We start from the raw sequence: 72089 nt of genomic DNA on the forward strand, positions 1-72089 counted from the left end.
ATAGCTACCTTGGGACATTATTGTCCAAGTATCAGTTGCCTTCATCTGTAGTTTCCCTAACTGTCCCAACACATATACATATGTATAAAACTCTCACCCATGTACAGCCTATAGCCTTGATATAATGGGCCTGTCCTCAATTTAGATTTTCAAGTTAGAATCTCAAATATATACTGAAAAAAATAAGTATTTTTGATTTCATTTTCATGTTTATATTCAACAAATATTGGTTGAATAGCTCCTTGTTTAATACAGTGGGAGGGTAAAGCTATAGATAGTATAAGGACCAGACATTTCTAATTTTTCAAAAGATTTAAAAAATTGTTTATCATTTGTTTTCATAAACACTTTATAAAGAATTGTACCATTTTGTCACTCAAATTGTATGCATTCCAATTGGGTTCAAAAAATAGGATGGCGGTTTTAAAGGTGAGTTACTGTTTACCAAGAGATGGCTATGAGTTTGGACACAAGGAAAACCCAAGTGTCATGGGACAACAGAACAGGCAGTGGTCACATGAGACAAACTGGGTGATATCTCAAAAAAAATACATAAATAGTTTTCCTTTCTACAAATATACATACTTATAGAACACTGAGTAAAATTGAAGTCAATAAAAGAAAGGTAGAAAGAAGATGTCATGGTTAGGAGGCATGTTGGAATCCTTACAAGGAGCAATGAGGTGCCCAACACACAGCCTTTTAGGCAAATGCCACAAACACAAAAAATAAACAACTGGAACATAATTTGGATATAAGAAATAGCTCTGATTGCTTCATAAGTGTCACTGACTTAATCAGTAGCAAATCAGTTACTGAGTTAATCTCTAGCAAATATCTCTCAGAGGTGGAAATTTCTCATTTCCTTCTCCTAGAATCAATCCATCATTATGGTGAGTTAGTGTTGTTTCATTTTTTTTTTAACTTTGACTACTCTTTATGCCACTAACAGCACTTTTGTCTTCCATTCTTGACCCTGGAGACTTTTTTATTCATGGTCTTTGGCTTATCTATCACTTTTTCTGTGCTTCTGCATACTTTACTGTTTGTTGTTTTTTTTTTTTTTTTGAGAGATAATTGATATATAACACTATATTCATTTTAGGTGTACAATCTAATGATTTGATATATGTATATACTGTGAAATTATAACCACAATAAATTTAGTTAATGTCTATCACCACACATAGTTACACCCTTTTTTTATTGTGATGAGAACTTTTAAGCTTTACTCTCTTGGCAATTTTTAAAATTTTTTTTTCAACGTTTATTTATTTTTGGGACAGAGAGAGACAGAGCATGAACAGGGGAGGGGCAGAGAGAGAGGGAGACACAGAATCGGAAACAGGCTCCAGGCTCTGAGCCATCAGCCCAGAGCCCGACGCGGGGCTCGAACTCACGGACTGGGAGATCGTGACCTGGCTGAAGTCGGAGGCTTAACCGACTGCGCCACCCAGGCGCCCCTCTTGGCAATTTTTAAATATGCAATACAGTATTATTACATATAGTCACCATGATGTACATTACATCCTTAAGACTTTTTTGTCTTCCAACTGGACTGGAAGTTTGTACGTTTTGACCACCTGTCCTTATTTTTCCTACCCTCTCATTCCTTGCATCTGGTAACCATTAATCTGTGCTCTGTATTTATAAGTTCAGCTTTTTTTTTTAGATTCCACATATAAATGATATCATACAGTATTTGTCTTTCTTTGCCTGACTTATTTTATTTTATTTATTTTTTATTTTTTTCAATGTATATTTATTATTGAGAGACAGAGACAGAGTACGAGTTGGGGAGGGGCAGAGAAAGAGGGAGACACAGAATCTGAAGTAGGTTCCAGGCTCTGAGCTGTCAGCACAGAGCCTGACATGGTGCTCAAACTCACGAACTGTGAGATCATAACCTGAGCCGAAGTTGGACACTTAACTGAGCCACCCAGTGGCCCGTATTTTATTTATTTTAATAGCATAGTGTCTCAAAGGTCCATCCATGTTGTTGTAAATAGTAGGATTTTCTTCTTTTTTTATATAGCTGAATAATATTCTATTGTGTACACACACACACACTTATACCCCATATTTTATTTATCCATTCATTAATCCATGGACCCTTTGATTGCTTCTCCATCTTGGCTTTAGTAAATAATGCTGCAGTGAACATGGAGGTGCAGATATCTTTTCAAGATAATGTTTTCATTTCCTTCAGTTAAATACCTAGAGGCAGAATTGCTGGATCGTATGGTAGTATTATTTTTAATTTTTTGAGGAAACTCCAAACTGTTTTCCATGGTAGCTGCACCAATTTACGTTCCCACCAACAATGCATAAATGTTCCCTTTTCTCCATATCTACCCAACATTTGTTATTTCTTGTCTTTTTGATAATAACTATTCTAACAGGTGTGAGGGGAAACCTCATTGTGATTTTGATTTGCATTTCCCTAATGATCAGTGATGTTGAGCACTTTTCCATGTACCTGTTGGCTATTTCTTTTGGAGAAATGTTTTTTTCAGTTCCACTGTCCATTTTCAGTTGGACTGTTTTTTTTTTTTATTTTTTCTTCCTTTCTTCTTCTTCTTCTTCTTCTTCTTCTTCTGCTTCTGCTTCTGCTTCTGCTTCTGCTTCTCCTTCTATTGAATTGTATGCATTTTTTAAAATATATTTTTAATGTTAACTCCTTATGAGATATATGATTTTCCCATTTCATAGGTTACCTTCTCATTTTGTTGATAATTTCCTTTACTGTACAGAAGCTTTTTTAGTTTGGTGTAGTCCCACTCACTTATTTTTGTTTTTGTTGCTAAATCCAAAAAGTTATTGCCAAGACCAATGTCAAGGAGCTTACCCCTATGTTTTCCTCTAGGAGTTTTATGGTTCAGGTCTTACATTCAAGCCTTTAATCCATTCTGAGTTGATGTTTGTGTATGGTATAAGATAGGTGCCCAATTTCATTCTTTGGCAAGTGGACATCTAGTTTTCCTAGCAGCATATGCTAAAGAGACTACCCATTCCCTGCTTTTTTGTTTATCTGTTTTTTAAAAGTAACAAATGTTTATTTAGAGATGGATAAGTAATACAAAGTCTCCTTCCTTATTGCTTCTTCCTCTCCTTTTGAGCAAAAGAGACACAGATGGGGAATGTAGGAGAGTGGTAGGTGGAGAGGGACATAAGGATTGGCTCCCCACATTCTCTTCCCTATTTCCCATGATGACATCCTGTTGGGCAGAGGAGAAAAAACAGGCTCCAGCCCCAGGTGTATCTTATGGCTATCCAGAGGACAATGTCCACACGGCCAGGCAGCTGCAGCTGGGCTCAATGAAACTCTGTAACGACGAAAGAAGCTGGCAAGGGAATAGGATGGAGCAGGGGAGGCTACATATTTACCATCCCTCCTTGAAACAGAGTCCAAGCAGTGATCCAGCTGTCCCCAGTACCTGAGTGACCAAGCACCACCTGTGGGTGCTGTCTCTGGCTAAGAGGGGGAAAGTGTAGGAGGACTGTCTTTCAGCTAAAGAGACCTAAATTTGTACCCATTCAAAGGGAAGGAAGGGGGGGAAAAAGCATTTTTAAAAAAAGAACTGAGGGGCGCCTGGGTGGCGCAGTCGGTTAAGCGTCCGACTTCAGCCAGGTCACGATCTCGCGGTCTGTGAGTTCGAGCCCCGCGTCAGGCTCTGGGCTGATGGCTCAGAGCCTGGAGCCTGTTTCCGATTCTGTGTCTCCCTCTCTCTCTGCCCCTCCCCTGTTCATGCTCTGTCTCTCTCTGTCCCAAAAATAAATAAACGTTGAAAAAAAAAAAAAAAAGAACTGAAAAGTAGAACACCATCAGGTACAGTCCTTGAATTTCCCAGACCTGGGCAACCTCAGAGCTGGAGAACTGAGCTGGGCTCAAACCCTGGGTCTTTTCTGCTTCACAGATTTAATTCTGTGGAACCATGGGTTTCTAGGTTTTTCTTTTTCTCTGGGCTAGTCCAAGTGTGTCATGAGAGGGTCTTAGTACCTTAAGTCCCTTTTACTTTTAGTCTTGTGCCTTTCACAGCACTTGCTACTGGTTTTGTAGAACTCCCGAGTTCCAGCTCCCCAACTCGCTCCAGCTCTGTCAGCCTGGATTCCTATTATAGCCCCCCAAAACAAGCAAAATACTGAGAATGAATGACACTGAAGCAGAGACACTGGTATTCAGGGGCTGTCCCTGGGTTCTATGGGCCCTATGTCCAAGTACACACGTTGGAGCATTTGAGCTTCAGCATAGGAGTTTTGGGGAACACAATTCAGTCCATAGCACGACACTACACTAGAATGAGCAGATTGAGGATGGGGTTACCAGAACCCAGATAGGACAGTATTGACTGCTAGGAATTGGGGCCGTGGATACGGGGACAGAGCTGACCTCTGGTAACCCTACATGAAGGGAGTCATGAAAATCAACAGTTCATTTCTTACTTTCCTCCTATTTTCAGATCTCATGCTTGTGCCTTCCATTGTTTGAAATCAACCAAAACCAAGGAAGGGAACCAACTGGGCAGTCCATATGGATCAGCTTTCTAAGGTACAAAGTAGGGTGGAGAGTGTGAAAAATGGGTTAGGACAGCCAGAGATATACAGCACATCCCTGTACCAAGATGCTATGAAGAAAAGAGAAGGAAAAAAGGGAAAAAAGCAAAAACCCTAAAGACAAAACATTACTTAAAAGAAACTTATCTTCTCAGTAAAATAAAGAAAACAGTAATGCCTCTGGGGTTAGATGAATTGAGGTAAAATATAGCCAGCATTCAGAACTGACCAGCACAGAGTCAGTACTCAATAATGTGAGCTACCAATATTATTGAGAAGTAAGCAGAACAGTTTTGGAAGCCCAGATTTCTTTAAACATCCAAGGAGTAGATAATTATTTTTTTTAAAGCTGTGCAAAACTTTGTGTTTTTTTTAATACTTATATTTTGAAAATCTGTTTCCTATTGTGAGAATTAAATCAATATAATTTCTGTTAAAGGAGGCAAGGCTGCCTTCTGTGGGATGCATAAAAACTAAAAGAAACTTGATGTTGACATATGGATGCAGAAAAAAGTGTTCAGGTACCTGGTTTCAAATCAGAAGATTAATACATTTCAAAATGTAAAATGCCCTCAATATTTAAATAGTATTCTTATTTTTATCGAGTTTTTTCTATTTAAAAATATAATTTTGCTCTTATTAAAAATGTTTATTGAATCTGATTCACAAGCTGGTTGTGAAGTTTAAATGACATAATACATGTGAAAGGTGAGTTCTAAGTAAATGCTAGTCAAGCGTTATTTTAAGACTCTATAATATGCTGGATTGTGCCGGCGAGAACTTAGTGCTACACCAAGAACTCTGCTGCATACATTCAATAGTTCAGCAGCATTTACTGTGGTATAGTTAAGGTGATCCTTTTTCGTTCTTTGGCAGTTCCAGAAGAGCCTTCAAGCAATTCTTTACCAGAAAAGACCTAGTCTTACTAGGAACCAGATATGAATTCAGTCAAATTCTAGAAGGGGGTGCAGAACACATATTTAAATATATTTAATGATTCCCATCAAGCTATCTTTGAATTTTTATACTACTACTTTGGATGGGTTCAGGACATTCCCTCTCTAAAGCTTTGCTTCTGATTCTCTTTTCTAGCTTTCTGCTCTCCTCCTGAGGATTTTCAAGTCCTTTGGCCTTTCCTTTTTCTGGTCAGGCCAGAGAGACCCATTTTCCCTTGAAAGGCCTTTTTTTTTTTTTTTTTTTAACTTTGTTTTTCCCCAGCTTTGTTGAAGTATAATTGACAAAACTTGTATATACTTAAGGTGTACAATGGGATATACATATATATTATAAATGGTTATCCTAATCAAGTTAATATATACACATCCATCACCTCACACAGTAATGCTGTGTTTGTTTGTTTGGGTGTGGTAAGAAAACTTAAGATCAAGTCTCTTAGCAAATTTCAAGTGTACAATAAAGTACCGTTTTTTAAAATATTTGTTGATTTTGAAAGAGAGTGAGTAAGAGAGTGCATGCTTATGAGTGGGGGGAGAGTGCATGCTTATGAGAGGGAGAGAGAGAATCCCAAGCAGGCACAGAGCCTGACTCGGGGCTCAAACTCACAAACCATGAGATCATGGCCTAAGCTGAAATCAAGAGAGTTGCTTAACCGACTGAGCCATCCAGGTGCCCCTACAATAAAGTGCTATTAACTATAATCACCATCCTGTATATTAGGTTCCCTGAACTTATTCATCTTGTTACTGAATGTTTTTAGCTCTCCTGCTAATATTGTGTTCTGTTATGCTAAACTTCTTGATTGTGTTATTTTATAAAAAGACAAACTTACAAGGCTTAAGTGAAGATTACTTTCAATTACTATTTAGCTCTGATAGGATAATTATGGATTAGGGAAAATGGCATTTTGATATAACCTCAATTTTTTTGGCTGTTTCTCTTGCTCTTTCTTTAAAATTATTACAGAAAATCTCAAATATATTTTTTAAAAAGTAGAGAGGAGAGTATGTCTGTCCATCACCCATCTTCAGCCCATGAGCAGACTTGTTTTATATATGACCCCCATCTATAACCCCTGCTCTTATATAGTGTATTTTGTAGCAAATTCTAGATACCATATCATTTCATCTGCAAATATTTTAGTATGTGTCATGAAATTGAAAGAAGTATTTTTTCAACTTAACTTATTATAGCTAAAAAAATTAACAGCAAGTTTTTAAAATTATAATTCAAAGTTTTCAAAGCTTGTTGATAGGTACATGTGAGCATGAGTATATGTATGTGTGTGTACTCATGTATTCAAATTAGTCCCTAAATAAGGTCCAAGGTATTAGTTTCATAGAGCTGCTGTAATGAAGTATGAGAAACTGGGTGGCTTAAGACAATAGAAATTTATTCTCACAGATCTGGAGGCTAGAAGTCTGAATCCAGGAGTGGACAGGGTTATTTATGCTCCTTCTGAAGCCTGTAGGGGAGAATCATTCTTTGGCTCATAGCTTCTGGTTTTTGCCTGTTACCCTTGAAGTTCCTTGCTGCATCACCCAATCTCTGTCTCTGTTGTCACATGTTTCCTTGTGTGTCTCTATTACAGTGTCTCTTTTCCTTATATATGAACACCAGTCATATTGGGTTAAGGGCACATTCCACTTTACTATTACCTTATTTTAATGAATTACATATGAAACAACCCTATATCAAAATAAGTTTGCATTCTGAGGTACTTCAGGTTAGATCTTCAAAATATTATTTTGGGGGACACAATTCAACCTATAACATTCATGAATTATAATTGTTTTATATTTTTAACATTTCTTATAATACTCCTGTAGAGTTTCTTTTTTTTTTTTTTAACGTTTATTTATTTTTTAGACAGAGAATGAACAGGGGAGGGTCAGAGAGAGGGAGACACAGAATCCGAAACAGGCTCCAGGCTCTGAGCTGTCAGCACAGAGCCCGCCTGATGCGGGGCTTGAACTCACGGACCGCGAGATCATGACCTGAGCCGAAGTCGGTCGCTCAGCCGACTGAGCCACCCAGGCGCCCCACTCTTGTAGAGTTTCTTATTGCTAATGGTATTTGCATGGGATGGCTTAAAATATTCACCTGTGCTTTGCCTATTCTCTGGAGCATGATTTTTCAGCATGAGCACTATTGGCATTTGGGTAAGATAGTTCTTTGTTAGTGGGTAGGGGTGTGTGTGGGAGTTTTATAGGTTTGTGTGCCTTATAGGATGTTTAACAGCATCCTCGGCCTCTACCCATTACACGCTAATAGCGTGTCACACCTCTGTTGTGACAACCATAATTTTTTTTCAAAAATTGCCAAATATCCCATGGGGGCAGAATCATCCCTGGTTGAAAAATGCTGACAGACATTCTCTGTTTCGTTTTTTGGCAAGATTATTTCATAGATAATGTGTTTCCATCAAGAGGCACATAAGATCTGATTCTTTGTTATGTAAATTAGTAGCCTTTAATAATCATTGCCTTGATCTGTACTTCATTAATGGTTGTAAAATTCTAATGTCCTAGTTCTGTGATTTTTCACTCTGGCCATGTATTAGCTGTTAATTCTTCCACAGAGAAACTTTCCTTCATCAATTATTTGATTGGTAACCCCAAGATACAGTTCTAATTGGAAACAAGATCTATGAAGATTTCTCTTTGTTTACCAGTTTTCAAAATAATGAACTTGTTCCCTAGCATTATCTGAAGAGGACTGAGGGGTTTTTTGGAACTATTAGGGAATTTATGGATTGAAACATATTTCAATGCAGTTTTATCTTCACCTGTGCTCAAAATGGCTCATACTTGGCCATTGGCCTATTGGCCAGGGGGAGCCACTTTAGTTAGCAACTCTTCTGAGTCATTTTGACAGGATCCTAGAATTCTTTGATTACTGCTTTCCGGTATAGCACGATGTCGCAGGTTCATATTGTACATTTGCCGTCTCTAGATCCGTATTCTTTAAGACTTGGGACTGAGTCTCCCTTACTCCTCACTCTATATAACCTTCCCAGAGCAAAAGAATCAAACTGCCTCCATCCCCCTCCACCCCGCCCCTGAGTCCACACACTTGATACATAGACACTTCAATCAGTAATATTGGACAGGGGTAAGGCAACTGAGAGTGGTGGTGGAGGTCATGTCTAATTGAAAAGTGTCTGATTGAAAGCATTACACTTCAACAAAACCATACAAACACTGTGTTGGTTCAAGGAAAGTCTTAGATCAGCAAGCACCAATTTGTAACCTGCGTTATAGGACCTAGACTTGGCCTGATTTAATGTTGAATATTGTGAAAAATATGTCTCAGAGACCCTAGATTTTATTGTCTTCCTCTGAAAGTGTTGATCACTTTGAAATTATGTATGCTTGGTTTTACATTTTGCAGGTGTGAATTTTTAGACAGCCCGAGGTGTTTTCATTCTACCCTCTCGTGGGCTCAACCTCGAAATTCTCTCTTCTCAAATCTTGTACTGCTTTTGTTTTACGCTAGGTCCCAATTAGGCTTTTACTCCTAAGATGTGGGCTGTCCCTCAAACAATATCTCAGTCACTTGTCTTCTCATTATCCATTATCTGGACTCCAGCTCATTGGTGTTTTCTTTGGATCCTTGACCATAACATGGCTTCTTTCTCCCTCAGAGCCTTTGTATGTGCTGTTCTCTGCCTGGAAGACCTCTTATCTCCACCTCTTACTAGGTATCAGTTTCAACTTCAACTCCTCACCAAGGCCTTTCTAGTTTTTCTCATAGAAAGCTCTCCTCCCCAAGCTGGCCTCACCATAATAGCCTCTTACTTGTTTCTTGCATAGAATTCATCACGTTCTTTAATTTGTTTACTTATGCTTTGTCTCCCTAACTACAATGTAGAGTCCAACTTCTTGAAGAGAGAAACAAGATTTTATACCAAATATATTTCTTTTTTTTTTTTTTAAAGTTTTTTTTTTTAACGTTTATTTATTTTTGGGACAGAGAGAGACAGAGCATGAACGGGGGAGGGGCAGAGAGAGAGGGAGACACAGAATCGGAAACAGGCTCCAGGCTCTGAGCCATCAGCCCAGAGCCTGACGCGGGGCTCGAACTCACGGACCGCAAGATCGTGACCTGGCTGAAGTCGGACGTTTAACCGACTGCGCCACCCAGGCGCCCCCCAAATATATTTCTTAATACCAGAGTCTGTAACAATATTTGGGACTGAGTAGCATTTTAATGAATACTAGTTGACTGAATTAATAATTGAGTAGGACATTATATAACTTATTTATTTATGTATTTATTTATTTATTTATAAAGAGAGCACATGAGAATGGGGGAGGGACAGAGAGAGAGAGAGAGAGAGAGAGAGAGAGAGAGATTGGAGAAGAGAGAATCCCAAGCAGGCTCCGCACTGTCAGTGCAGAGCCTGATGCAGGGCTTGAATTCACAAACCACAAGATCATGACCTGAGCTGAAATCAAGAGTCGGATGCTTAACTGACGGAATCACACAGGCACCCCTATAACACTTTTCTTGATTCAGCCTTTTCTTACCTATTTAATATCAACCTGAACCAAACCATTGGTAACTCTGTTACGTAGGACCTTTTTTCCAGAAAAACATCCTTTTATCACCTTTGCCCTTTCTCTCCTCACCTAGACTATTAATAGTCTTTTAGTTTTCAAGTAGGCTTAATTCCTTCTCCAGGAAGCTTTCCTTGACTCTATTCTGCACCCCCACCAGTCTGAGTAACATGCCCCTGAAGGTTACAGTAACATTCTGAGTTCACTTGAGGGAGTATTATCAATTGGAGGGCTGGAGGTAAATCTCCTGAACTTGAGCCATATTAATTACTGCTACTGGTGACCTTGGACACTTCAATTTCTTACTTCACTTTCCCTGTATGTAAAATAAGGTAATATAATCTAATTGGGGTTTTGGAAGATGAAATCAGATAGTGTAGGTCAAATTCTCAGAACAATACCTGGCGCACAGTAGGAACACACAATTTTCAGCAATTATCGTTAGAGTGTAATTTCTTGCTAATTTATTTCTTCCATATATTATACTGAAAATTCCTTAAAGGCAGAAATACTGTCCTGTTTACCCTTGATTCCTATGCATCTGATGATACATAGCTGAGTTTTATATTTACTGTTTTTCTTTCGTTTTTTTTCTACAAGCCCTCTTTAAATTCTTCCCATTGACTTTTCTCAATTTGTTACAATGGCCATCAAGAGCCAAGACTCTAGATTATTTGTCTTTGAACATGCTATTTGTTTTTATATAACAATGTTACTTTCTTTTCCCTCCAAATTTCCTTCCCAGGTAAACTCAGTTACCGAGCAGTAAAGCAAAATGACATTTTCAGTCCTTTGGACCATAAACTTTATGCAAGTTTCCTTGCAGATTTTACCACATTATGTAGTTGAGTAATTTTTGGTCACTTCAGTAGTTTCAATTTCTCAATACTCTGTTTAAATCAACTGTGTACCCCAGCGCCTCAATAAATACCTAAATCAAATGTTATTACATGAATTACAAAGCTATACTAAAGTACAATAGAATTAATTTCCCCAATTAACAGCAAAACTAGTAGGCTTTTGTGACAAGTGAGCGGGTTGCATCCTGCGCTGCCTTTGGCTAACCCTAGGGCACCAACTATGAAAGTCTATTTGGCACTAAGAGTACAAAGTGGCGGCGGCAAAGGGACCCGCCCAGATTTATCCTAAGTCTCCGATTTCCAGAATTAGGAGATCCGCGTAACAACCAGAAGCATCTTTTGTCCTCGGGAAGGTCCGTCAGTAGGCTTTTCAGGTGAGAAAACAGCGCCACCAGGGTGTACGCATCGCTACGGGGTGCTCAATAAACCGTAATTTCGGCGATCTAATCGCTGAAAAGAAGACTCAATCCGTGGACATCCGGGCTGTGGGAGACGAAGCGACGTGCTGACGTTATCACGTTTCCCTTGCCCACCCCGCGTTTCTCCCGCCCCTCTCCGCACTCTGACGGTCCCAGGGAGGAACGAAGCGTAAACAGCGCAGGGCATTTCGGGAGCGGGATTGTTTCAAGCAGGAAGCAGGCTCCATTTTAGCGCCGCCCGCCGTCGCCATCTGTTTCCCTTCCCTCCCCCTACCCCCTCCCGTACCCAAGCCCCAACGGGAAGGCCGGGCCTAGGGCGCCAGAGGCTGGAGTGAAAGGAGAAAAGGGAGAAAGGGAAGAAGCGAGGAGAAAAAGGGTGAGTTGAGAAAGGTGAGCGGTAGAGGCCAAGGTGGGAAGCGCGCAGCCCAGCGGACGGACTGACGGACGTGCCCGTGCTACGGCTGCCGCGGCTGCGGCGCCCGCGCGGGTCGCGTCGAAGCGGCGGCGGCGGCGGCAGCAGCAGCAGCAGCAGCAGCGGAAACAGGAGGGGAGCAATGGCGGCCGACAGCCGGGAGGAGAAAGGTTAGTGCGGAGAAAGGTGACGGGAGGAGGCGACACTCGGGAATCGGTCGATGGAGCCGTGGTTGTCGTTGCGGGGTGGGGGTTGGGGAGGTTAGCCTGCCCCGCGCGGAGCCGATCCGTCCCAACCGAGACACTTGCACCCGCTGGAAGAGACTAGGCCTGCTCTTGGCGTCCTCGATCTCCGACCCACCTAGCACTTCATCTCTCCTGGGTTTTTTTGTTTTGTTTTGTTTTGTGTTTTGATCTAATTCTCTTCTTTTTCCGTTCTGCAGTCCTGGGCGCGGCTGAGAGGGCCTGTTCTTAGTGGCAGGCCCTTGGGTTTATTTCCTGGTAGGATTATGCGGGTGTAATGCGTATTTTCAGAACGACCCTTTCTTTTAGGCAAAATTTCGAAAATCCTTAATGCCACGGCCAAAGCTGGTAGTCTAGTAAGTGAGCATTTTTAAGAAGTGGTACAGGTGGATTAGTAATCTCGAGAAATATCTACAAGTAATTTGTGGCTCTTCCTGTTAAATAGGCAAAGTGGCAAGAATTGCCCCTCTGGTTCCTCGAACACTTATTTTGGAAAACATGATGTTTGAAGCAATAATTATATGACTTAGACATGGCAAAAAAAAAAAAAAAAATCCTAGCCACTATTTTGATAGAAACACGTTGTGTTAGCTCCCAGAAGGTACAACCAGGAACAAATGGGTGTAATTTATAGAGAGCTGAAGGAGTAATACAGTTACAGTAAATATAGGAAAAACTGATGTTGGTAGAAAGGGATGTCCTGTCTTTTGAAAAACCGACCTCCCAAGTGCTACAGATGTTTATGTATATCCTGGATCAATACCTGTCTGGAGAGTGGTCTAGTTTAGATGCTGCTTTTAGGGTCTTTTCTAACCTTAAGATTATCATGATTGTTTTGGGAAGGTTATAGTTAACAAAAATATGGTGCTGCTGCTGCCCTGTATATACCTCACAGATCTCCTCTTCAGTGTGGCTAACCAACTTGGGGTGGGGATTTGTTGAATGGATTCTAGAGTCAAGTTGCACTAGGCCCATGATCTCTTTAGTTTTTCTCCTTAAGAGAAAGATGAGTCTTCATGCTTCATTAAACTGCTCTAGGATAGGGACAAGCTTGGAGCCTGGAGTGTGTGGAAGTATCTTTAAGAAATTGGGGCTATTTTAAACCAATTCAGTGATTAGGTTGTCGTAGTTTGACCTAAGTCTTAAAAAATGCACCCCTTTGAGAAGCACGAAAAGAATGTGAAGGTCGGGTTGCAAGGTGTTAGTGACAAAAAAGGGACTGCTTTTAATTAGTAGTAAATTTAGTTATTACAATAGATCATTTCAATCAATAAGAATTCATTCAGTCGACATTTGATTGCATCAGAATGTAATCTATGAGCTCTGTGTTGGAGTGAGTGCTGGTTGTGATCGGTAAGGTAAACCAAATACAAAATGAGTAAAAGTCCGTACTTCTCAAGGATTCATTGTTAAAATGAACACAGTTGTTAAATTAGTAATAGAGTAGATACAGTAAAGTGCATTTTGGAAGAAGAGTCATTTTTAAGTTTATTTATTTTGAGAGACAGAGAGAGAGAGAGAGAGAGAGAGAGAGGGAGAGAGAATCCCAAACAGGCTTTGCGCTGTCATTCAACGCAGAGCCCAAAGTGCCCATGTATCTCACGAACCGTGATGATCATGACCCGATCCAAAATCAAGAGTTGGACACTTAACCAACTGAGCCACCCAGGCGCCCTGAAAGTAGGTGATGTTTTAAAAATTGTTTTAGAGATGGATTTAATGATGAAAGTTCTTAAGAACATGTAATGTCACCTATTAGCAATACTTAGGGTAGTCATCCAACTTTTGAAAGAACTCACATTTTTGTAGTTTTTTAAAAAAATTAATTCCCATAGTGGAGTTTGTATCTCTTAAATCTTTGATATTAGTGCTTGTCTTTATAGATTAGCTCAAAGATGGTCTCTAGTGGGAAAGCTAGCAAATATAAAACCTATTGGAATTGCTTATTTAATTTTGTAATGGGAAGATTTCCAGAATAATTCATTTTGCAAATAAAGAAACTGAGTTCCAGGGTGTTTCACCTAACTTTATTTATCATTGTTACACAGCCAGAAAAAGAACCAGAATTAGAATACCTAATTCACTCTTCCTTATACTTCTGCAAGAAAAAGTGGGAAATGAAGTATTTGTCAGTAGTTACCTTATGCAAAACATTATGAAATTATAAACTTAAGCCCTCTAAGAATCTTAGACTTCTCACAGGCCTTAAATGATTTCATGAATGATGTAAAATCTTGATGAGAAATGAATTTAAATTGCAGACGTTTGCTGTTGGTCACAGAACAGTTAAAAGACTTGGTTATAGAGTCGTTGGGTTATTGGGCTTTCTACATTGGCTATGTAATAAATAGACATTAACTTCTATTATACTTCTATAATACCCATATTTAGAACCTGAAGCCTATATAACTGGACAGATTGCCAACTCCCTCTGATTCCTGTGGTGATTATTTGTCCAAAAAATAGATTTGAATGATACTAATACTTTATGAGGAATACAAATCTTTTCTATTTTAAATACTTTGTATGCGTTTTATTTCTTAAGGTCTTACGAAGTTCTCTCCGAAAAACAGTGTAAAAGTTTATCCAAAGTGTGGAAAGTGATTTACCACTTTCATAAGTAACATGTTTTTCTACATTACTGAACGGAAAGCTCCATGAGGGCTAAGAGTAGGTCTATCTTACTCACCACGTTCCTGACGTACAGTAATCATGACTCAGTGCCTTGAAGAAATGACTTGCAAGGTTGGACTTGGTTCATAACTGACCATGAGACATTTGCCTCTGCTATCCAAAGCCAAGGATTTTGTCAGTTTAAATTGTGTATGTATACACACAGTCACACAGGCAAGAGCATATAAATATGTACACACAGTTATATATACATACACATATTTTATGAACATACTTCAGCCCTGTTTATAGTGAGTCCTTAGAAAAAGATTGACTTTCTTGGTTCACTTTAGTTAGGGCTTTAGAAAGCATAGAGTATGTATTTGATAACCCAATGTATTTGTTTTACCCAAATAGAAATAGGACAAAAAAATTTAAAATACTCTCCTTAAACTTCAGATTGTACGCTTACTATGCTTAGAGCAGAAAATTTGGATGTGATGGGAAATGCAAGTCTCTACACTTCATTTAGAGGAATGACAGTTTTGAATGACAAAGTAACTGAGACTGGTCTAATGCAAAATGTAACAGAAGGGTAGGTTCCAGGAAATTTTGCTTCATTGTCAAAGCCGACTAAAACTATATTAAATGAATTAAAAGATATAATCTCTTCGGTGTTCTGTGACGTAAAACAAAATGTGTAGTATACTTAACTGGCCAGTTTTCTTTAAATACTCTAGGTCTTTGTTCCCGACCCTCAAATAAATAGCACTTTGTATCTCCTGACCCAGAAGTTTCCAGGTCCAAAACAATGGGCTGCTTTCTCAGATAAAGGTTAATTTTCTACACTGATATCCCTGGAGTTAAGGCTTGTGGCCTTCCTGGGCCAGGAATTGCAAGATTAAAGTGTAATTCTGGTATAATGGAAAGAGCACTACATTTGTATGCATAGTTGTGAGATTTTTGTTATGTCACTTCAGTTCTGTGGGCTGCATTCTGGAATTCTTGTTATATACCTAACCTTCTGGTGGTTAAAGTACTTTGAAAGCCAGTTAGATTTCCATTTTCCCATGATTATGTAAAACAAACTGGGGTACCTGGGTGGCTGTGTCGGTTGGGTTTCTGGTTCTTGATTTCGGCTTGGGTCACGATCTCTTTCAGTGGGCTCTGTGTGGCAGTGTGGAGCTTGCTTGGGATTCTCGGTCTCCCTCTCTCTATCCCTAACCCATGCACGCCTGCGTGTACTCACTCATGCGCATCCTCACTCACGCACTCTCAAAATAAATAAACTTAAAAAAAATCCCCCGATAAAACAATAAAAAAGAAGTTTTGTTAGTCCTAACATCTTGAAAATTTTTGAACAAGCTTTAAAACAATGATTGTTTTTATTTTCTTTTGCCTCCTATATCCCTGGAAAACTCAGTTTGGTAATTGTGACGGTAACTGAGATTGTGCTAGTTTGCACCAGTGATGATAATGAGGTTCATATACATCATATATTGTGAATGCAAAACATTCACAGATGATTGCACTTCTACAGAGGAGTCAAGCTAGCAGCAAGCCGCTTTGTGTTATCTTTGAGACAATGTTTAAGTCCATCATTTAAGTCCACATGAAAATCTGAGTTTGGGAATCCTTGAAAATTTGGAAGATCTCTGACAACATGGTTCTTGAATTTTGTCAAGGCAGTTAATCAACTAGAGTTGAGTACGATTGTCCTCCTTACCGTTTCTACTCTTTCACAAAGTATCATGCATATTAAGTTTATTTGCAGTTATTTAACATTGTTATGCATGAGTTGCAGGCTTTTATGCATACTAGGGTCCAGCAGATAAAGTACTTCTTTAATAGTTAATGGTAGGTGATAGGTTAAACAAAAGGAAAAGAGCAAGCACGGTCTGTGTGCAAGCAGTATTTGTAAATGCACGTATTCATCCGGCATAAACCCAGATTGTCTCTTGCAAAGCCTTGACATGTTACTACCTCTCTGTGTCTTAACAGAAGACTATCAGGACTGCTCCAGCTGGTTGCTTTCAGGTGAGAATCTAGATCCCTAATGACCAAATAGTCCGTTCAAAAAATGCAAGGTCTGGATTTTTATATTAAATCCTTAAAGTTTTCAAAGCAGTGTCCAAGAGCTAGATTCATGCAAGTTGTTAGGGTATAACTTTGGATGGATTTGAGTTTTAGCTGTAAATAGAAATACTGTTTAATGAGTAATTTTGTTTCGTTTGAGCTAATTCATTGTGACAAAATTCATTCTGTTGTGAAACCTTGAACAGTTTTTGAGTTTTTAAAATAGCTTTAAAAAAGTACCGTATTCTTTATGTAGATTTTTCAAAAAACATTGTGAAATGCTTTATCTCATAGAAGTATATACTTCTATGAGTTATTTTTGTAGTATATGAATTGTATGTTCATGGAACTCTTAATGACATTTACTGATCTTTGTTCATTTTAGTATTAATATTCTTAGGTTGGGTGCTGTCAAGCTACTATGAAGGAATTGAATGTATATGAATATTTATACAGTATATTAGTGTATAATTTTAGGGCAAAGAGTGATTTAAAACTCTTTATTAAAGGTTTATTTAAAAAATTAAAATAAAAATTAAATTTGTTAAGGTAGTTTAAAGGTCATGCTAGAGAACTAGTGGGTGTTATTTTATGTTAGAACTATTTTTTTTTCCCAAAAGGATATGCCAGTGATGATTAGTATTCAGCAGTGGTAGTTTCTGAGAATATTTAAATAATCTTCATTTTCTTCATAATTAGTTCATTTTAGGGACGCCTGTGTGGCTCAGTCAGTTAAGTGTCCGACTCTTGGTTTTGGCTTAGGTCATGAACTCATGGTTTGAGAGCTCAAGCCCTGTGTTGGGCTCTGTGCTGACAGCATGGGACCTGCTTGGGATTCTCTCTCTCCCTTTTCCTCTGCCCTTCCTCACGTGTGTGTGCGCTCACGTGTGCTCTCTCTCTTTCTCTCTCTCTCTCTCTCTCTCAAAAAAACATTAAAAAAATGTCATTTATATTAGGGGTTGGCAAACATTTTGTAAAGGGTTATATAATAAATGACATTTTAGGCTTTGTGGGCCACAGAAGGGTTTGTCATATTTTTTTGTGTGTGTCTGTCCCCCCCCCCCCTTTAAAACACAACCTTTAAGATGCAGAAACCATTCTTATTTTTACCTTACTGGTTAAAAAAAGCAAGCCATAGGCTGAATTTGTTCTGCAGGCCTTAGTTTGCCAATACTGTGATAAAACCACAGATTATTGATGTCACGGAGTATAATACATAAAAATTTGTAGACCATCAAGTGAGAATGTAGTGTTTGATCCTAAAGTAAATTTCAAGATGTTACAGTGTCACTCATACAGGGCTTTCTGGTGCATTAATTGAAATTAATCTAGTGCACATTACTTTTTAATAATATTTTGCATTTTTTTTGTGCCCTTATACTTTGTTTAAAGATTTTACTACTACTTCCCTTTTTTTTTTTTTTTTTCAGCGTTTATTTATTTTTGGGACAGAGAGAGACAGAGCATGAACGGGGGAGGGGCAGAGAGAGAAGGAGACACAGAATCGGAAACAGGCTCCAGGCTCTGAGCCATCAGCCCAGAGCCTGACGCGGGGCTCGAACTCACAGACCGCGAGATCGTGACCTGAGCTGAAGTCGGACGCTTAACCGACTGCGCCACCCAGGCGCCCCGACTACTACTTCCCTTTTAATTTAACTATAGATTTTAGAAAACCTGAACTGGAGGCTTGTACCCCCAACTGTTTCTAGACAAGTGAATTTGGTCACCTGGCACTTTTGAGCTTCCTTTTCTTTATCTGAAGTAATGGATGATAAAACATACCTTAGGTGATTCATTTATGTATATAGGATATATGTAAAAGTGGTAAAATGTTAAAAGGGAAAAAAAGGAAGCATTGGTTAATATTTGTTGTGTTAAAAATTTGTAGCTACTTTAAAAAAATTTTTTTTAATGTTTTTATTTATTTTTTGAGACAGAGAGAGACAGCATGAGCAGGGGAGGGGCAGAGAGAGAGGGAGACACAGAATCCGAAGCAGGCTCCAGGCTCTGAGCTGTCAGCACAGAGCCCAATGCAGGGCTCGAAGTCACAGTCTTTGAGTTCGTGATCTGAGCCGAGGCGGATGCTCAACTGACTGAGCCACACAGGTGCCCCTGTAGCTGTTTTTTTTTTTTTTTTTTTTAACGTTTTATTTATTTTTGAGACAGAGAGAGACAGAGCATGAACTGGGGAGGGGCAGAGAGAGAGGGAGACACAGAATCGGAAACACGCTCCAGGCTCCGAGCCATCAGCCCAGAGCCCGACGCGGGGCTCGAACTCACGGACCGCGAGATCGTGACCTGAGCTGAAGTCGGACGCTTAACCAACTGAGCCACCCAGGCGCCCCTGTAGCTGCTTTTTAAAACTGCAACCAGTCTCTACATTTGATTAATACACTTATTTGTTAAGGCTTTTTAAAACAATAATGACCTTTTTTTTAATAGGGAAACCATGATCTAATTTCATGCCTGAAATTTATATTGATTTAAATTAACCTGTACAGTTCATTCTGTGTTAGGTTTAGCACATGTAAAGTATATAATTTAAGGTGAATGTTCAGGCTTTTGGGTTGTTCTTTCTCCTAATGGAATTAGTGATTTCATGAAAAGATGTGTGTAGCACTGTGTTTACTTAATTGCTTATTTCGTTGTGATACTTGTTGTTCAGAAATATAGTTAATTCTGTGAACATCTGTTGGATCCAGTGTTTTACTGATCAGAGAGCTAGAAGTAAATAAAAATTCATATGATGTATATATTTTAGAAAAACAGTAAAGTATGCTCTTAACCACCCAAAGAAAGGAATTGCTATGCCATTCCAGGCAGTGTCACTTTTGATGTTCTTACACAGAAACTGTGTTTGACTCCAAATACTGAGATGTTACTTTTTCCTGTATCCTATGTAAGTAACCTTGCTTACTTTCCTATCATGCCTACATTGTGTTTTAGTTCTCTTCAGTCACTGATTTCTGTCTCCCTTTGGAGATATTTTAGTCTGATTTAATTGTTTATAGACCTCAGGTCAGGTTAATAACCCTTGCTATATATATAAAAAAGTAACCCTAGCTATACTTTTTTTTTTTAATTAAAAAAAAATGTTTATTTTAGAGAGAGTGTGTGTGCACACACATGTGTGCGGGGGAGGGGCAGAGAGAGAAGGGGACAGAGGATCCAAAGGGGGGGATCTGTGCTGACAGAGAGCCCGATGTGGGGCTCGAGCTGTGAGATTATGACCTGAGAGGAGGTTGGACGCTTAACCAATTGAGCCATCCACGTGGCTCCATGCTTGCTATACTTTTGAACGGGCTTTGCTTTTTGGCTTGAACCATAAATGTAATTGTCCTAACCCATCAACGTTTATGAGTTCACATTTCTCTTTACCACACCTTGAATTTGGAAAGATATTTTTGGCACCAGAATACTTAAGTGTTCAAAGCATTTACCATTAATTTTAGTGTATTATTTAAAAAAAATCAATTTAAGGTGGTAAATATTTGCATGTATTTCTTAGAACTTACTTTGTCCTGTTGTATACGTGGGAATGCAGTGACAAAACTGAGTTGTAGGTTTTCATGATCATTCAGCATGTTAATTGTAGTCAGTAGTTCTCTTGACTGAACAAGTTACACTTTTCAGAGTTGATACCAGCAGTTTCAAACGTTTTTGATTGTGTAGCACATCAATACTTTTTTTTTTTTACTTTTAATGTTATTTTGACATATTTTGGACAGAATAGATAAATGAATAGTACAAAAATTTTTTTTCTCTTTGAATTATATTCCACAAATGTTAACTTTTTACCACATCGTTTTTCTTGAATTCATTCTCTATTCTCTCTTTCTGTGAATATATGTGGATATATGCATATGCAGACACACTTTTTTCCTGAACTGTTTGCCAGTTTTAGACACGGTGCTTCTTCGTCCCTAATACTTGAGTGTGTATTTCCTAAGAAATAGGATTTTCTTTAATTTAACTATAGTAGTATCAAAATCAGGAAATTAACAGAGTGGTACCATACTCTACAGACCTTATTTAAATTTCACTAGTTTCCCAGTCGTGTGCCTTGTTCAGTTATTGTATCTCTTAAGTCTTTTAATCTGGAGTAGTTTCTTAGTGGATTGGTATTAGCGGATTGGTATTATCTCATGACCCTTTGTTTCAGTTTGATGTTTCCTTAAGTATAGGTTCAGAGTTTGCATTTTTTTAATTTAATTTTTTTTTTTTTTTTTTGAGAGAGAAAGAGCGTGAGAGGGGGAGGGGCAGAAAGAGAGGGAGATGCAGGATCTAGGCTCTGAGCTGTCTGCACAGAGCCCGATGCACGGCTCAAAACCCATGGACCTCAAGATTGTGACCTGAGTCGAAGTCGGATGCTTAACTGACTGAGCCACCCAGGCACCCCCAGAGTTTGCATTTTGGCTGGGAATATCACAGAATTGTTTTATTCTTAGTGCATCATGCCAAGTCTGTAATACTGATTTGACATACTGCTGGTGATGTTAATTTTGATTACTTGGTTAAGTTAGAATCTGCCAGGTTTCTCCACTGTAAAATTATTTTTTTCTTGGTAATCAATAAGTAGGTTGTGAGGAGTACTCACCATCCTTGGTAGGTGTGTGTTTATGTTACACACAAGTATTTCTGTTCTAATTTTTTATGCACATTTTAAAGCAGTTACAAAAATGAGAAATTAGAGGTTGAAGTACAGATATAGAAGTTTTTAACGTTTTCTCTTGTACTCCACTATGTCCTTTCATACCCTATGGAGTGGGTGTACACTACTCCTGGCTTTGTAGTCCAGAGTTCTGTATCACGTCCTTTATCTTGTATGGTTTTATAGAATTACTGTCGTGTCTTGATTCTGAAATAAAAGGTCTTTGACGGTTATGTTTCCATATTTACGTAGACCCAACATAGTCAAAGATAAATGCTTAATGGTAATGATTTTTCCCTATTTTTAATTTCCTGCCTTCAGATGGAGAACTTAATGTTCTAGATGACATTTTGACTGAAGTACCAGAACAGGATGATGAACTGTATAATCCAGAGAGTGAACAAGATAAAAACGAGAAAAAGGGTATGTAATATTTTAAGTTTTTTTGTTAAAATAAGGTTTTTTTATTAAAATTTTTAAAAAATGTTTTATTTATTTTGAGAGAGAGGGAGGGAGTGAGCCAGGGAGGGGCAGAGAGAGAGAGAGAGGAAGAGAGAAGGATCCAAGCAGGTTCAGTGTTGTCTGCTCAGAGCCTGACATGGTCTCAGACTCATGAACTGTGAGATCGTGCCCTAAGCCAAAATCAAGAGTCAGATGCTTACCCAACTGAGCTGCCCCGGTGTCCCTAAAAAGTTTAAATTATTTAATTTATTAAGAGATTTAATTTATTAAGAAAGTGACTTTGCTTTTGCTCTTGTTCCTGGGGTCAGTTAACACCAAAAGTGTGCAATCATTACAAACTGTGGTACCCAGTTCAATATGAATAAAAGTAATCTATTTCTTTTCAAACGTGTGAAATTTCTCAAATACATGAATTTATTCCAGATTTGCAAACTATGGTTTCTTTATGATTAACTTTTCAGTAAAAATATTTCAGAAGACATTTTAAAGATGAGAGCTCTTTTTTCTTTCTGATACATACTCTCTGTTAATCTTTGGTGAAATAAATAGAAGACATAAAACACTTACATGTGTTCTTTAAATTGTATTTTTAAGGATCAAAAAGAAAAAGTGACCGAATGGAATCTACTGACATCAAGCGGCAAAAGCCTTCTCTTCATTCAAGACAGTTGATTTCTAAGCCACTGAGCTCATCTGTCAGCAATAACAAAAGAATAGTTAGTACCAAGGGAAAGTCAGTTGCAGAGTATAAAAATGAGGAATATCAAAGATCTGAAAGAAGCAAGCGTCTAGAAGCTGATCGGAAGATTCGTTTGTCAAGCAGTGCTTCTAGAGAACCTTATAAGAGTCAGCCTGAAAAAACTTGTCTCCGGAAAAGGGATCCCGAAAGGAGGACCAAATCCCCTACACCAGATGGTTCTGAGGTAGTAAATGTTATTGCAGATATAAAACAGAAAGCAATTCTTTTTGAGGCATTAGAACTATTTATTCAGTCTGACTTTATCTGTTATATGACTGCTGATTCCCTTTTTCTTTAAACATCAGAGAATTGGGCTTGAAGTGGATAGACGTGCAAGCAGATCCAGCCAGTCTTCTAAGGAAGAAGTTAACTCTGAAGAATATGGCTCTGACCATGAGACTGGCAGCAGTGGTTCTTCTGATGAGCAAGGCAACAACACTGAGAATGAGGAGGAAGGGGTGGAAGATGTGGAAGAAGATGAAGAGGTAGAAGAAGATGCGGAGGAAGATGAAGAAGTGGACGAAGATGGAGAAGAGGAGGAGGAGGAGGAGGAGGAAGAGGAGGAGGAAGAAGAGGAGGAGGAGGAGGAAGAAGAAGAATATGAACAGGATGAGAGAGACCAGAAGGAAGAGGGAAATGATTATGACACTCGAAGTGAAGCTAGCGACTCTGATTCTGAATCCGTTTCCTTCACAGATGGATCTGTCAGATCTGGTTCAGGCACAGATGGATCAGGTACTACTCTTTGTATATATAAGTTTCTCTTAAGAAAAAAAATTGACCTGATTTTATTTTTGAACATACTTAAATTGAATTATAAAATATTTAGAGATGTGGGATGTTAATAAGACTGTCTCATGATTTTTTTACAATTATATGCCTTTGAGTATTAGAAATACATTTGAGTAAGGTTTACATATCTTAGTAAATGTGTTTCCCAACTTCATATTGTATTCTAAATGAATGCAAGTCTGATTGTTTCTCTATGGAAATGTATTTCAGGTTTTAAGGTTATAAATTCTTAGGTTTTCATACCTGTTAGCAGTTTGTTTAAACCCTGATACCTGATCTACTTAATACTGACATGGAACCTGTCTGGTTGGCATTACAGTATTTCTATATCTGATACCTGTAGATTTCTGTCATTTGGCAATAGAAATCAAAACAACTTTCTTTTTCTCTTGGGAACACACACTGTTTTTCCAATTCTGTACCTGTGGATTGACAGACTTGCAGGGTCTCCCAAAGGCTGGTGTAAAAGTACAAGAGGTGGAAAATAAGAGTGTAAGATTCTTGTGGGGAGATTGGTTAAGAGTTGTCTTGGGTTATTCCTTCAATACTACATGTCCTACCACTTTATCCCTGTCTGATCAGTGAGATGTAAATATAGGAATGGTAGGTAGTTGCAGTCATGAGGCTAAGAGGGGACCATCTTTTGGGGGAAAATTCAGAGTACAACAAGGAGAGGTCAGGGTAATTAAAAGAACCCTTGCCATTATATGATGGTTACACATACTGTCATGACTGTCTTATGTCAAAATGCAGCCAGATCTGCTATATATACTAAATGAACTAAACTTTGGAATATAAGAACAATTCTTTTATTATTACGGAATAGTTACAATTCCATTATTAATAGAGTTTTATCATTTTGATAGTACATTGTTAGTAAGTCACATTCTTAAAATTGTATAGGTGATAGAGCAAATGGCCAGCTATTTTCTAGTGATTGGCAACTGAAGTGCTTTCAACCTTTTGCTTACTGGAGTTCTAGGTTTCAGAGTTTAGACAGGATTTTAAGAGATTTAAAGAGTTAAACTGAATTAATGGGAAGTTAAGTTTGATATAAAAATTTGCAGAATCTTTTTTTTTTTTTTTTTTTTAAGGTTTATTTATTTTTTGGAGACTTAGAGTGTGAGTGGGGGAGGAACAGAGAGAGGGAAGCACAGAATCTGAAGCAGGCTGTCCAGGCTCTAAGCTGTCAGCACAGAGCCCAACTCTGGGCTCAAACTCACAAACTGTGAGGTCATGACCTGAGCTGAAGTCAGACACTTAACCCACTGAGCCACCCAGGGGCCCCAAAATTTGTAGAATCTTTAATTCTGTTCTCCTGTTATACTTTTTGCAAACTGATGAGATGATGTATTTTTTGTAATTTATAATGATGGAAAACAAAAAGTGCATTGACAATATGAATTAATGTTTGTTCATTTATTGTGACGACTGTAAGAAACATCTGTGGGGTAGAGGATATTTTATTATAGCCATCTTTGGTATCCATGTTATGAACAATATTTCTTGTATGTCTTATTTAAGTCAAACAAAGGTGACTTATTTAAATTGGGTAGGACTTGAAACAATCTGCAGTTTTAATAAGCTCTTAGATGCTGCTGATACTGTATCAAGGTGCTTAATAATACTTCATATTTTTGTGGATAAGACATTTCAAATTCAGTGGTAACCAATAGTTTCATGAACCTTGATACCAAAACTATTTATAGAAGAGATTTATTATTATAAAAGAGATACCTGGAATTCTTACTTTCCTTACTAAAGGGAACTATTGTCTTTGGAAGATCCCTTATGTGGGACATGTTTCAGAGACTGTATTATGGGCAGGAAGTTATTCTTTATCATGGAGTAGTTTCTCATCATAATGTGTGAAAGAAAAATGGGGGTGGATTTGGAACTCCCTAATTAGGAGATGTCTATTTTTAAACATGGGGGATCACAGTTTAGTTTCTGTGTCATGAATTTTCTAGATTCTAGTTTATTTTACCTTATTTTTTTCTCAGAATCTTTGGTAACTTCTTTATAAAAGTGACATTTGGTGGTCATTAAAGGTTTATTAGATGACTTTCATTGTTCTTTTGATCTGAAAATAGTAGTTGGAAGAGGCAATCATAAACTCTTAAGAGCAGTAGGAGTTATTTCTAATGGTATTTATTTTAAAAGTTTAGAAGCTTTCTCTTAAAAAAAAGTAACAGTTGGGCAGGGTCTTAACTCTGCTTCTCTTTTTTCTTTTTTCCTGTATCATGTTAGTGAGATTGAACCATAAAGTATTGTTTTTAAGCAGCAGCAAGAGGTGTATTATCATTAGTGATCAGTTCATAATGCTTATTAGACTTCTACATATTCAAAGAGAAAAAAATGATAAAACATGCTAGACTTTTTAAATAAAAATTTAACAAGGTTTTACTTTTAATCTCTGTGAATTTCCTATTCATTGAGTCACCGAATTGGGTTTCTGCTGAGTGCCAGGCATTATGTAGGAATGTGTAGTCAGTGAACAAAACAGACATGTATGAGAGAGATTTAGGATTTGAACCTCCTGACTCATCTATTTGGGTGAGATTTTCAGCCATTTTATACTAAAAAGCTTCAGTCTGTTCAGTTGAAGTCTTCTAGTTTGCCCTGAGGGAAAAGGATTCTTAAAACTTTTGAAAGTTGGGTATCATTTAAAGCAGGCAAGCCTGGAAACAAATGCTTTTATCTATAGCTGGTTATTTGAGATACCATTATGCCCCCGAGGGATGCTAGCTTTAAATGGGCTTGGCTTTGTAATTGTGCTTATATGTGCTGCTTTGCTCTTCTCTTTCAGCCCTCCAGTAGGAAAACCAGCCTCACTCACAAGCTTATTGTTATGTCTATTTGGAGAGGCCGCAGAACATAAAAAAAGGGAAAGATGCTTAAACTAAAAGAAAAGGAATTTAGAATGTCTTTGGGATTTTCCATCTCCAGACTAGTTAGATCTGGAAGCCCCATTCAGTATTAAAATACTTTTTCTGTTTGCTGCTAAGAAGAGAGCTCAAGGCTTAAAGAGGACTTGCATTTGAACTAGGTTCTGCACCCAGAAACTGGGACCCTGGCCATGTTGCTTAACCACTCCTCTTTTCTGTTTCCTTTTCAATAAATGCGAATAATGGCTTTAAGTGTTGCGTGAGTTTGTTATGAGGATTAAGGAGATAATTTAGCTAAATCTTTTTAAGTAGGTAACTCTTTATAGTCATTCTATAATATAAAATTTTATGCGGGATCATTGATCATTTTTCTGTTTTTATACAAATAAATTCGTGCATTTTCTCTCCATATTTATTCCTTCTTATTTCCTAGCTGAAAAGTAAAAGAGCTTATAATGGTATAATTAAAATACCAATAAACAGAGACAGGAGAGCCTAATCCATTTTAGGTCTTTGTTTTTAAGCTTAATGAAGTTCCAAATTAAAATGGTTCTTAACTGACCGGTAATGTAAACTTTTTGGATCCACTGAAGATTCCTAGCTTTTTAGTAGAAATACATAGGCTATCAGTAAGATTTTAGGAATAAACTTTAAATTGAATTTGAAGAAAAGACCAGTAATCCAAGAAGGAAGTGGAAAAGAAGAATGAACTCGAAGACACATGAGCAAGCCGTGGCAACCAGAAAAGCAATCACCAACTTACTCTAGTGTATTATTATTAATTTTTTTTACAGTGAAAAGCTTTGGGTTCTAGGGCTCATCAGACACCTAAGAATCAGAGTTGGAATTGTAATGAAGAATGATAGTATATTTTTTAGAGAGAGACTTGGAACAGTGGTACCTGATATGTAGAAAGAAACAGTATATTTTACTGAAACAAAAGTTGTATTTGCAGATTTCCCCCCCTCTTGGAAAACTTTATTCAAAGGACTACCTTTATATATAGGATAAGTCATTCTCAGTTATGGCCATGTGTTTTTAATTTAAGTTGGTGGGAGAAACATGTTTCTGTGTTTGAACAATACCTTTGAAATGGAACACCTTCTGAGGAAATTGAGGGATCAGGGGAGAGATTAACAATGACTATTAGAGATTGTGCAGAAACCAGGCACGTGATACGTTCTTGTTTGAGTACCTGTCTTGTAATGTTTTTAAAAATCTCATTTGAATTCTTTTTAGATGAGAAAAAGAAGGAAAGGAAGAGAGCTAGAGGCATCTCTCCAATTGTTTTTGATAGAAGTGGAAGCTCTGCATCAGAGTCCTATGCAGGTATCCTCATTTTACTTTCATTTGTGGTCATATCTGACTGATTCTGATGTAATTTGCTGTAGAAAGTGTGGAGGCTGTAGTTTAGTGTGAACTTGTTGATGTTCATTAGTATTGATTTTTGGCATGTTCAGTGTAATAATTCTAGAGAAAACTAAGCTTTTTCTTATTATTTTAATCCTGTTCTGTTACTGCTTAAGTGGAATTTCACTTTTTTTTTTTTTCTTGGAAGATGATGATTCAGTGACTAGTTTTCTGAGTGGGAAACTGTTCAAATATACATTATTTTTAAAAAATTCAAACAACCCAAAAAACAAAACACTCGTACACATTGAGAAGTATTTTTTTGTGTGTGTGGGTGCGCCAGGAAGAATAATTTGTCTTGAATGAGAACTTTATGTGACAAGACTGTAGAAATTTTGTCTTATCTCTATTAAAGCTCAATCTGAACAAATGTACTTTGGCTAAATACAGGTTCAGAAAAGAAGCATGAGAAATTATCATCTTCCGTTCGTGCTGTCCGAAAAGGTATCATTTAAATTTGAAATTGTTTTCATTGCATGCTGCATAAAGTCATTATTTTGCCTTATTAGTTCTCCATTAATAGTTGGTTTTAATGTAGTAATGTTCTGATATATTGCATTAAAGAAAAAATTAATGATGTAGTTTTACATAGAGACAGCTCCACATTTACTTCTTACTGCATACCTTTTAGAACAGTAACAAAAATCTCAGGATATTTTATGGTTTTGGACACCGTGGATAGTATATATGTTTTTAATAGCATAATCGTCTATTTAAATGAATGATTTTGGAAAAGAAATCTATAAAATTTGTAGCCATTTTCATACTTAAATATGAATCTGATATATCGGAACATCACTAGATTAGGTTTAACTTCTTACAGAATGCTGGTGTCTTTTCTTAGCTTTGCTCTATTATGTGTTGTGGCTTAGCTTTCCAGGTTGAATGGGTGATTATGAATTTTAAAAGTTTAGCTGGGTTGTAGAGGGCTAATTTCAGTTAGTACAGCTTACATGTCTGTGATAATGGCTTCTGGTTAATCAGTTTGGGTTTCTTTTTTTCAGATCAAACCAGTAAACTCAAATATGTCCTACAGGATGCAAGATTTTTTCTCATAAAGAGTAACAACCATGAGAATGTGTCTCTTGCCAAAGCTAAGGTATTAGCATCAGTTCTGTTGAAACTATCCCAGTCTTGAAAATTTTAAGTGTGAAGGTAGACTTGAGTATCTTGAGTGGTATACTGTGATTTTCATTAGAGCTTTAGAGATCCACAGCCCACTTGCCACTTAAGGTCTGCTTTGTGGCCATGTAAGCGACCTAATAGTAATTTGAGTTTTCTTTTCAGTCTTGAAGGTGATTTTAGAAGTCAGAATATTTGATATTGAAGAATTATGTATGTTTTATATTTCGTACTGTAAAAGAGTATTTTTTTGGATTTTTGTGTTTCTGTTTTCAAATGCTAACTTACTGAAGTAACGTTTTAAAAGTTTCTACAACCATTTTTTGTTTTATATTGATGCTGTTTTTACACCTTGATGTTGTTGAAGAGAAATCATTCTTTTATGGGGAGTTTCTTTTATTTTTAGAAGTGACATCACTTGGACTTATTTTATTTATTTATTTTATATCACTTGGATTTAGAAGAAAAGAGAAAGAGTTAGCTAAAAGGCCCACCCAAGCAAGGCTTTACAAAAAGGATATGTCCAGTTGCTGTTAGGATGTTGTAAGATATGAATTTTCTTTTAAATTTTTTTTTTTTTTAATTTTTTTTTTTCAACGTTTATTTATTTTTTGGGACAGAGAGAGACAGAGCATGAACGGGGGAGGGGCAGAGAGAGAGGGAGACACAGAATCGGAAACAGGCTCCAGGCTCTGAGCCATCAGCCCAGAGCCTGACGCGGGGCTCGAACTCACGGACCGTGAGATCGTGACCTGGCTGAAGTCGGACGCTTAACCGACTGCACCACCCAGGCGCCCCTGAATTTTCTTTTAAAATACCTATATTTGTTACACCGTTACAAAATTTTCCTTTTCTTGATTTAAAATGAATCATTATAGCCTCTACTGATTTTTAGAAAATTAATAATTTTTCAAACCATATTTTGTCAGTATTACTGTCTTATATTTGTCATTATCCATCAAACTAGATGGAATAATATACCAAATAGCTATCCCGTGGAAGTTTATTCTGTTTCTCTGCTAGAGTGAATTTAGGCAGAAGTAATTAAGCACTTAGTGTGAATGAGATCTAGTTGTAAGACTAGACTGACTGAATTAGAGCTTCTGCCTTACCTTACCATGCTATTTCTTTTGATCTTTTCACGAATAAGTAATAGATTACAATGCTTTAGAAATTAGTAGCTTTGTTCTTGCTCTGTGTACGATGGAGGCTTTTTTTAGTCAAACTATTAATGTCTAAAAATTTGAACTTAAATAGGAAAAATGAGAAATGCTAGAAACCAGACAGAAATTTTCCACTTATAATTTACCAATATAGTATTTTTAATTATTTTGATTAAGCAGTTTAAGGAGAAAAATGTACATGCTGTGATTCACCTTCAAACATGTTTTTACCCACAGTAAATCGTTGTGATAATAAAATAATTCTAGGTGATTGTTTCTATTATGTAGAATTCTATCTCATAAGATTTGACATCCTTCCCCCAAAATCTTTAATGATTTTGTTAAGGTTGGGAATTTTCTCCATATTTTTCTTGAGTTTATAATAAATTAGCACATTATTTTGACAGCTGATAAGTAAGACCTTTCTTAATTATAGCTTACTTAAATTTAAAATACAACAGTATCAGTAGCCTTGGTCTTTTGCAGATACAATTGCAGTGGTGAAAGATTTGCATTAATTTCAGTCTGTGATCTTTATGTTATTTGTGTAGGGTGTTTGGTCCACACTGCCAGTAAATGAGAAGAAATTAAATGCTGCATTCAGATCTGCAAGGAGTGTTATCTTAATATTTTCTGTCAGAGAGAGTGGAAAATTTCAAGGTAAGGATAAAAATAATTTGGATATATAAAAACATCATTTATATTAGGCACCTATTTATTGTGATTTGATCCCCTTAGGATTTGCAAGACTTTCTTCAGAGTCACATCATGGAGGATCTCCTATACATTGGGTGCTTCCAGCAGGAATGAATGCTAAAATGTTGGGAGGAGTTTTTAAAATTGACTGGATTTGCAGGTAAATTATACATTCTAGTGTAGATAGTTAAATCTGCACTAAATGGCTGCCAATTGGGACTAATGTTAAAACTCCACAGTTTTTTAGCTTTCATTTATTCTCTCTGATGATTACACTCTTTTTTCGGACTCATTCCTAGGCTGATTTGGATCCAAAAAAATTAACAGTGTTAAAGTAAAGTTAAACATCAATGCGTTTTGCTTATCTTGTTCACTGTCTTTATATATCCTATAGGATGTAAAGGCAAAGGTTTATGTAGTCAGGAGTTTTATGTAGTTTATTTGTACTCTGTATTAGTAATATAGCAGTAAGTTTGTCATGAATTAGACAATTGCTTGGAATGTTACCTGGATAGATCTATGTGATTTTAGTGATTTAACGTGTCATTTAGTAACTGGTATAGGAAAATAGCCACTGTTTAACTTGGCTCATATTTTGGAGGTAACTAATTTAGTTGTGAACAAGTACTTTTTCTTAAGGAAATAGCAAAACATGTTTAGTTGGTATTATATTTTGAAAATGGTAATTAAGATTTAAATATGTTTATTAGAAATAACTGAGTTATTACAACTATTGTTATGTTCTTACTGAATATGCATTGTTAGAAAGTGATAAAAGAAGTAAATTTAGGTGATACAAACTTTAACCCTTCATGAAATGGACACTCTCCTGTGGAGAGCTGCAAAATGGGGCAGAAGGCAGAAAGCTTTTAATTTTTTTTTAATGTTTATTTTTGAGAGAGAGGCAGAGTGCAAGCAGAGGAGGGGCAGAGAGAGGGAGAAATATAGAATCTGAAGCAGGCTCCAGGCTCTGAGCTGTCAGCAGAGAGCCCCATGCAGAGCTCAGACTGAAGAATCTTGAGATCATGCATGACTTGAGCCAAAGTGGGACACTTAACTGAGCCACCCAGGCATCCCAGAAAGCTTTTATAGGATAAAGAACAAGAGAGAGACAAATAGAAAATGTCTTACTAGCTAGGGCTACGTTGTCAACCTCATTTGGGGTGAGAAAGCCCAGACTCAAGGTGGCTTGGTGTTTGGGGATTGGCTGATTGGATATACTGCATTTCTGGTCAAGCTGAGCACATACAGGGACACAAAAGTTAGACCTAAGCTTCTGTTTGCTGACATGACACATCCAGCAGGAGCGGCTACATCTTGGGCCTAGAAAGTTATTTTAACATAAAAAACTAAGTATTTGAGTGAACTTTATATGGCATGTACACATCTATTGCCTATAAAATTAATTTCAGTAAAAAAATATTACTTGAAACAGACCATATGTATTTTTTATAAGTTGAAATTAGCTTAGGTGTCGGATTTTGATGAGGATGGAAGAATTGGATAAGAGTGAAAAATGCTATTCATATCTGGTCTGGAAGGCAGACTAGGAAGAGCATGGAAACACAAGCAGAAGCCATGGGGCTTAGGAGATGGTAAAGCGGTGGGGGGGGAGGGGAAGGTATGTGAGTGGGGTAGGGAGTCCTTTTTTTTTTTTTTTTTTTTTAATGAAACAGATGATAAAAGATAGAGATGAACAGTAATGTGGGCCAGCCAAAGGAGTTAAACTTTTATGTATGGGAAAGTAAAGAACTGTGAACATACATAAGCAATAATACAGTGAAAATAGTATATTAGGTTGATTGTTGATAGAGTAGCAAAACTGCATAAAAATATATCATCATTACTTCTCATCCCATCATTACTTTCTATAGGGAAAAATTGGAAGCAATCTAAATTCTTCCATATAGGAAACTGGTTAAGTGAATTATGGTTTGTCGCTTAAATGTAATACACAGAAGTAATTATCCATGTGACAACATGGAAAAAACAAATGAAAAATTGCATAATTATAATGTTGGAATGCAGTGTTAGGTTGGTGAGGGTGTCGGTGATAATTCCCCTACTCCATTACACCCTGGATTTTTAAATAAAAATTTATGGCTCTTTAGAAATTAAGGTTATAATTAAGTTATACTTCTATTATAATCAAATTAAGATTATAAAATTTAAAGATCTGGTGGCAGTTTTTTGGGAAAACAAGGTGCTTGCTATTTCTTAGCAGAGATAATAGACTTATTTATTTGGATGTCTGTAACTGTATAAAAACCAAAGAAGTTTGTAAGTCTGTGGTTTTATGACTAGCAACATTATTGGTGTTACTGGAAAGTATTTGGAGATAATGTTGTCTTAGGATTAGTAGACAAAATAATTACCCATTTTAAATTGGTTGCAGCTAATTTTGTTTTGAATGTTACTTGTTCTATTAACCTTCATTTCCCAATTCTTGATAAGGAAATTTGTTTTTTAATTTCAGAAGGTGAGCTTAATTTATTCACGTATTGTCTTCCTCACTGACTTATTGGCTATTTTACCAACTTGTTTGATATGTGTTCACTAACAAGAGGTACAAACCCAAAATACTAACGTTTTGTACAGAATTTTGGGTAGTAAAGTTTCTTTATTGTTCTTAAGTTTATGTTGACCTGGAAAGAATTTTCTTTTTCTTTTTTCTTATTCCTTTTCTTTTCTCTTTTTCTTTTTCTTTTTCTCTTTCTTTCTCTTTTTCTTTTTGAGAGCATGTGTGCAGGAGGGGCAGAGGGAGAGTGAGAGAGAGAATCTTAAGCAGACACCATGCCCAGCACAGAGCCCCATGTGGGGCTTGATCTCATGACAGTGAGATTATGACCTGAGCCAAAATCAAGAGTTGCATACTTAACCGCCTGAGCCACCCAGGTGCTCCAAGAATATTCTTTTCTTTTTTTTTTTTTTCATGTTTATTTATTGAGAGAGAGGGAGAAAGCGAGCGAGTGTGCACCAGTGGGAGGAGGGGCAAAGGGAAAGGGAGAGAGAGACTCTTAAGCAGGTTCCATGCCAATGCAGATGCTGATGCAGGGCTCGTTCCCACAAACCATGAGATCATGCATGACCTGAGCTGGATTCAAGAGTCAGACACTTAACTGACTAAACCACCCACGTACCTCAAGAATGTACCTCAAGAATATTCTTTTTTTTCCTCTTTATTGAGGATTTATTTATTTATTTATTTATTTATTTATTTAAATATATGAAATTTATTGTCAAATTGGTTTCCATACAACACCCAGTGCTCATCCCAAAAGATGCCCTCTTCAGTACCCATCATCCACCCCCCATCAGCCCTCAGTTTGTTCTCATTTTTTAAGAGTCTCTTATGCTTTGGCTCTCTCCCACTCTAACCTCTCTCTTTTTTTTTTTTTTCCCTTCCCCTCCCCCATCGGTTCTTGTTAAGTTTCTCAGGATCCACATAAAAGTGAAAACATATGGTATCTGTCTTTCTCTATATGACTTATTTCACTTAGCATAACCCTCTTCAGTTCCATCCACGTTGCTACAAAAGGCCATATTTCATTCTTTCTCATTGCCACGTAGTACTCCATTGTGTATATAAACCACAATTTCTGTATCCATTCATCAGTTGATGGACATTTAGGCTCTTTCCATGATTTGGCTACTGTTGAGAGTGCTGCTATAAACATTGGGGTACAAGTGCCCCTATGCATCAGTACTCCTGTATCCTCAAGAATATTCTTAAAGAAAAACTACAACTTTAATTTTTAAAATACTCATCACTTAGTTCAAGAGTAGTTTTATAATGAGGAATTCTGAGGGGCATGTAATATTACGTTGGTATTTCCTTGGGTAAGTCTATTGTATTCTTAAGTTTTGTGTATAAAATGAGAATTACATTTGGTTCAGTTAAGAGGATCAAACTTTAAATATAAATGCTGAAGGCTTTCTATCAGTAATAGTAATTGTTATCAATATTTTTTCTCTTCAGATATGATAGTTTTGATAGACTTATTTAACCACCCTTTGGATTTAATAATAACTAGACTTAAGTTTATTTAGGTGTGGTCTCTCAACCACTTGTGTCAGTAGTATCTGATCGTTAAAATGCAGAATCTTAAGACACACCTCAAACCTCTTGAATTTCTGATGGCTCATGTATTTTGTAGGCACACTGAAGTTTAAGATCACATGGTGCGTGTTAGCAGATAGGAGAGGAGCCATAAAAAGTGACTTAAGTTATCACTGGGAATTACCTCTAAATAAGGCTATACTCTATAAAATGTCATTTGTCCAGAATTAGCATCTACTGATGCTATTTTATACTCACCCCTTCCATGTTCATTCCAATTAGCCCATTTTCTCTTTTCTTTTAGAATTTCTCCATTATTTCTTTTAACTTTAGTAGCCAAACCTCTATATAGTACATAAGAGCCTTTGTACAGTTGTATGTTCTTTTGTTAAATTTGTCCCACTTAACCAAACCCCTTAAATCAGCGAGTTACTTCCATGTTCTTTGGATTACTCACAATAAAGCTGGTCATCTGTAGTTGTCTTCATTACACATGTCAGTTTAAAAGGTAACTTTTAGGATGTTTATTCTATAACTACGATGACTGTGGTCCTGTAGTTTCTCTAAATACATTCTGAGTCCTATTTTGCTTAGGGCCTCATAGTTCTTGGTGATACTCTGGTAGGTATGTATTTGTCAACACACACAAAAAAATATCTGTAGAATCTAGTTAGAACCAATGCCATCAAGAAGCTTAATCCCAAGTGACTCAACCCAACTCAGTGTGTGGTTTTATGTTGGTCCTTCAGTATTTCATTGCTAATATTTAAATAACAGTGATAACTTTCTGCAGGAACAATTTATAACTTCCTGTATTGTGGTGGCTTGTAGGTTATTTATTCCTCTCCTGTAACTGTTTTTTAACCGGCAATTTAGAGGGAAAATCTAAGAAAGTATTAAAGTACAAAGAATTGTTACTAGAGATTTCCCTCTGGATACCCTAGGCTTTGGTATAGACGTGTTTCTTTTAACTTCTGAGAGCTGAAAAGTTAAAAAAAAAAAAAAAAGTGTGTGTATATATTTTGTATACATATAGGTATACATTCTTGAGCCACTTTTGGTGTGTGAAGTAAGATGTATATTATTACAGTAAGAATTCAAGCTTTTTAGTAATACCTAGTGGGTATTTCCATCATTCATAGCCCACTTCCCCCATATATTCACATGATCACCACCACAGAGCATGCCACTGTGTTAACTTTAGATACACTTTACTCTTCCCCAAAGTTTAAAGAAGTTATAAAATTTCAGCATCCTATATTCATCTTTAAGAAAATTGGTGTAAGAGTAGAACAAATGGCTATATAGCTTATCCACTAGACCAGGTTGTTTGTGTTTTTTCTTCTCCATTATACCTTTGCTCAAGCTCTCTCATTGCTTCAAACGTAACCTTTCCTTAGCTCTTTACATTTGGCTTTTCCTGGGTCACTTTTCTTTCAGGCATATTCCATATGCTACTTCTTCCAGGAAGCATTTTTTTATTATTTTCTTTCTCTCCAAAATAGATGTGACCAGCAAAACTTTCACGTGCTCGTTTATTCTTCTTTGATAGCTGTGGAAGAAATTTACGAATGCAAGCAGCTCTTTATCTTACTCATCTTTGTATGTCTTTGGGCTGAGCAGTTTCCTGTGTATTGTAGATACAATAAATAATTCTTTAACGCATTTATTTAATTTGGCATTACTTTGCACACACATAGATAAAGCCTTGTTAAGTGCTGTTAACTTGATTATTCCTTGATAATTAATAGGAATGAATTGCATTTAGCATTATGCTAGGTTGATAAAGAATATAAAAATACAGGCTGTCTCTTTTAAGTTGGTGAGACCATTTTGCTCTGTGGCTCAGAGTTTGGAGCCTGAGTTTCTTTAAGTTATATAAGTACTCACCTAAGTGGAGGGCATAATTCATATGTGCAGACATACGAATTTGTACGTATAAACATTTGTATTGTCAGGAGCCATTCCATGGGTGATAGGGAACTATTGTCTTCCTGAAAAGGAGAGGACATTGGAATCTGGGAGAGCAGTTCTGAACGAAGGATAGGGGACACTTACTTTCATTTGGTATTAACTATCTGATGAAGGTTCAGCTCTTTGTTGATTAGTTAATAAAAAATGTGGTTTGTTTACACAGAAACGAGCTAACTAAACATGTTATATGTCGTTCCATTTGCACACTATTAAAAACAGGTATGAAGTGTAGGTGGTGATACCATTGTTTATAAGCTGAAGAATTCAGCTCAGCCTCAGAGGAGGGAGAGAGAGAGCGCGTGAGAGCGAGCGAGCACGCGCTGGGGTTTAAACCCAAACTGTCTTGGTTTCCAAGCTCATGTTCTTACACACTGTATTATTTAGCTTATTTTTGAGAACACTGGAGAATGTGGAAAGAACCCTTCTCTTAAAGGTGCTCCCTCTCTGGGGAATGAATGCTTCTAGCCTAAGTAATTCTTTAAATTTTAGTCACGTTTAAATCAGGATTAACTGCTGAAGTAATATAAGGTCCCTAAAGGATTCTGCAAAAGAGTATAATTGGTATTACTTTGTATTTAGGCGTGAATTACCCTTCACTAAGTCAGCTCATCTCACCAATCCTTGGAATGAACATAAGCCAGTAAAGATTGGACGTGATGGACAGGTTTGTTGTCTTACTTGATTATTTAAAACACATACATTTAATCATTCCTTTTAGAGAATTTTATTGAAGGACATTTTTAAGCCATTTTTGAAAGAATTCGTGTGAAAGATTAAGGGAAAATATTCTTATTTGGAATTCACAATCACTGTGGTTTTGACCAATTAGTAAGACCTCCATAAATGTTGAAAGATAGGTAGCTTTATATGGTACTTAATACAATTGAAAGAAAAGTTTTTGATGAGAAATTCTGGTCCTGATTTTAAATTGTTTTTCATTATGTTATTTACTGCACTTTGTATAATTTTAGAAATGCCATTTAACATCTTTGCTGAAGTTTTCTAATCAGAAGGAAGCTATATGAAAAGTATATGTACCCAGGTTTTCAAGTCTGCAAATGAAATTATAAGTGTAGTGATTTAAACCTGAATCTTCTACGTGTAACTTTGAACCAGAAGCGGTGTGCTTTCATTACTCATAAATGAAATTGCTGGTGGTTGAAAATAAATCTTCATTTTAAAAAGCCATACATTAGTCTCCCTTTGTAGTTTTTGTAATGTAGTTTTTGTAATGTAGTTTTGTAATGTATTTTGGCATACTAACATGTTTTTCCTCCGCTGAGTTAAGGTAGATAACTTTGTCCTGATATTTTTGTATTTTGCACAAAGAAACATTCCTTTGTTTGCAGAGGATGATTGTCATAGAGTTTTAAGCAACTGCATTTGTGTATTTAACTTTGCAGATTATATACTTTTAGTTTTTACCCGTATATAAATACATAAAACACTTTTGAAAGGTTTTTTAAAACCTTTCAAGGAAGTTTATTGGAATCCTGTATGATCATCAGCTTTGAGAAGGAAGTCTTCAAGTCGGTTTTTGTTCTTGTACTTCAGGAAAATACAAGAAGTCTATTGAAAATTTCTCCTGTTTTCGTCTTGTAAATTACTACTTTCCTGTTCTAGGAAATTGAACTTGAATGTGGAACCCAGCTTTGTCTTCTATTTCCCCCCGATGAAAGTATTGACTTGTATCAGGTCATTCATAAAATGCGTCACAAGAGAAGAATGCATTCTCAGCCCCGATCAAGAGGACGTCCATCCCGTCGAGAACCAGTCCGGGATGTGGGAAGGTTAGAAACGTTCTTTGGACTGATAATAGGCACATGTATCAGAATAACATGATGGAGGAATGTGATTCGTCAAAAGTTTGTCCTGCGGTAAAGAAGAAAGAGAAAATCCTCAAATCAAGCTGCATGGACTAGTTTGTGGCTTCATTGAGGATTTCACATGGTCACCTTGGTCTCAGTCATTTTTCAAGAGGAAAATGGGGATCTTTCCTTATGCAGAAAAAAATTATTTGCTAAAGAGTGATAACCAGTTTAAATTAGATAGTTTTCTGATAATACAATGTATGCAATTGCAATGAGGTAGGCCTTTGTTGCTCAGAACAGGCTAGAAAGGAGGAAGAGAGAAGGAAGTCTTTATTTGCAAAAATTGTTAATATTTTGTAAAAAGCCTTTTCTTTCAGGTGTGTCTCTGGATAAGCCTTATCAGATATGGGACTTTTATAAAGGATCACTAATGTTTTTTCAGAAGATGACGCCTCATTTAGAGGATAAAATATTTTAAGTTATTTTGATATTCAAGAGGAGCATTATTGGGACTGTTTCAAATTTTATCACCGTGATGTGTTAACCCCATTGCCAAATATTCTCTAACATGTACCCAGTGAATTCACACATCTTGCTGAGCTTCTGAAAACAATAGGTTCTTTCCAAAGGGGATCAAGTGGCCCTGGGAGACCCGGCAACAAACCGAAAAGAAGGGCTGTTGCTGTGTCTGTTTACAACTTTTCCAGATGCTGGCAGTACCTGTGGACTTAAAATGTTTTTTAGAGGATCGTCATGGTTATTGATCACTACTTTATGAACTAAGCAGCATTTTCCAGGAAAAGGGGGTTTAACTTGTTACAGAATTGGAGAAGTCTTTGCAAAGGACTGATTTAAGCCCTTCTACCCAACACCTTCCCCTGTGTAGATTTGCATACAGCTAAATCTAAAATATTCTGCTAAAGACTGTTGGATGTATGGTTGATGGGATGAAACCTTTGGTTAAGTTTCCTTTTGGTGGAAACATCCTGTGGTAGGTACAGATAATCCAACAAGAGTCCCCATTTCTTTGAGCTTAAAAAGGACACTGTCAAGTAGGTAGGAGGACACCTGGCAGAGCCCCCTTACTTTTGGCCTTAAAGGACTGAACACCAAGATGTCTTTTGAAGTTTAAGCTAAGAGGTTTCCAGTGCAATACAATATATACAAGTGAAGTTTTTACCTCAGTTTTGCAATGGACTGCAAACTATACTTATTACACCACTACACCTTCTCTCAAGCCTGCCAGGGCCTCCATATATGTATGGCTTACAGCTTAAAGTCAGTAGTTGGACTACTATATGAACTGTTTCTATCATGTTTTATACCGGTCGTAAATGCACTCCCCAAACTACAAGAAAGCGGTATGTTTATTTTTTAAACCAGCTTTTAATTTTCTTAGTCTTATTTATTGTAGATGCAACTGTTTTTATTTTGTTGGGGAGGGCGGGGGCTTGGGGTAATTGCACTTTGCAGTTTGAGTGAACTTGTCTTGAAAAAGTTAATGAAAGCAGTTGATAACTCAAAGAAACAGCTGGAAAACTAGTGATGCCAGGTTATTATATAGACTTTTTATTTGACAGTAAGGGTAAAAAGATACATTTATTGCCAAAAAAAGTGGAATTCTTGTTTTTATTTTGTGTAGCTCTTTATTAAATGCTAAATAAAGTGAAGTGTACTTAATGATGTATTACATTAGCCATTGAGATTTATGGGAGACCATAAAGAGCAGCCCTCTGCAGACAGTAAAATTTCACTTTCTAAAGAATATATACTTTGAACTCGTTTTATGAACTCTGTTAAATTGCTCCATTACTTTCCAGTTTTATTTTAAGGCATTGTCTCTGGAAAAAATTCCCTTAGTTTTTAAATGTTATTAACTATAGAAATTAGTTTTTCCAAGTATTAAGATTATCAAAACTTTCCTGTAAAGTCACTTGGAATAAGTATCAAATTTTCTGTATGATCATGTGAAAAGCATAATTTTGTGCAAAGCAAAAGAAGCAAGAAATAATTAATTCTGTGTAGACGTCTTCTAAGATGGTATTAATAAGTTTGAATATATAGATTTTAGAGTTACCTATTGTGTAATGGTGATAGTTTTTTTTTTTCTTTGTTTTTTCACGTGAATGGAGACTTTATTTGGGAAAGTGTTTTGTTAAATTGGATGTTTACGTTAGTTTGAGAGCAGCTCATTTACTTTTGTTTAGAATACTAAAATGTGATTTACATATTTTGAGCAGACTGCTCTTTCCAAGTTTTTCATGATAGCATGAGATTATAGAGCATATCTACTTCCAGCAATACATTCAAGGATTGATTTATATAGTAATTAGAGGAATTAAAATTTAGAAATTTTAAGATTTGCTCACCAGAAATTAGGATGTTATTTTAAAGGAAATAATGGGCTATTCTTTGTACTTATTTCTGTCAGAAACTCTTGCATTGCTGTTTGTTCTCCCAGCAGTTTTTGGTTTAATTTCTAATGTGTCTAATTTGTGTAGGCGTCGACCAGAAGATTATGATATTCATAACAGCAGAAAGAAACCAAGGATTGACTATGCCCCTGAGTTTCACCAGAGACCAGGTTAATATTTTATAATCCTGCAGATATTTGACTTACAATTATGAAACAACAACAAAAACAACAACAACGACACAAAAACATTTATTTTAATCCTGTAGTTCTAAAAGTGAGAAAACTTTAGGACATGACTGCTTAAATCATAGGAAATTATCATTAGTTGTCACTTAAATTCTACTTCGTGAAGGTTATCTATTTTAGTGTGACTCATCATCATCTGTTAATTACCTGATGTTGCTAATTTACAATTATTTCACAAATGGAAACTGCACATGTGTTTAAAGATGATTAGGGAAAGCAGCCATCTTACACTTTATTATGTTTTTCATTTTCTATAATACTTAGTATTTCATGTGGTATATAGCTTTATTTGGAAACTGAAGTTATGCTATGTTTTTTTTAAATAAAAATCTTTCACATGTTTTTAGAGAGGAATGAGAAATATTTGGTTTATAATCTAGAAAGCAGCTTTCAGCTAGTCTTATCAGAATTTAAAAAGGCAGAGTTTAAGAGACGGTACTTATAATACACTTAACAAAAATTAGGCAATTTGGAAGTTGGTATTAGTGAACATTACAGCATTTTTTGGCTTGATAAACCTCATTCTTCTCCAAAATGGATATTCCTGAGAGTGAAATTAGTTTTTCCTCAGAAACATGAGCACTCAAATGTTTTTACATTTTAATTTGCTGAGTCCTTCCATCTTTTAAGATGGGGAGAAAGAATATTTCTTTTTTTGTCATGGTTCTTTCACTTAAAATGTATACATCTTCATTTTTGGGACTTGTTTTTCTCCCCCTTAAGTTTGCATTTTTAAAAACTGTCTGTGGTTGACTTAGCAGAGCTTGTGAATACCTAAGGTGGAAAGTAAACGTTTGTTTTTAAGGAAGTCCTATTACAGTGTCCTCAAGATAATTCCTCTGCCCTTACTTTTCTTATGGAGCAGAATGAAGAAATTTTCTATCTAGCGAGAATTGGGGTGTGGATTTAGAAGATTCATATGAAAACCTCTCTAGCAGTTTATAATTCTGTGGTATCAGTAAGTTATTAGTTACTTTCTAGATTATCTTGTAATCTAAGAAGAAAATCTGAAAATGGAATAATACAATAATAGCATCACTTAATAGCATCACTATATTTCATGGAAAGAATTGAAATGAGTGGTAAGGAAGGTTTAATTATAATGCCATAATAAAAAATATAAATTTGATTTACTAAAATGCTTGATGTTTGAACAGGGTATTTAAAGGATCCACGATACCAGGAAGTAGACAGGTAAGTTGGGTTCACTCTTGCTTAGTTTCAAATTACATTCTTAGAACTAGTTTATGAATTACCTGAATTTAGTTTCACAAATCTTATTCCCAACAGACGATTTTCAGGAGTTCGCCGAGATGTGTTTTTAAATGGGGTAAGCATTTCATTTTATACATTTAATGTTCATAAAACCAGGATCTGATTTATTTTATAGTTTTGGGTTTGATTTTTATTATTATTGACATTGCTATTTTTCATTTTAGTCCTACAATGATTATGTGAGGGAATTTCATAACATGGGACCACCACCACCTTGGCAAGGAATGGTTTGTATTTTTTTTTTTTTGCAAATTATTTCACTTCATTTGCAGTTTCATATATTTTGAATGCTTATTTGGAAGATGACTGTTACAGTTACCCATTAAATAAATTGTTGGAATCTATTTTTACAACTAAAAACTAGTGAGTAATTTGATTTGTGTTAGTAGTACAAGTTTAATTAGTAAGTGTTATAGTTTATTTTTGTAGTAGCTAGTACTGCAAACTGCCTGGGTTCAGATACCTTCCCTTCTTAACTCTGTGATCTTGGGCAAGTTTCATAATAGGTTTCTTTCTTTATCGGTAAAAGTCAGAGGGTATTTGTCCATTCTTTGGCTCATCAAATTAATGTACTCATTCTGTGCAAGGCACTCTGCGTTAGGCTTGGTTGGTAAATGAAATCGACATTGTGCCTGTCCTTTTGTGGCTTGAAATTTAATGAATATCAGTGTTTACTGTATGGGATTGTCAAAATAATTTATAAAATACATGTGAAGTTTAGTAAAGTGCTTGATCCCAACACTCATTAATTTTTTTTCTGGAAAATAAGGTTAATTAAATGCTGTTCATAACTATTAAATTCTTTTTCCTGTAAGAAAGCTGAATATTCTTCTTAAGAGTATCTTTTAAGGTATTGAGGATAGCTGAAGAATTAATTCCCAAGAAATAAAAAACTTAGAAGTTTAAATAGTTCTTATCTTTTTTTTTTAATGCTGCCTGTAATGTGGCTTCTTCATCTGACTTGTTGCACTTAAGGTACTGTGTACAAGATAGATGGATTAATAAGATTGCTTTCCTTAGATTCTGTGAAAATTTTTAAATGTCAAAATACTCTCTTGGCACTAACTAGGAAAGTAACCTTTGATTTGCTCTTACACATTTTATAATGGCATTTAAAAGTTCCTTAGGTTCTGGAGATTTTGTTTTTGTTTTGTTTTTTTTAAGGGTAGATGTTAAGATTAAGATGATTGATTCTAGATCCAGGATGCCTGATTATGGTGTCCAGCTCCACCTTTTTACTAGCAGTGTGATCTTAAGTTACTTAACCAGTTGTTGGTGCCTCCCTCAGTGCTTAGGACAGTGCCTGGCTCATTGTAAGCACTGATTAAGGGTTTACTGTGTTCTATTAGTATTTAAATGACACGACATGAAAGTGTAAACATATTAAATCTTCTTTTTTTAAGTTGGTGTATTTATTTTGAGAGAGAGGGAGAGAAGAGTGCACGGTGGGTGCATGGTGCGTGCACCAGCAGGGGAGGGGGAGAGAGAATCACAAGCAGGCTCCACACTGTGAGCATGGAACCCTGAGGCAGGGCTTGCACTGACGAACCGGGAGATCATGACCTGAGTGGAAATGAAGAGTCAGATGATTAACCGACTGAGCCATCCAGGAGCCCCAAACATGTTAAATCTTCAAGGATGTGTAATTAGTTTGTTATGCACATGTTTCCAACAAGCACAACAAGAGGGTATTCTGACAAACCCTAATTCTGTGGAAGTAAATGGGTAGTACAGATTATTAAGTTATTTGTTTGGATAGTGGAATTCTAAAAATGGTTTATTTACACGGATATTTGGTAGATGCTTATGGAAGTGGTTTCTTTTCTTAGGCTCCTTATCCTGGAATGGAACAACCTCCACACCATCCTTACTATCAGCACCATGCTCCACCTCCTCAAGCTCATCCCCCTTACTCAGGACATCACCCAGTACCACATGAAGCAAGATACAGAGATAAACGAGTAGTAAGTGCACGAGAAGGCAAAAGTGTGAAGGAACTACCTTGAATTCTGTAGATAATTTAAATGTGGGGATATTCTTACTCCATACTGTTTTGGAGTAATTCACAACTTGTTTTTATTAAGAATGGCTAATTCCTTTGGATTATTTAAATAGACTTATTTCTTTCACTGATCAAACAAACTGCTCAAGTGGAGGCAACTTCTACATATAACTCTTAGGTAATAGTGTCCTAGGGATATGGTGAATTAGATTTTCTTTCTGTACTGGGGTCTTCAGTTATAAATAATTGTGTAATTTTTATTGTAAATAGGCATTTTTAAGCTTTCTGTATATTCTGACTCAATTTTCATAGATTGGATGGTATGTATTAAGTTAGTTAACCGATCGTCTCTGGTCTTATTTAGTTACTTGTTTCTCTGATAAATTTTGTCAATTCACCTCCTCTCTCTGACTCTTAAGAGAATGCTAACAAATAACAAACATGTTAAGAAAGGCAGATGGATAATTTTCCTTTAGTAATTACTGGTTCTAATAATTTGATATGGTTGATATGAAAAGCATTTTTTGATCTCTTCAAAACAGTGAATGAAAGACAGTTCTAGTTTGAGATTTATGGGATTTTTTTTTCCATTATACTAGTTGGGTTGAGTTTGTTTATTAAATGGTTGATGTTCCTTTTTTTTTTTTTTTTTCCTTTCCCTAATGATACTTTCATTTTTTAAACTGAAATTGTCTCCTGGCACTTGTTAGCATAATTCCTTTGTATATAAGTTTGGTAGTCTTACGTAGTTAGGTTGTTAAAGTAGGATGTACAGTTTGGACACCTTCTTCAACCCTCTGTCATCCCCCCCCCCCCAACCAATTTGAGGTGATGAGTCTTTTGGCTGAGCCAAATAAACATTATCTTCCCACTTAGATGAAGAGCATGCATATTTGAGAGGGCCAGTCAGAGCAGTAGTGGCCTAGCCCGTTTTTGAGATAACTTTTTGTCTGTTATTTATTTTCTTATTCTCATAAAGACAGTAACTTTTCAAAATCAAATCCTATTAGGATCTTTAATATTCAGTGAAACAATCTGAGAATCCTAACTGACTAATAGATGTTAATAGTTTTTTTTTTCAGTAATACAGGAAAAAATATACGGCTTATGTATGATGAAAACTTAGTTGGCTAGATGGGTTGTGGTACTTTTTATAAATGATTACATAATTTTCAAAATAGGAGTTCTTTCTAAGATTCTTTTACGAAAAGGCATTATTGTCCTTTTAAGTTTTATGCATCTGTATGTAATTTTTTGGTTAGTGTATATATTTTATGCTAGTATAATATTCATGTATTCAAGGTATGTGAGGGTGGAATTGTGTTTATGAACACAATAATCTGAATATTTAAGCTGACTTTTGGAAAAAGACCAAGTTCAGTAAGTAAAGGTGAGTTGAGAACTAAGAGTAGAAAGCTAGAGCAGGGATTAAGCTTAGAAGTAGTCACAATGACACCTTGCACCTCACTTAGACAGTTGCTCATCTTTTTTATTTTTTATTTTAAAAAAAAAATTTTTTTTTTTTAACATTTATTTATTTTTGAGACAGAGAGAGACAGAGCATGAACGGGGGGAGGGCCAGAGAGAGAGGGAGATACAGAATCTGAAGCAGGCTCCAGGCTCTGAGCTGTCAGCACAGAGCCTGATGCAGGGCTCGAACTCACGGACCATGAGATCGTGACCTGAGCGAAGTTGGACGCTCAACCGACTGAGCCACCCAGGTGCCCCAGACAGTTGCTCATCTTACCCTCTCTTGTTCTCCCCAGACTTTCATGTATATTTAGATCTATGTGGAGTAGACCTCACAATCTTACTAAAGTACATATTTTCTTAAAATTTTTAAATAAAAATTTTTTTGTATTTTTTGAGAGAGAGCGAGCCGGAGAGGGGCAGAGGACTCCATACCCAGCATGGAGCCCGATGTGGCGCTCGATCCCACAACAGTGAGATCATGACCTGAGCTGAAATCAGGAGTCGGATGCTTAACCAACTGAGCCACCCAGATGTCCCTCTTCTCTTAAAAGTCTATCAAATTTCGAAACTTGCTTGTCATTAACAATGGTTTAGTTTGAAAGAAAATCTGGAATGTAACAACTCCTAGTTTTACCTTAAGAGGGCAGACTTGGTTCAGGTTGTAGAGTCAAAGGAGGAAAAAAAGTAGGGTTCACCTGTTGGAGAAAAACATGGATGATATTTAGCATAGTTGGCATCAGGCTTGCATCCGTGATAGTTGACCGTCATCACTAGGTGATTATTTTGGCTTAAATCTTAGTGAAAAGAATTGGCTAGAAAAGTCATTAGAGTTGTATAAGAAACTTCCTGAAGTGAGTTGTTGCAACAAGGTTTGAATAATCACTGTTGTGGGTGACTAGTTAGGTGTCACAATCTTTCTAAGCAGTGTCAAAATTACATTCTGTGAATTAATGCATTAGTACATTTCTGTAGATTGTTTCTCCATACTATACAGTAATTACAGTATGGGGACTCATAAGTTCCGTTTGATTTTTGACATACCTAATCCATTTCTTATTTTCTAGCATGATTATGACATGAGAGTGGATGATTTCCTTCGTCGCACACAAGCTGTTGTCAGTGGTCGGAGAAGTAGACCCCGTGAAAGAGATCGGGAGCGGGAGCGAGACCGCCCTAGAGATAACAGAAGAGACAGAGAACGAGATAGAGGACGTGATAGAGAGAGAGAAAGAGAGCGATTGTGTGACCGGGACAGAGACCGAGGGGAGAGAGGTCGATATAGAAGATAATGCGCTTTTGGAAGCACTGATTGTTTAAAGATAAAGAAAATCTTGTATTTTTTTTTTTTTGTGTGTGTTTACAAGTAGTAAATTTATTTTCAGCGGTCTACTTAAAGTTCATTGTGTAGAAGGGTTTATTATATCCCTTTTTGTTCCAAGCATGCAGTATAATACGAACTGGAAAAACTCAAATCCTCCAAAAATGCACAGTTGACAATTTGAGTTGACACTTTTATTAAAGGAGCAGAATGGAACAGTCCAAGAATGTAGATATTGATTCATTCTCCATAAATGTTCATCTACTTATAGTGTGTTCATCCTAGAGTTATTTTTTGTTTGTTTTCTTTTGGATCTTGATTGATGACTGCCATGATATTTTGCTTTGATGTGTTTCTAAATGTAGTTGCACACGGTTCAGTAAAAATAATGCTGCTATCAAGTATGCAAATATTGAAGTATGATGGTTTGACAGTATGGCAGTGTTGTAGCAGCCTCTTTGTTTCTCCCTTTCCCTCTTTTTTTAATCTTAAAAAGTCACTTTTTATTTTTCTTCGGTCTTCAATGATGAGAGCAATATTAAGAAGACATTGCTATCTAATTTTTAATCTTTTTAAATAAAAAAATTCCTATGTTCAGTAGCATGGTTGATGCTATCGTTAGCCTTCCCCTCCAACTGTATACATTGGCTTGGAATGTTCACAACTTATGTGTGTGGCAGCGGAAGATATTCCATATTCTACATTGCTACTGTTTTGTATAAAATAAATTGGTAAAGATTGACACTTACCTGTTGTACTTCATTTTTGTCTGGATGCCAGTTTGTGTTCTTATGAATTACTGGACATAAAATGATGCTTTATGTTTGGGTACTATAAGAACCCTGATTGCCACCCTCCCATTTTTTGCATATTTTAGCAGAAATGATTGATCTGGGCCAATTAATTTTAAAAGCCTACTTCTGTTTCTAATATAAGAACTGATGGTGTGTGATTGAGTTAGTATTTGATTAAGTATTTATTCATCTGATAACATTTTTGGATCTAGTCTGGTCGTAGGATTTTCTTATTTCAGGTTTTTCTGTTTTCATCTTTGATGAATAAATTATTTTACAGATGTTTTTCTGTTTAACTTTTAAAATACACTTTTGTAATTTAACTTCTTACAGTTACATACTTTAAATTAACCATCAATCCTTCCTAGTGGTAACAAGCTATATAAAACAGAGGGCCACACAAAACAGTGTATAAAAGCCTTTTTTGTATTTCAGCTTCTTGAGTTATACTTGAAATTTTGACTTTTATTAAGTTGAATTTTTCAGGCATTGGGATATTTAAATATTTGGCCACTTTTTTTTTCTTTTTTTACATAGTGTTGCATTTACTGTTGCACTGTGTACCAAATCATGATCACAGTTTTACAGAAACTTAATCTGTATTGGTCTAAAACGGGGAATGCAGGAATTTCACTCTTGAAAGATGTTTAAAGCTACCAGGATACTGCTTTTATGTTCACTGTATTATGTTCTCCCTGGCATTTGGAATGTTTTTTCCATGCATTCATAATTAGTAGTTTTATTTACCTGTTTCAGAAATAAAGCCTAAGGATTTATTTTAATTATGTGCAGTGTAGTAGAGAAGAAAGAACATTTAGCTGGGGTTTGGGGGGGGAGGTTAGGAAACCTGGGTTCTGGTTGCAGCATTGCCTTTAATTGGACTTATAACTGACATTTGTTGGTATTCATCAGTAAGATACAGAAGTTAATAGCTAATGGTTTTCTTCAAGTTTTAAACTGAAAATTTCTGGGGCGCCTGGGTGGCGCAGTCGGTTAAGCATCCGACTTCAGCCAGGTCACGATCTCGCGGTCCGTGAGTTCGAGCCCCGCGTTAGGCTCTGGGCTGATGGCTCAGAGCCTGGAGCCTGTTTCCGATTCTGTGTCTCCCTCTCTCTCTGCCCCTCGCCCGTTCATGCTCTGTCTCTCTCTGTCCCAAAAATAAATAAACGTTGAAAAAAAAAAATTTTAACTGAAAATTTCTAAGATTTAGAGGAATCACCAAAAATGTTATTTTAAGAAATAACCAGTTACGCAAAATTAGGTAATACTAAAGTCATTTTCCTGAAATAATAGTAATAAATTGTAAATCATCGAGTGCTTAGTATAAAAAGGCACTTTGTGCTTCTGTTACTTATTTCATCCTTCTGTAACATCTCACTTACTGTTTTTATAGATGGGGAGACAGGCCCAGAGAGATTAAACTTGCCCAAGAGTACAAAGGTAGCAGTTGATGGAGCAAATGTCCATCCATATTGTATCTAATTTGGTCTTTCCAAAGAAGTCACCTCATCTGTTTTGGAAAGAAAGAGAACATAAATTAATACATGTTTAAAACCAGGGTGCTAGGTTCTCCTAAGGATATTAAACATTTTCTTAAAGCTTTCTTACTATGGAGAAGTTATTCCTGGAGTGTGTAGTCACTTAGATGTTAACCTATGCTTTATAAGCTTGCTATCCAGTCAATTTATTTTAAAAAATTAACATTTATTGATTTTTTACTAATTATTAGGCATTCTGTATACTTACGTTAGCTCATTTAATCTTCACAAGAATTGATTTCTAATTTTTTTTTTTGTTTGGATGAAAAAACTGACAGGAACATAGTGTGAAAGATTGCTTTACAATTTTTCCCCTCTGCAAAGGAGTCATAATAGTAAATAGTTGAAGACATGATCGTTTTTCTTACTGGGAGAGGCATGGTTTCTTCTGTGTACTCTATGATGTTAATTCTAAAAATCTCTAATCAGTAACATATAACATAGGTTCAAGTAAAAGAAATTTCAGTTATTCAAAGTTTAAAAATCAGTCTGGGATTTTATTGGCTAGAGCAAAAGTTCAAGAGTGTGAATTCAGGTGTATCACTTCTCTTGGTTTTGCTTTCCCTCTATGCTTTATTCTTAGTCATAGTCTTTTTTTTTAAAAGTTTTTTAGTTTATTTTGGAAGACAGTACAAGTGGAGGAGGGACAGAGAGAGAGAGGGAGAGAGAGAATCCTATGCAGGCTCTGCCCTGTCAGCACAGAGCCTGACACAGGGCTTGAATTCATGAACTGTGAGATCATGACCTGAGCAGAAATCAAGAGTTGGGTGCTTAACTGACTGAGCCACCTAAGTGCCCCAGTCATAGTCTTAAGTGTTCTATAAATGTCCATCACCATCCCCAGGCTTCCATTATCCATATACTTCTCAATGTCAGAAAGAGAGCGATCAGTTTTCCACTATGTTTCTGTAGCATTTCCTCAAAAGGACTGAATAGCCATGCTAGTTTCATGGGGCCAGCTCTGACCTAATGTGTGTCCAGGGAAGTGGGGTTCTTTGACCAACCAGTGTGGGAGGCAAAAGAGGCAGGAGATGATAATGGTCAGCTCCAGAGGAATTCTGTCAGGAAGGATGGCTTCCAAATGGTGGACAGAGTAACATATCTGATAAAACTTAATGTGTGATCTCATACAGAACTAACATCTGAATGTCTTCACTTTTCACTCACTGAGAGTATTTTGTCATAGGCATAGCTTCTTTTTCCTGGATATCTCTTTTCCTGCTGTAGAATGCATTGGTCACTCTTCTGAAGGACATAGATTCTGCTTTGCCATACTATTGTAAATGATCCCAAGGGATGTCGGATGTATGGAATACAAAGAAGGAAATGAGAATTGTTGCCAGCATTTCACTGACTTTGCTAGAGTTCCCCGACCTCAAGGTAAGGGTGACACGTAAGTCATTTTGTCGTGAATTTTAGAATTATTTGGTTTGGATAGAAAATGCCTAACGCAATTTGATACACAAATTAAAAATGAGGCATATGATACTATGGGGGCAAAATTTTATTTTTTTGAGGGGAGGGGCAAACTTTCAGACCTCAAGTTCATTGTAGTGGGGATAGGAATCTTACGAATTTAATTTATAGTAATACAGGTCATCTGATATTTTTGCCTCTTTCCGTGACCCTAAATCTTACATTTTGTGTTTCCCTTTCAGTTTTTTCTGTCTCTTGTGTGGCATCTGAAAGACTGTTCAATCCTACTAACGGTACTCAGGGTGTAACAGGTCAGTAAATTATTGTTCTAGATTTGACTTCCACTGATGCCACTGAAAGGAACTTTATTTTTAAATTATATGACCAGAACACAGGAGACTACAGTTAGCCTCTCAAAGTTTCCAGGGGACTCTGATTTGAAATGTAAGCTTAGTTTTTGGCTGGAAATATTGGATCACTTGGCACATAACTGGCTTACAGAATGCAAACATGCCTACTTCCCAGTTCATTTGTGGTGGTATTTCAGAAGTGTATGAGAATCGTGGTACAAATTAAGACTTAAGTGGTTTTTATGGGAACATTCTCTAGATGAAGTATTTTTTGTCTGTTTAACTTGAGAGAGTTTTTAACTGAGATCTGTGGAGATAGAATGTTACTGGGATTAATTTTCAGCTCACAATACTTAATGTGTTTTGTTTTTTTTTTATTTTTGTGTTTTCAAACTTTAAATGCATATAAAATATGTACTGTATACAGACTTTGGGGGATTTTGGGTATGATTAAATCCCATTTTTGTCATATCTTATTTCAAAATCACACCCATGTCCTGTGTAGAAAACCTCATGCAAAAGTGGGCTATTCTCATACTTTGCAAACAGACATCTTTAGAAACATACATTACCTTTAGTATAGCAGCTGTCTGTTACCACTGCCATGAGGACACACAGTTGAAGAGTTTGAGAACAGATTCCACTGACTCCTTTTATTAATAAATTTTAAATAACGGTTATGGTGAACGTTACTGGTTTCCTGTATGGCTCCGTTTTCCTAACAGTTCTTGAACTATCACTGAAGTATCCCTCCCCCCCCCCACCACCCATAACCCATGTGGTTCAGAAATAACTGGCTCTGCCTTGTATTTGTTTTTTCCCACAGGAACTCCTAAATCAGTCTGGGCATGGCATTCCTTTTCCCCAAGACTTGGTTTAGAACTGAGCAGTTTACCATACATATGCCAATGAATGCTGTGAGAGTTTTTTCTGAGGATTTCTGGAAAAGAGATTTACTTGCTCTTAGGAAAGAGACAGTAGAATAGATACTTTTTCACCTTAGGGGACTAATTTATGTGACAAGCCTGAAGTTGTTAGAACTATTTTGTTAGCTTCAGGAAACTGGTTTAAGATAAATCCAACAAACAAGAAGACAAAGCCAGAAATATCTTGCGTTATAGAATAGAACTTTTTTTTTTAATGTTTGTTTATTTTTGAGAGAGAGTGTTTGCGAGCGGGAGGGGGGCAGTGAGAGAGAGAGGAAGACAGAAGATCTGAAGCAGGCTGTGCGCTGACAGAGATCCTGATGTGGAGGTCGAACTTAGGAACCGTGAGATCATGACCTGAGCTGAAGTCGGACAGTTTACCGACTGTGCCACCCAGGCCCCCCATAGAATAGAACTTTCTTTAATCTTTGAGGAATTTTTTTTTTTCCACTGGACCTTGACCTAAAGATCCTTTATTTTTTATTTTTTAATTTTTTATTTTTTAAGTTTATTTTTGACAGAGACAGAGCATGAGCGGGGGAGGGGCAGAGAGAGGGAGACACAGAATCAGAAGCAAGCTCCAGGCTCTGAGCTGTCAGCACAGATACTGATGCGGGGCTTGAACTCGCGGACCTCAAGATCGTGACCTGAGCCGAAGTCGGATGCTCAACCGACTGAGCCACCCAGGCGCCCCCTAAAGGTCCTTTAAACATGATCAGAGACTTACAGAAACAAAAACTATTTGGGAAGAGATCATCTGAATAAAGTAGAGGGTGAGGGTGCAGGATTAATAGGGACAAATAGATTTTGTTAAAGTACATTTCTGCTCGTCTAGAAATCACACAGGGATAGGTTTTACGACTGGATTCATGAGACTCAAGCGTGGATGGGGGCAGAAAGGTGCTCAGAGCACATTGGAGTTGCATAGTAAAAAAATAAGGTAAAGGAGGAAAAGCAAAAGAGAGCTTTTATGATGTCACATTTAATTCTCACATCATCTCTGGTAGGTGCCTCAGACTTTATAGCCAGCATGCAGTAAAGTCAGGCTTTGAGCCTCATTGTTTTAACTCAGTAGCCCACAATCATATTTTTAAAAATTTATTGAGGTAAATTGACATATATTAGTTTCAAGTGTACAACATAGTGATTTGTCATTTGTGTGTATTGCGAAATGGTTACCACCAAAGTCTAGTCACTGGCACTTTACAAAGTTAATACATTGTTAGTAACTATATTCCCCATGCTATACATTGTATCTCCATGACTACTTTTATAACTGGACCTTTGTACTTCTTTTGTTTTTAAGTTTATTTTTATTTATTTTGAGAGAGAGGGGCAGAGAGAGGAGAGAGAGAGAATCTCAAGCAGGCTCCTCAAGGAGGCAGTTTTAGGGCTTGAACCCATGAACCATGAGATCATGACCTGAGCCAAAGTCAAGAGTTGGACATTGTTTTTTGTACTTCTTAATCGCCTTCACCCCTGTCATCTCCCACCTTCACCCCCTTCACCTCTGGCAGCCACCAGTCTGTTTCCTGCATCTGTGAGTCTAGGTTTTGTTTGATTGTTTTTTTAGATTCCACATATAAATGAAATCCTATGGTATTTGTCCTTTTCTGTTAGACTTGTTTCACTTAGCATAATACATTCAAGGTTTCTCCATGTTGTTGCAAATGACAAGATAAATATTCCTTTTATGGCTGAGTAGTAGTCCTTTTTGTGTGTGTATATCATATCTTCATCTGTTTATCTTTGATTGATACTTGGGTTGTTTCCATATCTTGACTATTGTGAATAATGCTTCAGCGAAAATGGGGGTGCATATATATATCTTTGAACTGGTATTTTTGTTTTATTTGGATAGATACCCAGTAGTGGAATTGCTGGGTCACATGGTAGCTATATAATTTTTTGAGGAACCTCTACACTGTTTTCCGCAATGGCTATAACCAATTTACATTCCCACCAACAGTCACAAGGGTTCCTTTTTCTCCATATCCTAACCAACACTTACTATTGCTTGTCTTTTTTGATAATAGTCATTCTAACAGGCGTGACTAATACCTTGTGGTTCTGATCATTAGTGATGTTAGTACTTTTTCATGTACCTGTTGCCTACCTGTATGCCTTTTTTGGGAAAATGTCTGTTCAGATCTTTTGCCCATTTTTAAATTAGATTGTTTGTTTTTGTTGTTTTGTTTGGTTTTTTGGAGAGAGAAAGTGTGATCAGGGGAGAGGGGCAGTGGGAGAGAGAATCCCAAGCGGTCTGGTTCCATGCTCAGCATGGCGCCCAATGTAGGGCTCAACCCCGGGACACTGAGATGATAACCTAAGCCAACGTCAAGAGTCAGACCCTCAACCAACTGGCCATCCAGGAGCTCTGTATGAATTCTTTATTTGGATATTAGCCCTTTATCAGATACATGATTTCTTTCTACTTTCTGTACGTAGAGATACTTTCTACTATTCTGTATGTTGACTTTGCATCTTGGTGGTGGTTTCCTTTCTGTGCAGAGGCTTTTTACTTTGGTATAGTCCCACTTGTTTATTTTTGCTTTTGTTGCCTTTCCTTTTAGAGTCCTATCAAAAAATCATCACCAAGACCAATGTCAAGGAGCTTGCCACCTGTGTTTTCTTTTAGGAGTTCTATCGTTTCAGGTCTTAAGTTCAGGTCTTTAATCCATTTTGACTTAACGTGTGTATGATGTAAAATAGTGATTTTAGTTTCATTCTTTTACATGTGGCTGTCCAGTTTCCCCAGCATCATTTATTGAAGAGACTGTTCTTTCCTCATTGTGTATTCTTGGCTTCTCTGTTGTAAATTAATTGACCGTATATGCATGGGTTTATTTCTGAATTCTGGATTGTGTTCCATTATTCTGTGTTTGTTTGTTTTTGTTTTTTTTTTAATGCCAGTACCTTACAATTTTAATTATTATAGCTTTGTAATGTAGTTTGAAATCAGGGAGTTGATGCCTCCAGGTTTGTTCTTGTTTCTCAAGATTGCTTTGACTGTTCAGGGTCTTTTGTGTTTCCATATAAATTTTATGATTATTTTTCTATTTCTGTGATAAATGTCATTGTAATTTTGATAAGAATTGCATTGAGTCTATATGCATTGCTTTGGGTAGTGTGGACATTTTAACAGTTCCCATCTGTGAGTACGGAATATCTTTTCCATTTATTTGGATCTTCAGTTTCTTTCAGCAGTGTCTATAGTGTTCAGTACACTGCTCTTTCATTTCCTTGGTTAAATTTATTGCTAGGTATTTTTTTCTGCTTGATGCATTGTAAATGCGATTGTTTTCTTAATTTCTCTTTCTGGTAGTTCATTATTAGTGTATATAAATGCAACAGATTTTTTTATATTGATTTTGTATACTCTTCACTGAATTTATTAGTTTTAACAGTACCCTGAGAACATCTCCATAGGCCTCTAGAAGTGTGCCAGACCAGAAGCCTAGCCCTCAGGCCAAAGCTCCTATGTACATAGGCTTCTTTCTCAGAAAGTCCACGGATGTCTTTCTGTCTGCTATCTGTGCAGTACTATGGGGACTGGAATCTGCTAACAACCACCTTCCCAGTTATTTTAGTCCCATGGTACCCAGGAATGCAAGCCCCACAGGCCTCCCAGGGCCAAGTGAGCCAGGGGTTTCACCTGAGTTGCAGCTGTAAAATCAGATGTAAAAACAGATGTAAAAACCGGGGCACCAGATGAATGTAAAAACTTCCTCTGGGAGATACTGACACTCTGGGGAGTGGTAGAGGGAGAGTGTGAAGATGACAAGAAGAGAGGGAGGAAAATGTCAAAAGTGGATCCCAGCAGACTCCATCCCCTGAGAGATCCCCAAAAGCCCCTGCCCTTCTGGCCAGTGCTTTTAAGGTCAGCAAATGAATTTCTTCCACATAAGGTCTGCTACCTTTTCTCAGATGGCTGCTTCTGTGCTTTGTGGCTGTTTCTGCGCTAGGCCCTGTGGTGAGTGAGTCTGCACATAAGTCCTTTAAGAGCCGTTTCTAGTTCGTTACAGTCCTTTGAGGCTTGTGGACGGGAGTCCCATTAGCTTTCAAGGCATATGTTTTGGGGGTCTTAAAAGTTGGTGTGTCTAATTTGGGGGACTAACCCTTTGCTTCTCAGGAAGAAGCTTCAGGGTTGTGCATTCCCTCCCAGTTGTGGTTCACTGCACTGGGAGTGGGGCTTATGGCGAGCTTGGGTCTTAGGCTCTGCACTCTGCCTTAATGTCGCTTCTTTCTCATTTGCCCAATGTGAAGGAGTTACTCAGGTAGTTTTCAGGTCTTTCTCAGAGGAAATTATTACATACGTAGCCGTAGACTTGGTTTGTCTGTGGGAGGAGGCAAATTCAGGATCTTTTCTGTGTCACTGTCTTGAACTATCTCCTATAAAAACACTTCTATCTAGTTTTCTTAGAGCTTCCCTTAAAAAATGGTGAACAAATATGAACTAGTGCAGATTTTCAAAGTATGTTCAGTATAGCATATCTGTAAATTTACATTAATTCAATTTAACAACGTATTAAACATTTTCAGTGGGACACTTTGGGAGATAAAAGGACAATCTCTGCCTTCAAGGAGATTAAATCTTTTTTTTTTTTTTAATTTTTTTTTTAATGTTTATTCATTTTTGAGAGAGAGAGAGACAGCATGAGTGGGGTAGGAGCAGAGAGAGAGGGAGACACAGAATCCAAAGCAGCCTCCAGGTTCTGGGCTGTCAGCACAGAGTCTGACCGGGGGCTCGAACCTACCAATGGTGATATCATGACCTGAGCCAAAGTCGGACACTCAACTGACTGAGCTACCCAGGCGCCCCGAGATTAAATCTTATATGGAGATAAAGTATATAAGCAAGAAGAATATGAGTATAAATTCAAATGATGAAGCAGGATTGTTTGGGGAAAATGGGTGAGATTTAGAAATGCTACATGTAAGGTGGAGTGTTGGAACATGGGAGAGGACTATAGTTGAAAGTGTATTCAAAAGCTATGTTAGAGCTAGATTGCCAGGAATCATTTGCTGGGAATGGTTTTTTTATGTAAAGTAACAACTGTAGAAAAAGTACTGTAATTATCTCTTGAAATTACAAGAGTAGTGCATGCCCCTTGAACAAATACTAAATTAAAATACATAAAATGGGAGTCTCACTTTCCAGTCGAATCTCATTTCCATGGGTAGTGTGTTATCAGTTTGTTATTTATTATTCCAGGCTTTTTTCCCCTATATTTCTGTAATCATCTGTATACTTATGTTTTAAGATTATTGTGTTAGAGAATAATAAATACTTCTGTAGATAGCTTCTTTGCACTCAACAGTATATCATGAACATACTTCTGAGTTAGTGCATATTGACTGCCTTTTTTCTTTAAAAAAAATTTTTTTTTTTAAATTTTATTTTAGAAAATGAGAGAGGAGCGAGTGGGGGAGAGGGGAAAAGAGAGAGACAGAATCCTAAGCAGGGGCCATGCTCAGCATGGAGTCCGATTCAGGACTTGATCCTACTACCCTGGGATCATGACTGAGCTGAAATCAGAAGTCAGACGCTCAACTGACTGAGCCACTCAGCCATCCCTTTTTCTTTTTAGTAGCTTCATATTTTCTAGTGTATAGATGAACCAAAATGTCTTTATCTATTTACTTATCCTTGGGCAGAGAACTTCTAAATGTTGCTATTGCATCTGTGCTGTAATGGATATTCTTGCACATATATTTTAACACTTATACTATTTTTCATAAAATACTGAATGATACAATTTGGTCATTTTACATTTTCGTAGGTATTGTCAAGTCCTTCTCCAAATAGTTGTACAGTTTACACAGTCTCTGAGACTTGCCCATTTACTATATTTTCTTATCAGTACTGGAAAATATAGAGCCATTAAATTCCTGCCATTCTAACAAGAGAAAAACACTATTTTCATTTTTGTATTAATTTGTATTTCTATAATTATAAGTTTGAGCATCTTTTCATAATTCATTTAACCGTTTATATTTCTTTTTGTGGCAATTGTCTTTTTGCAGTCTCTGCTCATATATTTATGAGTTTACTTTTTTATTTTGCTTTATGCATATGAATAATACACATGAATATTAATGGTTTGTGGTATGTATTCTCTACCAATGATAGGCTTTCTGTTTGTTTATGGTATCTTCCTTCATATAAATGTTTAAAATCTTTCATATAGTTAAATATGTAAGTAGTTTATTTATGAGTTCTTGATTTTCTACTGCTTTCATCTCAAGTTTTTTTAAATATTTTTAAATTTTAAAGTTTTGGGTTTTTTTGTTTTTTGCATTTAAAGATGTAATATTCAATTTGAAATTTGTTTTTGTGAGAATATGGTATTGAGATCTCACTGCATAATTGTTCCAACATGATTTATCATTGAGAAATCATCCTTTATTTTGTGTTTCTGTTTATTGGGGCAAATTCTACAATACCTTATGATTGATTTTTTTTTTTTCAGGAAATATTTAGATTTTTAATACTGATCTTATATTTGGTTATCCTAGAGAATTTAAAATAATCTGTGATAATTTTTATTTGTTGTGTTTGATTTTCTTCAATACCACATTGCTCACAAATGATGACAAATTCTCCTCCTGTGTTCCAAATTTTATTTATTTTTTTACATAATTTTCTTATTGGCTAAGACTTCCAGTACCATGGTGAATAGTTCAGATTAACAACTAAACATTCTTGTCCAGTACTTCAAGGATAATATTTCACTGGGGAAAGGAAAAAAATAAACACAACTTAGCAAAATCCTGGGAATTTATAATTGTGATTAGATAGATCAAATGGTATATATGGGCTTATTGAAAAAGAAGTGGGGCATCTGGGTGGCTCAGTTGGCTAAGCCTGACTTCAGTTCAGGTTATGATCTCATGGTTCGTGGGTTTGAGCCCCGCATGGGGCTCTGTGCTGATAGCTCAGAGCCTGGAACCTGCTTCGGATTTTGTGTCTCCCTCTCTCCTCGCCCCTCTCCCGCTCACTCTCTGTCTCTCTTTCTCAAAAACATAAAAAAAACATTAAAAAAAAGAAAAAGAAGTATCTTCTGACAATCTGCCTTATTTAACCATTTCAGTTTTGGTTTTTACTGATGGTTATCACATCTCTAGATAATGGTATGTAGCTCTTTGAAGATTTATAAAGTTTAGGGGTGCCTGGGTGGCTAAGTCGGTTAAATGTCTGGCTCTTGGTTTCAGCTCAAGTCATGACCTCTTGGTTCATGGGTTCAGGCCCTAAGTCCAGCTCTGGATGCGCTGACAGTGCGGAGCCTGCTTGGGATTCGCTCTCTCTGCCCCTCCCTTGCTTGCTCACTGGGGCACTCTTTCAAAATAAACAAACTTAAAAAGAAAAACAAAAAGACTTCTAAAGTTTAGATAATGTATGTGTGTTGAATAAATTTACCTAACCCTTGTAAAACTTTTTACTTCCTTTCAAATCCTTCCAGTTTTTTAGTCTCAGTTTCTCCACTGAGAAACTGCAACCACTGTTTTGTTTTGTTTTGTTTTGTTTTTGTTTTTTTTTTTAAGAGACAGCGTCACTTGTCTCTTCATTTTTAAGATCAGGACATTGGTTCTTCTATCCTTCCACCTACCTCTCTACCTCCATTAACCTCCTGCCTTTACCTAACTACTATAAAATACGCTGCTGCTTTTACATTTTCAAGGTTAGTGACATTTGTATTGCTTTGTAAGCATAAAGTTTCTGTCTTTATAGTTGGATTCTTAACAGTCAATAAATACAGTTTTCTTTGCTTTCTTTATTGCCACTATTACTCCAAAGCCAAATAATACCGTTTACTTCTTTACATGTTCCATGTTGTGACACCCATGCTACTGAATGGTTAATATTCCTAGGGTAAATTTTAATTGGATTTCTTTTCTTTCCCCACCCGCATCTTTCTCCCTTCTTCCTTTTTCCTCTTTCTTCACCTCTTTTCTTCCTACTCCTCCTCAGCACCCCCACCCCATAATTTTCTTCATCATGTCCTCACTTTTTTCCAGTTTCTCAGTCGTCTTTTTCACTCTTTTTTAACTAAGTCTTCTGCGAGCCATGTGTCATCCTTTTCCAACTTGATGGTGCCTACACTTGGCACAGCGGTTCCCCTGTGAGTCCGCTCTTCGGTGGTTCCAGTTTCTTTTTTGTTCCTTGGTTTAGAGTTTTGTTTTATTGAAGTAAATTCACATAACTGCCTGAGAAAGTATATTAGTCATTAGTGCTGTATAGCATGTATTTTTCTCCCCTGCACATACCACCCAACTTCTAGGCACACTGTAGGTTTGTATAGTTCTGCTGCCTAAAAGTTAACTTGCTTTCAAGTTTAACTTTTCAGTGAAAAGCCTCTTTTCCTGTCTGAGAGTCACTAGAAGTGTTCCAGATAGTTGCAGTTCTGTCAGTCTGGTTTCTAGAATGAGGGTTATTTGACACAGAACTCTCAATATAACTGCAGTGGACATACAACATGAGAGAGAAATACACCTTTGTTGTTTTAAGCCTGGAAGAGTTTTGAATGATTATTGCAGCATAACCTAGTATATCCTGACGGACGTCGGAAAGATATGAGTGTAACTCCTAAAATATTTCAAATTATATTATTTTCTGAATACTTGATAGTTAATTTGGAGAGATGTAAAATTCTGTATTAAAAATCCATTTCCTTCTGGAATATAAAGACATTGTTATGTTGTCCTCTTGCATTTCTTGTTGCTGATGATATGCTGATGGCAGTGCAATTCCTATTCCTTTGCTGGTCATCAAAATTTTCCTCCTCTCAAATCTTTTAGGATCTTCCATTTATCCTCGTTTAAAATGTGATAGTAATGAATATTTTATGCATCCAGCTTGGCTCTCCATTGGCTGTTTCTTTTTGAAGATTACATGCATGTCTGTGTTCTGGGAAACTTCATTGCATTGGTTTGCTAATAATTTGCTGCTTTTTATTTTCTCAGTTCTTTTTTTCTTCATTTGATCTTAGTTGGACCTCTACTTTATTAATAACTCACTTTATCTCATTTCTCACATTTTCTGTCATCTTGGTTTTTTGTTTATATATTCTAAGAGATTTCCTTATATTATGTTCCAACATACCTTTTGTTTTCACCTATTTCAATTTCAGCCAGTGTGTTTTTTTCTCTTATAAGAATGTGTCTCTTAGCTTAGTTACCCCAGAAAGCTGCAGTTAAGAAAAGGACTTGCATGTTAGTGTTTTGTTTCTAGAACTGATTCCATGAAATAGGAGTGTAGGACAAGGAAAGTGACATAAAGAAGGAGGGAAAGCCAGTACCAGGGTATGTTACCAGCCTGGTCAGTACTGTGGAGAGTTGGTTTCTATCCTCCTGGGACCATTTCAGGTGGTATGTAGAATGCTTCTTAGATTAGTTAGGCCACCTAAAAAATAGTAGAGGAAGGAGAGAATGTATTATTGGCTCTTGTCCCCCATTTGTCAAGGTTGGTGTAAGGTGCTAGTAACTCTCTGCCGTATTTGGATGCATGTGGTCAACATAGCTGCTCATAGACATCCCACAATCGCATCAGAGAAACTCCGGGGCAGAAAGCAAGATTGTTCAGGACCGCTGGCTAGTGTCTGGTTATCTCTTTAAGGAAGTTGGTTTGACTATGGCAGTGGCTGAAGGATGGTTGGGGAGTAGAAAGCAGTGGAGAGGTGAGGTAGGGCAAAATGAGTGATAACTATAGTCCACATTTTGCAATGCTCATATCCCTTGGTGCCCTCTATTGAGTGCAGTTAGTTACAGTGTTTTCAATATGGTGGCCAAGTTCATTCCCCTTTACCAAAGGGAATTAGTGGGAACAGGCTTTGGTCCTAGCTACTGCAGCTGGCCCTGAAGGAATAATAAAGTATCTATCATCCTCCTCCCCTTTTACAAATTTCTTGTTTCCTTCTCTCTGGGCCTGCAGTTTGGCTGTTCTGAACTATTAGTCTGATGGGATGACATGAGCCTTCATCCCCAAGTTACCTTAGCATTCTTCGATCATGGTTGCTGCAGGTAAACTTGTAAGAGTTATCATTAGGCAATGATTTATACCACTCTGAATTTTAGGCACTCCTCTACATCTCCTGGGTCTTGGAAAAATCTGTTTTTCCTACCATGTAACTGTGATCCTGATCAGGGTAATTGTCAAAGTTAGTTGTTCCCACTAATAATAACTATTTTCTTTGCCCATTGTCCCCACTGATACGAGGAGTCCAAAATGAGCAAGTCATAGCTTTAGTTGAGTGGAAACCTTACTGTGTCCCCTGATAGAAATTTCTCTACCAACCTACCCCCAGAAGCAGAACCCAGAAGAATCTGGGAGATTCAGGATTTTCAGGCTTTTTCCCCTCACCCCAAGTCTCCCAGGGTTTCATTCTTTTTCTGTCTAGGCCCTGACTCTCGCACAGGAGGCCTGTTGAAGTTGTGAGTTGAGTCTCCTTTGTAGCTCTGCTACCTTTGCAATTCTAAACCTGCTTTTCTGCTGCTTCAGAAGAGTCTAAACACTGCCAATGAGAACTTCTGACTTTGACAGCATGTTTTGATTTGATGTTTATTTAAACTGATGCTGTCATTTTTTTTACAAGGCATAGAAAACTGTAAACAAAAGCCATTTTCACTCTGTATAGTATTTAATTACCATTGTGTCCATACTGTCCATAAATCAGTACTTTACCATCTCCCAATTCTTTACTCCCCTGTGTGAATCATAAGTTGTTGATTTCATTGAATTCTAGAAGTTATCACTCATGTTATAGTTATTGCTCATGTCATCAGCAATGAGATTGTTATTGCCAGTTACAAGTTAATTGTCCAATTCCCAAGTCTTATTTTCTGCTCTTATTTCCAGTTCTGTTACAGACTGTCTCAGTCTGTGTTCTCCTCGAAAACAGCCTGAAATGAGGATCAGAATGTAGTAGTTTATTTTGAGAAATCCAAGGGTTACAGGAGTAGGGAACAGGGAAAGGTAAACCAGGAAAGTCCAGAGAAAGGAGGAAAGTACAATACCAAGCTGATCATCACTGTGAACAATTGGGACTTAATCCAGCCGGGACCCGACTACCTGAAGTATAGGTGAGCACTCCTACTGAACATACTGCAATTATATACATGTGAGTGCTAGGTGAGGTTCTTCAGCAGTATGCAGTGGTGCCAAAGAAGTCATAGTGCAGAAGCTGAGAGATCTATGCTGTTAGGTTACAACTGTGCAGAAGCTCCTTGCCACAGCAAAAACTGGAGGAGAAAAATGGGCTGAAGAGATAGATATGAGGTGGGGCATAAGAGGTGTGAAATATGAGTCCTCCCTTTTTTCTGTTCTGTTTTACAGTATATTATTTATATGGATGAAATATTTTGGATATCTATATTTGCTAAAACAGTTAACCTTTCATTTTTTAAAGTTATCCTTTTTCACTGTGTCCTGAGGGTGTGTGTGTGTGTGTGTGCTCATGCGTGCACATGCATTTTGACTCACAGGGATCTCTTTGCACCAGTGAAGGACTTGTTAACTGGCTAGTTTTTTTTTTTAATTTGAGATTTTTATTTTTGATTGATGTTGACTTTTATGCTAAGTATGTGTATATTACTAGACATTACTAAGTACTATAAATGTCAAAATGAAAAAGGCTTTAGTTGGATGTGGTACATTGATTCTGGTTACTGTATTTCATCTTGGACTGTTTATTTCATTTCCTTTAGAAAAGGACTCTTAATTTTTTTGTGGTCAGTGCGGGGAGGGGGGTAGAAGTGTATGGACCACAAGTGTAAGTGTCTAGAAGCTGATATGTATATACATTTTTTCCTGTACCAGTATCTAGTCCTGGATCATATGTTGCATTTAGTTATCATACCTCCTTAGTCTCTTTTAATCTGAGATAATCCTTTGGGGTGTTTGTTGTTGTTGTTTCGTTTTGTTTTTGTCTTTCTTAATTTTAACACTATTGATGAATTATTGGCCCGTTATTTTATAGAATGACTTCCAGCTTAGGTTTGTTGGATGTTTCTTTATGATTAAATTCCAGTTGTGCGTTTTTGGCAAGAATATGACAGAAGTGATATGCTCTTTTCATTATGATTTTCATGACTCATATGATGTTAGTGTATCTCATTAATGGTAAAATTAACTCTGATCACTTGATTAAGATGATGTTTGCAGGTTTCTGCACTATAAAGTTACATTTTTTCCTTTTGAAATTAAGTATTTTGTGAGGAGATACCTTGAAACTGTGTAAATACCCTGTTTGTCATCATACTTTTGCCCTCTATTTTTAGTATCCATTAATTATTAATTGGAATTAGAACATAAGGAAGAGCTTCCCCTTTCCTTTATTTATTTATTTCTGTGTCTGTCAGTATAGATTTATGGATATTTGATTTATCCTATGGAGTTTAATCCAAAACTATCATTATTAATTTTTTACGCTCAAATTATTCCAGATTTGATTCATTGGAGCCCTCTCCAGTTGCTCACTACCCTTTTGATGTGTTCCCATCATTTAATGTACTTCAAGATGATTCATGCTCATCTTGTAGTTTTTCTTGCCTTGAACTAAAATCAGTCATTTGTCCAGGAAGTCGTGGTTCCTCTTTTTGAGGAGTAATATACAGAAATTAAGATCTGGGTTGTAGGTGTGCTCATTGTTGCTGGGATGTTACTGTTTCTAGGCCCTTCTTAGAGTTGAGAAAAATATGTGTACAGTATAACTTTTATTGGCAGTTCAAGAGAATAGAAACATTTTGATCATTCTAATAAAAAGGCAGGAAAAAGAGAATGCAGTGGGAAAAAACATGGTAATTAAATGTTAAATTGTTACAGATAAGTGCAAACTAGTATTTTAATGTAGTTGCTTTCATTTTCATTTAATGTATTACTTTTACATTAATTTAAGTATGAATCAAGTAAACTCATCTATTAAGAAAGATTGTTTAATCCACCTTTTATTTTTGTTTAAAATGAAAATAACTAATACAGAATGACCTTGAATTGTTTTATATATGTGTCTGTATTTAGCCAGTACTAAGTGAAAATTAATGTAATGCTGTTAATATCAAAGTAGAATAAAAGATGCACAGTATTAAATGTAATAAAGAAAAACATTTCTGTGGATAGAAGTAATTCACTAAGAATTAACAAATAAGAAAAATTGTAAGATTTCAGTATACCTCGGAAACCAGTAAATCAAGCAAACAATAAATTAGTATGAAAATTGTTTTTGTAACAAAAGTTGAAAGTTGATTTTTTTTAAAAAAGTTCATTTTTTTTATTTTGAGAGAGAGAGGGGGTGGGGCAGGGGCAGGGAGTGAGGGAGAGAAAGAATCCCAAGCAGGCTCCATGTTGTTAGTGCAGAGCCCAACGTGGGGCATGATCTTTCGACTGCTAGATCAAGACCTAAGCTGATGCATAGAGTCAGATGTTCAACCTACTGAACCACCCAGGTGCACCGGAAGTTGAGTATTTTGGCAAAACAAGTAACAAGATTCATCAGTTGAATTCGGTAGCTCAAAGGAAGTATGTACATTCTTTTCAAGTGCAGATGAAAAATTTTGTAAAATTGAACTTAGACATGGTCACAGATAAAACCTCAACAAATTCTAATGTATCTATGTAAAACAACTCTTGACTATAGTGCAAGAAAATTTTAAAAAATCATTAATTAAAAGGAATATCCTTCCCCCAAACATGTACATTAAGAGTTCTATTCAGTGTAGTGGACTGAGTTGATTTTAATGGACTCCATGCTTTTCCACTTCTTCAATCGCATGCATATACATCCTGAAGAAAAGACAACATAGAACAACATACACAGCCAAGTCTGAAACCACGAAAGGATATCCACCAATTGTTAGGTTTAATAAAAGGAAATTCCATGAATAGATGCTTGTAGGAAGTATAAAAAAGTGGTTTTGGGGGAGAATAAAAAAAACTTTTGGGGCGCCTGGGTGGCTCAGTCGGTTAAGCGTCCGACTTCGGCTCAGGTCAAGATCTCACAGTTCGTGAGTTCGAGCCCCGTGTCAGGCTCTGTGCTAACAGCTCAGAGCCTGGAGTCTGCTTCACATTCTGTGTCTCTCTCTCTGCCCCTTCCCTGCTCATGCGGTGTCTCTCTCTGTCTCAAAAATAAATAAACATTAAAAAATTAAAAAAAAAGTTTTTAAAAAGGTAAGTGCCTTAACCATAGGCATCAAAATTTACACTATCTGTAGAGTGCAGTGACTTCAGGCCAAAAAAGTTAAATTATAATGAAATTGATGATCACGTTAAACTGCAGCAAAGGAGGTCAAAAAAAAACATTCTGAATGGATGCTTTCACAATCCAGGACATGTGCAGTGTTTGCAGAGATCAGTACCTATTGAAGATTAATTCATGAAAACCACATGAGATAACAACTATACAAAATAGGATGATTTGCACCTAAAGATTGTAGACAGAGAAAAAAAGTGTTTAGACATGAAAGGGTAAGTTAATATAAGAATGGAATGAGTTGAGAAAGATATATAAAATAACCATTCCAAAATTCTAGAAATCAGAAATTCATTTATTATATGAAATTTAATATTATATGAAGTGAAACTGAACTGAATGGATGAATAGAAGAGCGAACAAGATCAGCTGTAGATGGAATTGGTGAATTTTCTGTTTTCCTGACTGAACCTTGACTGATAGAGCCCCCTAGACCTAAAGGCTCTACGAATTTACAGTAAACTGATTAAAATAGAGGTGTTACATGCTGACCGCCTACATTAGAGCTCTGATGGTTACCTGTTGTACTTCGAAGGCTTTTTTGTTTCTAATTGTTCTCCTGGCATTGATCACCTATCCTATATTTTATTGCAGCATCTGGGATTGATTTCAATGTCTTTGCCTCAATTAAAAAGTTTTTTTAAATAATTTTTTTAATGTTTTATTTATTGTTGAGAGACAGAGAGCACAAGTAGGGCAAGGGCAGAGCAAGACAGAGACAGAGGATCTGAAGTGGGCTCTGCACTGACAGCAGCGAGCCTGATGTGGGGCTCGAACTCAGCCATGAGATCATGACCTGAGCCAAAGTCGGACACTCAGTAGACCGAGCCACCCTCATTTTTTTTTTTTTTTTTTTAAGAAAGAGAGAGAGAGATTGAGTGCACAAGTGGGGGAGAGAGAGAGAGAAAGAATGAGAATCTTAAGCAGGCTCCACACTCAGTGCGTGGAGCTCCCTGATGTGGTGCTTGATCACACAACCCTGGGATTGTGACCTGACCCAAAACAGAGTCAGACAGTAAATTAACTGAGCGACCCAGGTGTCCCTTTGCCCCAGTTTTTATTTCATTCCATTCTGAGTCTCAAAACCTGCATGTCCTCATTATGATTGATGAGTCATAGCTCCAAAGTTCATCTCTGACTTAGTATTTCTAATTAATTGTTGCTAGTTTATATGATCTTATTTTTGATTGTATAATCAATCTTTGTTTTTTTGCCACTCTGGGCCCTGTCATCCATGACCCCAGAATTCTATATTTTTTAGATAATAAGTTTACCCTTTGCAACTTGTCTTCACCAAAGAAGAGTCAGTAGAAAAAACACCACAGTAGACAATGTGTGCAGTACGTGCAAACAACAACAAACCTGAAGAGACAAAAAACATACAAAAAGATGGCCAATTAAACCCAATAAACTGCATTTCCATATGTTTTGCATTGGTAAAATAAATATCCACCATAGGAGAGGCACCAAATAACTGGTGACTCTAGAGCTGGTCTGATGGCTCTTTCAACAGATTGGTGATGGGTGCAGAGATGGTTTACACATGGCCTAACAGAATGACTCCCTCTAACTATGACTGGGCTACTACTACTGATACAAAGAATCTAGCCTGCTCGTATGTCTACTTGGATTATACTTCTGGAGATCAATGGGGCTGAAGATTCGGTGGGCCTCCTTCATGCTTATCTTTGTCAGGGCTTCATATAACCCCCATTTCACATACTTCACTTTAAAATTATTCATCTGAGTTGTATCATGGTGCAGTACCCAAAGGTACAGAATCTTTGGGATGCTAAAAAATGAGAAATTTGAAATATCTGCCGTGCCAGTTTTCAGTTTATTGTGTCTCAGCTTCAGATTCAGCTTTGTGATCTTGAATCTGGACCCTGTAAACATTTCTTCTTTGCTAACTGGATAAATGTCAAGCTTCACCAGTAGAGGTTCCTGGAGTGACTTTTATTATTATCTGGTAATTTTTGTGAATATTATTGGATTTTAAGAACATATATTTTTAAAAATGTACTTAAAAATTCTAAAGATACTTTTAAAAATATAAGAAATCTTAATATTTGTATTACTTATTTGTATTACTTATCCTTTAATAGATACTGCATTCTATATGGAAATTAAAACTCCTACACAGTTCCTGATGTAGATGGACCCATCTTCCCTGTGTTATTTTCAAGATTAACTTCATAATCACTTGATTTTTGTCATTGACCTCTATGTTGCTTACAAAATTCTGACTGTAAGCTGTATATTTGAAATAAACTATTAACACAGAGATTATAAAGATGAAAAAAGTTACATCAATCCTGTCATTCTGTGTAACCGCTTGGAGTTTTTGTGTTTAAAGTTTTTTGGACAATTTAGACATTTGAAAGCTGTTAGGATTGATCTTGAAGAAACAACCACATGGATAGTATTGTAGTTTTTGCAATGTATAATGGGATTTTTGTGACTCTGTTCAATGTGTCTATGTTTACGTCTTTTCCTAACTCTATGTATATATATTGCTTTATGTGAAACTGCAAAATTAAAGTGAATAAGAGGATTCTTTGATCATGTATGGTTGGACATAGGTTTATGTATCTGATTATATGGTCTAAGAATTGCAAAGATCAATTTTTTTTTAGAATAAAACTATTACATTTTAATATAGTCAAAACACATGTTTAAAAATTACACAATTAAAAACATTTTTAATTTCTGAATGCAGTTATAACAATGACATAAAATTATTTTATTATTAAAGTGATTTTTGGTAATAACATTATACACTGATGAATATGATTGTTAAAACTTTACCTTGTATACCAAATATACTACCTAACCCATTTTCTGTTATTTTTGGTGTGGTTTACAGGTATTATTTTCAGCATAGATTTTACTTAAATTCCATGTTTTTAAGCCACTGTAGTCAACTTATAAAAATTACTTATCAAGCTAAAATACAGTGGAATAAAATTACACTTAAAGTAATTTAATTCCCTTAACACAAATTATTAATATGTATGCAAATATAAAGAATAGGTGCTTAACTCAAGGACAGTGTAAATAAAAGCAATTTTGCTTGTGCTTTAGGTTTGCTTTATATTCAAGTCCTGTGGGAACACTGCCAGAAATGCTGTTTCCCACAAGGGTTACAACACTTAGGAGAAAATAATTACAGTTAATTTAGATTTTGACTGTTAGCACTTTTATTTTTATTTGAACAAAACTGTTGGTAAAGCCTTGTATTTAACCATTATTCTAGATTTATAAAACTGGATCTTTTAGAAATTATGTTATGTTAAAGGCATCGAAATTGGTCTATAAAATACTAGCTTATCTTCTTACCAGAGAAGGCTCCGAGGAAGCCTGGTATTATTAAATGCCTTTCTGGTATTTAATTTCTAAGTGATTAAAGCTTTGAAAATTGTTGTTGTTGCAGAGCAGAAAACATTAAAATATTTTCAGGTTCACTGATGCTTTTATCCACATTTACATCCAGCACTTAGATACATTATGGTATGCACAGTTATCACAGGGACAGTTTGCATTATTTATGTGGCTTTTAGTTTATAATGAGGCTAATTATGCACAAATGCATAATGTATACAGGAATGTAGGTGCATTTGCAACAATGCTGACTATACCTCATTTCCACCTGAAAGACAATGACAAGTGTTATGAAGTAAAAAGAAAAATCTAAGAGAAAGTACTTCTACTTGAAACAGAAAACACTTAAGATACGGTGTTCTATACATAATCTGCATTTTTAATGAGATAGTTCGTATTCATGTAGTTTCTCAACAATCTGTAAGCAAATTCTAACATCCAGTATGTTTTAAAGCACCTGTCATTTCCATATAAGCAAAAAGGCCTGAGAAAAAAATGTTGGGTATTATACCATGAATGAGGCAATATAGAGGGGGCCTTGAAATTATGTCTACCAGAGTGGGGGGAAATCTTTTCACACACTATTTCTCAATTATAGTAGTTACTTTGCAACAAAAAACCGTATTTTTATATTTTTTAATTTTATTAAAAAAAAATTTTTTTTTTAACGTTTATTAATTTTTGAGACAGAGACAGAGCATGAACGGGGGAGGGTCAGAGAGATAGAGGGAGACACAGAATCCGAAACAGGCTCCAGGCTCTGAGCTGTCAGCACAGAGCCCGAAGCGGGGCTCCAACTCCCGGACCGCGAGATCGTGCCCTGAGCCGAAGTCGGACGCTTAACCGACTGAGCCACCCAGGCGCCCCTAGTTTTATTTTTTAAAATTTACATCCAAATTAGGATATAGTGCAACAGTGATTTCAGAGTAGATTCCTTAGTACCCCTTACCCATTTAGCCCATCCCCCCTCCCGCAACCCCTCCAGTAACCAACCCTCTGTTCTCCGTATTTATGAGTCTTTTCGGTTTTGTCCCCCTCCCTGTTTTTATATTATTTTTCCCCTCCCTTATGTTCATCTGTTTTGTTTCTTAAAGTCCTCATATGAGTGAAGTCATATGATTTTTGTCTTTCTCTGACTAATTTCACTTAGCGTAATACCCTCCAGTTCCATCCGTGCAGTTGCAAATGGCAAGATTTCTTTCATTTTGAGCCGAGTAATACTCCATTGTATGTGTATATATATATGTATATATGTGTGTATATATATGTATATATGTGTATATATATGTATGCATGTGTGTATATGTATGTATATATTGTGTATATATGTATGTGTATATATGTGTGTATATATGTGTATATATATGCATATATGTATATATGTGTGTGTGTGTGTGTGTGTATATATATATATATATATATATGTATATATATATATATATACCAACTCTTCTTTATCCATTCATCCATCGATGGACATTTGGGCTCTTTGCATACTTTGGCTATTGTTGATAGTGCTGCTGTGAACATTGGGGTGCATATGCCCCTTCGAAACAGCAACCCTGTATCCCTTGGATAAATAACTAGTAGTGCAATTGCTGGGTCATAGGATAGTTCTATAATTTTTTGAGAAACCTCCATACTGTTTTCCAGAGTGGCTATGCCACTTTGCATTCCCACCAGCAGTGCAAAAGAGATCGTTCCTCTTTCTCAGCATCCTCACCAACATCTGTTGTTGCTTGAGATGTTAATGTTAGCCATTCTGGCAGGTATGAGGTGGTATCTCATCGTGATTTTGATTTGTATTTCACTGATGAGTGATGTTGAGCATTTTTTCATGTGTCAGTTGGCCATCTGGATGTCTTCTTTGGAGAAGTGTTATTCATGTCTTTTGCCCATTTCTTCACTGGATTATTTGTTTTTTGGGTGTTGAGGTTGGTAAGTTCTTTATAGATTTTGGATACTAACCCTTTATCTGATATGTCATTTGCAAATATCTTCTCCCATTCTGTCAGTTGCCTTTTAGTTTTGCTGATTGTTTCCTTCACTGTGCAGAAGCTTTTTATTTTGATGAGGTCCCAGTAGTTCATTTTTGCTTGTTTCCCTTGCCTCCGGAGACGTGTTGAGGAAGAAGTTGCTGTGGCCAAGGTCAAAAAGGTTTTTGCCTGCTTTCTCCTGGAGGATTTTGATGGCTTCCTGTCTTACATTGAGGTCTTTCACCCATTTTGAGTTTATTTTTGTGTATGGT

General features: G+C 36.6%; 1 protein-coding gene across 3 annotated transcripts; it reads left to right on the forward strand.

Moving 5' to 3' along the window:
- The first annotated feature begins 11543 nt into the window (after positions 1–11543).
- YTHDC1 (YTH N6-methyladenosine RNA binding protein C1) lies at positions 11544–47941 on the forward strand. Of its 3 annotated transcripts, none has more exons than XM_047090780.1 (17): positions 11544–11934; positions 21668–21769; positions 22403–22731; positions 22853–23282; positions 27467–27556; positions 28028–28081; positions 28642–28736; positions 30474–30582; positions 30661–30778; positions 37232–37316; positions 38276–38442; positions 40965–41047; positions 42283–42319; positions 42392–42455; positions 42565–42627; positions 44230–44364; positions 46940–47941. In XM_047090780.1, exons 1-17 carry the CDS (start codon positions 11907–11909, stop codon positions 47162–47164), a joined length of 2214 nt encoding a protein of 737 aa, XP_046946736.1. In that variant the 5' UTR covers positions 11544–11906; the 3' UTR covers positions 47165–47941. The 3 variants fall into 3 exon arrangements, with proteins under 3 accessions (XP_046946736.1, XP_046946737.1, XP_046946735.1); XM_047090781.1 differs by having other exon boundaries at positions 42416–42455; XM_047090779.1 differs by lacking the exon at positions 11544–11934 and adding an exon at positions 16578–16656.
- Positions 47942–72089: the final 24148 nt, after the last annotated feature.

The sequence above is a fragment of the Lynx rufus genome, unplaced genomic scaffold (genome assembly GCF_022079265.1).
Source record: "Lynx rufus isolate CCGP_SWC_20201006 ecotype Redwood Valley unplaced genomic scaffold, mLynRuf1.p SCAF_3, whole genome shotgun sequence".
Taxonomy (NCBI): Eukaryota; Metazoa; Chordata; class Mammalia; order Carnivora; family Felidae; genus Lynx; species Lynx rufus.

Bases quoted from the DNA above. Each gene is read 5' to 3' on its own strand.
- YTHDC1 (XM_047090779.1), top strand. From the start codon at position 16,593: ATGTTACTACCTCTCTGTGTCTTAACAGAAGACTATCAGGACTGCTCC. The intron at 28,082-28,641 runs GTATCATTTAAA...TCTTTTTTTCAG, and splicing joins CGTTCGTGCTGTCCGAAAAG to ATCAAACCAGTAAACTCAAA. The intron at 44,365-46,939 runs GTAAGTGCACGA...CTTATTTTCTAG, and splicing joins GATACAGAGATAAACGAGTA to CATGATTATGACATGAGAGT.